The 72089-nt window shown below is 43.5% G+C and overlaps 2 protein-coding genes across 3 annotated transcripts; one reads left to right on the forward strand and one right to left on the reverse strand.

Moving 5' to 3' along the window:
* Positions 1–9693: 9693 nt before the first annotated feature.
* PGK1 (phosphoglycerate kinase 1) lies at positions 9694–47738 on the reverse strand. 2 transcript variants are annotated; one of them, XM_054721083.1, is made up of 11 exons: positions 47594–47738; positions 25287–25337; positions 21675–21830; positions 21415–21559; positions 17425–17528; positions 16684–16803; positions 13023–13137; positions 12609–12788; positions 10918–11095; positions 10548–10646; positions 9694–10172 (listed from the first exon to the last, which is right to left on the reverse strand). In XM_054721083.1, the coding sequence occupies exons 1-11, from the start codon at positions 47656–47658 to the stop codon at positions 10132–10134; spliced, it is 1254 nt and encodes a 417-aa protein (XP_054577058.1). In that variant the 5' UTR covers positions 47659–47738; the 3' UTR covers positions 9694–10131. The 2 variants fall into 2 exon arrangements, with proteins under 2 accessions (XP_054577058.1, XP_054577064.1); XM_054721089.1 differs by lacking the exon at positions 47594–47738 and adding an exon at positions 42170–42836.
* On the forward strand, positions 36324–36911 carry LOC103302143 (charged multivesicular body protein 1b-like). Its single transcript, XM_008159174.3, has one exon. The coding sequence runs from the start codon at positions 36324–36326 to the stop codon at positions 36909–36911; it is 588 nt and encodes a 195-aa protein (XP_008157396.2).
* Positions 47739–72089: the final 24351 nt, after the last annotated feature.

Consider the following 72089-nt stretch of genomic DNA (forward strand, 5'->3'; position numbering starts at 1 on the left):
TCATTACTTGAATGTTCTCAGGGAGGCAGCATGTCAAAAGGCCTAAGTTTTAGTCCTGGCTCCATCCTTTACCAACAGTGTGACCTTATTTTACCTCTGAGCCTTGTTCTCCTCACTAGTAATAGGAAAATAACACTGACCCTGCCTACCTCACAGGGATGTTGTGAGGGTTAATTGATATGTGAAAGTTCTTTCAAAATTGTAAAATGTTATATAACTCATGAATTGTTAATGTATTTGTTCCAAGATTATTAATAAAAAATTGTTTCATTTATCTTTCTTTTTTGACTTACGAGCATCATCCTGTACACCAAACAATTGCGGGTTTTGATTCCAGGTCAGGGCACATACCCCGGTTGCAGGTTCTATCCCTGGTCGGGGCAAGTCAGGGGACAACCGATTGATGTTTCTCTTTCTCTCTAAAATCGATAAACGCATATCCTTGGGTGAGGGTTTTTAATAAAAGATACAGGGAAGATAAACAAGGCCCAGTAATTCTGAGGACCAAAAAGCAATTAAAATTTAATGGATGAATTAATTCTATATCAAGGAACTGTTTGTTTTTATTTAGAACCAGCATGACTCTAAATAGTGAAGCAAAATAAAAAAGAATAGAGGTTTAAATATGTTAAAAAAAAACATGCTCTGTCTTTGGTGGGAATTCATACATGTAAATGATTGTTCATTCACTTACTAGATCAGCCAGTGGGTGGATTGCTCTTTGAGGCAAAGACCACTTTATCTTGCAGATAACCCTTCCCTAACTACCTCCACCTAAACTAGCTTTAAGAATGACTTAAGGCAGCTCTTGTCCTCCAGCTTCTAGGTGGATTTTTTAAGAAATAGGAAACAAGTGTCTTATCAGAGTATGAATATAGGAATACAGCCAGCATGTGGGAGAATGGAAGATATAATGCACACTGTGATCTAAGAAGTCCAGAGTGCAGGGAAGTTAAGTACTCAAAGGCAAGGAAGAAAACACTAATCATAAGAGCAAGTACAAATTCATGTGTATAATATGCCACCATATATATCTTAATATGTATATGCACACATAGATATGCTTTTTATATGCATTAAGTAACTCCACATTGAAGGAAACAGATCTTAGAGTGGTTGTTTCTAAGGAGGGAAACGGGCAGCTAGGGAACTTGGGTAGAAAGGAGTCTCATTCTGTACCTCTTTCTGATTTTTCTTATGTCCTACAGGGAAGGTTTGGTCATAAAAAAGGAAAAGAAGGGAAGCAGAAAACACTGAGCCAAAGGGATTGAATTAGTTTGTGACATGAAGAGTATAATCTTGTCTATATACAGGCATGCATATATTGTCTATGTGTTGAAAGTGAATATGCTACAGTTGAGCCTAAACATTGGCCATGTTTTATCAGTAATGCCTAATTCTATATTAAATCAGGAAGCACATCCTGGCACTATTCTAGTTTATATGCTCATAAATTGTCCTCAAAGAGCCGAAACCGGTTTGGCTCAGTGGATAGATAGAGCGTCGGCCTGCGGACTCAAGGGTCCCGGGTTCGATTCTGGTCAAGGGCATGTACCTTGGTTGCGGGCACATCCCCAGTAGGGGGTGTGCAAGAGGCAGCTGATCGATGTTTCTCTCATCGATGTTTCTAACTCTCTATCCCTCTCTCTTCCTCTCTGTAAAAAATCAATAAAATATATTAAAAAAAATTGTACTCAAAGAGTTGTAAACTACTTCAGGACAAATGTTATCTTACATTCCCTCCATTATGTCCTAAGCATAAAGCAGGTACTCAAATATTTGTATTTCCCCATTCATTCTCTGGATTAATGACCCAAATAAATGGGAAATCCTGGAAGCAGAGTTTAGTAGAAAGTACTTAAAAGGTACAATCAGATTGATAGATGGATAAATTGGTAGTTATAGAGTCTAAGTGCTAGGTTTATGGGTTTTTACAATTTTTTCAATTCCTATGTACATTTGAAATAAGATATTAGGGGAAAAGTAATGGGGGGGAGGGGTGCGGAGTCATCAGTATGCTAAAATTCTGGCCCAGCTGTGACTTTAATTAGCTGGATCTATGGGTAGCATGTCTGGATCTCATCTTCAAAAAGAAAATTAGGCTAGAATTTCTGCTTTTCAAACCAAGGTACATCATACCATTAAAGTTAAGCAGAAACATGGTGCATTTTAAAATTAATTACAACTGTAGGGACAATATTAATTAAAATACAAATGTATTTTTAAGAAAAAAATTAAGCCATAAAATTTTATTTTGTTAAAAAAAAAACACTAAAATTTTCTTTTGCTGTTTTCTCCAAAAGTTAAACAAAAAAGTGCTAGTCTAGAAGCATCATTTCAGGGAGGCACAATAAGAAGCACCAGCCATTAGAGTCAGACAAATCTGGACCTGACTACCTGCTGTTATTTACTAGCTCTGTGATCCTGCCCAAGAGGTCAAGTATTTCTCTATCCATAAAGGTAAAATAGATATTTAGTATGCAAAATGTCCAGCAGAGAAGTTCTGGTTAAACATGGACTTTTGAAATTTCATGTTTACGTCTGCTCACTCCAGAAACCCCATTACAATGACAGGAAAGGAAAAGGAAGGTAAAATTATATAGACAATAAAGAATTAGAATGTCACTAGAATTGCTTCTTGGTCTTTTGGCTAAGATCAAGTGCAGAATGATTTTCAGCAATGACAATGAAACGAAGTCTTCAAATCTGAAAAACTGATATATAAGCTGAAATTCTGTAGTCAAACAGGCAAGTTTGAATAAAGATATTTTCAGATATATAAGGTCTTAAAAATATTGCCTCCCAGGCACTCTTTCTCAGGAAGCTAGTTGGAGTTTCATGTCTCATAAGAACAGTAAACCAAGAAAGAGGGGAGAACGGGAATACAGGAAAGGGGAGATCCAATGCAGGTGAAAAGAATCCCCAAGAGCGTTACCTAGAGGGCAGCCAGGATAAACTGGAATGGGAGCACAGAGAACTCCTCCAACAAGGCCATCTCTAATAAGGTGTTATGTTATGGTTTGTTTCAGGGGAACATTTATTTTAATTTAAAAAAGTAAATAGAAAACACATCAAAATTTAAGCAACTGGATCTAAGTTACTTTTTTAAATATGTAAACAATCTTAAGAGTTAGTTGATTTTTGTTACAATAAAAATATAAAACTTTGTTCAATAAACACAAATACATAAAAGGTGAGATAAAAAATATGAGAATGACAATATGACATATCAAAACTTCTAAGATGCAGCGAAAGCAATAATAAAGAGGGAAGTTTATATCGTTACAGGACTATCTCAAGAAACAAAGAGAAATTGCAAGTAAACAACCTAGCATTATATCTTAAAGAACTATAAAGTTAGAACACGATCAACCCAAAGTCAGCAAAAGAAAGGAAATAATAAAAATTAGAAAAGAATTGAATGAAATAGAGAACAAAAAGACTATACAAAAAATTAATATAACAAAGAGCTGGTTCTTTGAAAAGATTAATAAAATTGACAAAAATCCTGCCTAGATAAGGATAAAAGAAAAATGACTCATTTAAACAAAATCAGAAATGAAAAAAGTTACCACAGACATCACAGATACACAAAGGATCATACTAGAATACTATGAAAGACTATAGGCCACCAAATTCAATAACCTAGAATAAATAGGTAATTTCCTAGAAAAATATAAGCTCCTTAGACTGAATCACAAAGTGAGGAAAATGAAACCATCAAAAACCTCCCAAAAATAAAAATCCAAGACCAGATAGATGGTTTCATGAGTGAATTCTACCAAACACTCAAAGATTTGAAACCTATTCTTCTCAAACTATTTCCAAGAAGTTGAAGAAGAGCCAATACTTCCTAACACAATTTTTGAGGCCATTGTAACTCTGGTACCAAAACCTGGCAAGGATAACACAAAAACAGAAAACTACAGACCAATAATATCTCTGATGAATATAGATGCAAAAATCCTAAACAAAATACAAGCAAATCAAATACAATAATACATTTTAAAAATAATACATCATAATCAAGTGGGTTCATTCCAAGGGCACAAGAATGTTTCAACATACATAAACTGAACAATGTAATACACCACATTAACAAAACAAAGGATAAAAATCATATGATCTTAATAATGCAAAAAAAGCATTTGATAAGATATAACATCCATGTATGATTAAAACACTCAATAAAATAGGAATAGAAGGACATAACAAAGGCCATGTATAACAAACCATCAGTCAATATCATACTCAATGGTGAAAAACTGAAAGGTTTCCCTCTAAAATCAGGAAAAAGACAAAAATACCACTCTTACCATTCCTATACAACATAGTTCCAGAAGTCCTAGCCAGAGCAATCAGGCAAGAGAAAGAAATAAAAGGCATCCAGATTGGGAATGAAAAAGTAAAAGTGTCACTTTTGTAGATGACATGATTGTGTATATAGAAAACCCTAAATCAATGTGCAAAATCCCCTGCTTTCCTATATATTAAAAATGAAACTTCAGAAAAAGAAATTGAAAAAAATCCTGCAATTGCAACAAAAAGAATAAAATACTTAGGGATAAACTTAATAAAAGATATGAAGTACCTATATAATGAAAACTACAAAGCATTATTAAAAGAGATTAAAAACACAACAAAATGGAAAATATCCTGTATTCATGGACTGAAAAAAATCAACATAGTTAAAATGGCCATATTACTCAAAACAATATACAAATTTAATGCAATCATCAGATTTGTATTGAAACATAAAAGATGCCAAACAGCCAAAGCAATCCTGAGAAAAAAGAATGAAGCCAAGGTATCACACTACCTGACTTCAAATTATATTACAGAGCTGAGATCATCAAAACAGCATGGTATTGGGAGAAACCAAGATGGCGGCATAGGTAAACACCTAAACTGCTGCCTCGCACAACAATTTCAAAACTACAACTAAAAGACAAAACATCTATCACCCAGAACCACGGGAAAGCTGGCTGAGTGGAAGTTCTACAACCAGAAGGAAAGAGAAAAGAGCATTGAGACGTGCACAAGCACTGAAAAGCTGAGGTACAGAGGCGCACAAATCAGGCTGGCGGCAGGCAACTGGGTGCATTGCTTTTTTCAACCCGAAGGGAGACAAGCTCCCGATTACTCTGAACTCCAGTTTCAGGGGTGACGCTGGGAACCAAAACTCCTACGGGGAGAAGCTGGACTGTCTGCCATCGGGTCGGAAAGTGAGGGTGACTTTCTTGCAGAGGTGTGCCCAGCAATCATTGTTTACTGCGCTGGGGCACAGGATACGGGGACTTGGAAACGCAGAGACAGCTGACTGACAGCCATCGCTGTTTGCCACGCCCTAGCCTAGTGACTCCCTGAGACCCCGCCCCGCACAATCTACAAACCCACCCAAGCTCCACACAGCGGCTTTTGCATATAAATGGCCTGCCCTATCACAGCTTAACCTAACAAACTGCAGCTCTGGTCAGACAGCTCCAAAACCTCCAAACCCCAAGCAAAGAGGAGAAAACTGTAGTTCTCACTGTAGCTCCTGCTGCGTGGCCTCAGACAGTAGCTGACCTGCACCCCACTGGAGATCCAGAAGCTAGTGTATCTAGTGGTCAGTGTGAGACGACACCAGATTTCAACTACTCAAATCCATAAGTGACACATTATGAGGCAGACTCAGTGAGTACCAAAGCCCCACTGAAACAAGTCCTGCCCCATAAATATGTCTCCAGCACATCAGTTCTTCCATTATAGACACAGCGGGTCCTCACAGCCAATTTGCCGAGAGGTCAATTCCTCCCAGTGACACCAACAATCAAGAATTAACTCCAAGGCTGTACACACAGTCCACAAAGGGGTGCACCAAGAGTGTCCACCTCAGGTAACTGGGAGGCCGACCCACTGGGCCATATAGGATACCTAGCACACAAAGCCACCCTACCAACTCAGGGAAGCAGCGAAAATGTGGAGACAAAGAAAGAGATCACAAACAAAAGAAATGGAGGAAAACAAATGACTGGATATAGAGTTCAAAACCACGGTTATAAGGTTTTTCAAGAATTTCCTAGAAAAGACCGATAAATTTAACGAGACCCTCAAGGATATGAAAAAGGACCAACTAGAAATTAAACATACACTGACCGAAATAAAAAATATTATACAGATACCCACCAGCAGACTAGAGGAACGCAAGAATCAAGTCAAAGATTTGAAATACAAAGAAGCAAAAAAACACTAAATCGGGAAAGCAAAAAGAAAAAAGAATCCAAAAATTTGAAGATAGTGTAAGAAGCCTCTGGGACAACTTCAAGTGTACCAACATCAGAATTATGGGGGTGCCAGAAGACGAGAGAGAGAGCAAGATACTGAAAACCTATTTGAAGAAAAAATGACTGAAAACTTCCCCCACCTGGTGAAAAAAGAAAAAGACTTACAAGTCCAGGAAGTGCACAGAACCCCAAACAAAAGGAATACAAACAAAAAGAGGACCACACCAAGACACATCATAATTAAAATGTCAAGAGCAAAAGACAAAGAGAGAATATTAAAAGCAGCAAGAGAAAAACAGTTAGTTACCTACAAGGGAGCACCCATACGATTGTCAGCTGGTTTCTCAACAGAAACTATGCAGGCCAGATGGGAGTGGCAAGAAATATTCAAAGTGATGAATAGCAAGAACCTACAACCAAGAGTACTCTACCCAGCAAAGCTATCATTCAGAATGGAAGGTCAGATAAAGAGCTTCACAGTTAAGAAAAAGCTAGAGGAGTTCATCACCACCAAACCAGTATTATATGAAATGCTGAAAGGTATTCTTTAAAAAGAGGAAGAAGAAAAAGGTAAAGATAAAAATTATGAACAACAAATACATATCTATCAACAAGTGAATCTAAAAATCAAGTGAATTAAAAATCTGAGAAATAGAATAAACTGGTGAATATAATAGAACCAAGGGCATAGAATGGGAGTGGATTGATAATTCTCAGGGGGAAAGGGGTGTAGTGGGTATGGGAAGAGACTGGAAAAAATCGTATACCTATGGATGAGGACAGTGGGGGGGAGTTAAGGGCAGAGGGTGGGGTGGGAACTGGGTGAAGGGGAACTATGGGGGGAAAAAGAAGAAACAATTGTAATAATCTGAACAATAAAGATTTATTAAATTAAAAAAAACAGCATGGTATTGGCAGAAAAATGGACACACAGACCAATAGAACAGAACTGAGAGCCCAGAAATAAAACCACATGTATATGGACAAATAATTCTTGACAAAGGAGACAAAAACACACTATGCAGAAAAGAAAGCCTCTTCAGTAAATGGTGCTGGGGAAATGGGAAAGCCACATGCAAAAGAAAGAACTAGATTACAGTTTGTCCCCACATATACAAATTAATTCAAAATGGATCAAAGAGACTTCCAGTCAAGATGGAGGCATAGATAGAATTCCTTCTTTTTTACCACGGCCTAGTATTCCATTGTGTAGATGCACCACAGTTTTTTAATCCACTCATCTGCTGATGGGCACTTAAGGCTGTTTCCACTCAGCACAGAAGCTGCCATGACACACACTGGCCATTTACAGAGAAATGGCACCGCAGACCTGGTGCCGACAAACCAAGACTCGGCTTCCCCCAAGTGGGACACGGGCCGTGCCACCACCCTAGAGCGACACCCCAACAAATTGCAGCCAATGCTACCAAGACCCCATGGTGCAAAATGTAGCCCAACACCCAGCCCAGCCCTGAACTGGTGGTGGCTGTGGGCACCGGGTAATGACATCACATAGCAACGCCCAGCTTTCTCTCCCTAGCGACTGGCCTCCTTGGAGTTTCTTCAGCCCAGGAAGCCACCTTGCTTTATAGCCAGGTGCAAACATTTTAGTTTAACCAAATGTTTGTGAAGCGTTTTCCCGTGCCTCATCTCATTTGATCTTCACATTAGTCCTAGAGTAGGTAGATAGGAGACTTGGTAGAATCCTATTTTCTTTTCATTAGCAAGATGAAAATAGCGATATTAAAGTATTTCTTCTAATTAATTTCCTTTCAATGTGCACGAATCCATGCACCAGGACACTAGTAAAATAAATAAAGGCTATTATAAAAAAAAGAAGCCACATTAAGACTGGTATGGTGCTTCCTGAAAAAAATTAGTTACCTCTTCTGGGTATCTACATGAAAATTTTGAAACCATTTATTTGCAAAGATATATGTACCACTATGTTTACTGCAACATTATTCATGGTGGCCAACACATGGAAACAGCCAAAGTGTTCAATACAGGATTGGATAAAGAGGATGTGGTACCTATATATAATGGAATACTACTCAGCCATAAGAAAAGATAAAATAGTGCCATTTGCAACATGGATGGACCTTGAGGATATTATGGAAGTGAAATAAGTCAGTCAGAAGAAACTAAACCAAGAACTATATGATTTTATTCATGTGGGATATAAAACTGAAACTCATAGACACAGACAACATATGGTGGTTACTAGAGGGTAGGGGTTGTTAAAGGGTAAAGGGGGGCATATATATATTGTGACAGAAGATGATTTGATTTTGGTTGGTGGGTATGCAATATATCCTGTATATTGCAATATATCATGTATCAGAGAAATGTACACTTGAAACCTATATAATCTTATTAGCCAATCTCACCCCAATAAATAATAAAAAAAAACAGAACTCCTGAATAAAGATATTTCCTGTAAAAAAAATAATAAGTCACATAAGTAAATGTAATCATAGCATATGACATAGCTCAGATGTGAATAATACTTACAATTGTATAATTTAATCTAGAATTATGATAAAACTATATTGGGAAAATGAAGAATAGAAGTACTGTGGAAGAGTCTATAAGTGAGCTAAATTGTCCCATGTATAAAATTAATAGACACCTTTCTTAAAAAAATATCAAGAAGTTAACAGAATAAGCATAATACTTAAAATATGGAGGCAAATACCATAAAAAAAAAAAAAGCTGAGTTGAAAGTGAAAGTGATCACCTCTGGGGAGTGGGAATCACAAGTGGGAGGAATGAGATGAGGCCTATTTTTCTGTTATAAGCCTTGACTTTAAATTATATTCATGTGGCTCTGGTCAGTGTGGCTCAGTTGGTTGAGCATTGTCTTGTGCACCGCAGGGCATATAACCAGGTTACGGGTTCAAACCCTGGTCAGGGTGCGTGTGGGAGGCAACCAATAGATGTTTCTCTCTCACACTGATGTCTCTTTCTCTCTTTCCCTTCCTCTCTTTAAAATCAATAAAAACATATATTCAAAAAAATTAGCCCTAGCTGGTTTGGTTCAGTGGATAGCGTGTCAGCCTGTGGACTGAAGGGTCCCGGGTTCAATTCCAGTCAAGGGCACATGCCTGGGTTGTGGGCTCAATTGTGGTGGGGGGTGTACAGAAGGCAGCCGGTCAATGATTCTCTCTCATCATTGATGTTTCTATCTCTCTCTTCCTTCCTCTCTGAAATAACAAAATCTATATATTAAAAAAATTACATTCATGTGTAACAGATAAAAATAAAATGTAAAATAAAGTATCACAATGTGTGGCATAAAAGAGTAGACATTTATCTAATCCCACCTCCCCACCATGGATGCCCCATTTCTTCCATTCAGAAATGTGGATAATTTGATCCTTTGAAAAGTCTGTTCTCACTCTAACAAAGTATGACAGGAAAAGAATCCCAGTTTCAATGAATACTTTTATTTAACAGATGACCAACTTTGTCTCCCTCTCTCCCTACAACTGGAATTTCACCTGGTTTTCATGCGAGTAGCAAAACAATGACAAAGCTAATCAGAATAAGCTACTCCAAGAAGAGAATTAAGCTAACAGCTTACTTTTTTAACAGACAAAATATAAATATATGCACTGTAGAATGCATAATGGTTTAGTCACTAAGAAATTCAAAGGGGATCCTGAAGAATGGAAGCAAGTCCAGGGTGCAGTAAAGTTGAGCTGAGATGTTGTGCAACCGTTTAAGTGTTCCTGGGCTGCATCTCTTGGCCATTAGCTGAATCTTGACATGGGGGAAGATTTTAGCTAATATCAAGTAGAGATGTGGAAAGCACTAAGTTCACTAAGGGGATGTGCACAGGAACCAAAAGGCAGGAAAAATATTAAACATTGCTGAGAGCATCCACCCCAGGAAGGACTTTACCTGTTTTTGAGAGAACACACACAAAGAGACAGTATTACTATAGTATTCACTAAGCCAGATCTGTCACTTTCTACCTTCCCAATAATATGTCAGCTCTTCTTTATGATATATGGCCAGGAGTTGGCTATCTTTTACAATTTGGGTCCCAGGTCTACTAGACCATAACCTCTTTGAGAATAAGTTTTCCTATAGGCCCCTCCCCACCTCAAATGGATGGCAGGAGATTAATTTCAAGCTCCTCCATTTGTACTGCCCAGCTAAAAATGACTGCTAATGACAATACTACTTACTATCACCACTCCATTCTACCCACCTCTCACTGCATAACCCTCATCCTTCCCCCAAATAAGCCAAAAAATCAAGGAAGAACCTCACCTTCCAGGAGCTCTAAACTGGCACCACCCCCAGTGCTCACATGGCTGACTTTATCCTCTGTGTTCCATTTGGCACAGCAAGTGGCAGTGTCTCCACCACCTGTTGAATGGAAGCCAAGTAAAAATGGGAAAGGAGGAAAAAAAGAATTGGCATCAAAACTTCAGTCATGTACTTGCAAGCCCAAACCAAAAGCTGATGAAACCCCAACTCCATCTCATTAAGAGGTTCCTCCATAAATAATATAACTGTTTAGCTCTCAAGAGTCACTGTGCCAAAAAACCCAGGAAAACTTACCTATTTCCCTTCTACTTTCCTCTGATCAGAATTCTGCCAGCTCACATTGGTAGGAGCTCCATAGATGACCCCTTACCTATGATGGTGATGCAGCCCCTGGAAGTGGCTTTCACCACCTCATCCATGAGGGCTTTGGTCCCTTGGGCAAAAGCTTCCCATTCAAATACGCCCACAGGTCCATTCCACACAATCTGCTTAGCCCTAGTGACAGCCTCAGCGTACTTCTTGCTGCTCTCAGGACCACAGTCCAAGCCCTATGGGACAGAGTTAATAGAGAGGATGAGCTACCAAGAAAATCTACTTAGAGAAACAAATATCACCTTTACCAAAACCAGAACTTAAGGCTGAACACCAGAGTTTCTTCTAGAACCAATATACTCTTCAGTCTTTTAAAATTATAAACATGTTCATGCCCTTTATGGAAGATCAAGTCTAAGGGAAAACCTCAAAGGTTATTTGATAAAATAACTTTCTTAGCCACACTATTATCATTGTGTATTATTGTGAAGAACTAGATTGGTGGTTTTCGATCAGGGTCAGTTCTGCCCCTTCCCAGGGGATACATGGCAATGTCTGGAGACATTTCTGGTTGTCACAACTGGGGAGTGGGGGATGCTACTAGCACCTAGTAGTCAAAGATGTCTTAAACACCCTCTAATGCCATAACAGTCCTCCATAACAAAACAAAAACTACCTGAGATGTCAATAGTGCCAAGTTGAAAAACACTGAACAAATCAGTGGTTCTCAAACTTTGGCATACATAAGAATCACCAGGAGGGCTTGTTTGAGTATAATTGCTGGGCTCTACCCCACCCCCGCCAGAATTTCTGATTCAGTAGGTCTGGGGTGGGCCCAGGAACTTGTTTTTGTTGTTGTTGTTTTTAACAAATTCCAAAATGATAGTAATGGTTCTTGGGACCACACTTTGAGAAACACTGAACTAAATAAAATCTACATGACTAACAAAAGAAAATGACTACATGTATGGGTGTGGGGTGGGGGGTTAATGGTAAGATATGTACACATATAATACCTCAATAAAAAAAAAGTGAAAAAAAAAAGAAAATGACTAAGCAAACTAGTATGTCAACATGATACAATTTTATACAGCTATTAAAATTGAGAACACTACAATCAACTAAATTAGTCTTGAATATACACATACATTTTTCCTTGCTTGTAATCAGTATATTTTTACTATCTTTATATTTTCATAGATTTCTTATACCAGTTTCTACATAGCAAAACAAAAATTCAAAATAGCCCCATCCCTAGCACATAGTTAAATACTTAAGAAATCAACAGATGAACAAAAATGGTTTGGTCCCCACATTACCTATGAAGACAACAGCAATCTGATACCATTGCTTTTCCCCCATGGATTCTCCTCTAAGGAGGATCTCAATGCAACATTTGGAGCCTTCTCTAACAGACCTCCTTGGAGATTCTTTTAAAATGCTTGTTGGTTGGCCCAGCCGGCGTGGCTCAGTGGTTGAACATTGACCTATGAACTAGGAGGTCACGGTTTGATTCCTGGTCCGGGCACATGCCCAGGTTGTGGGCTCAATCCCCAGTGTCGGGCGTGCAGGAGGCAGCCAATCAATGATTTTCTCTCATCATTGATGCTGCTATCTCTCTCTCCTTCTCCCTTCCTCTCTGAAATCAATAAAGATATATTTTTTTTAAAAAATGCTTGTCGGTTGGTTGAATGAATGATACCAAAATATTTTTGTTCACTCACACTATCAACCACCTAAGTGACTCACCATCCAGCCAACAGGTATGCCAGAAGCCACAGTGGCTTGGCCAGTCTTGGCATTCTCATCAAACTTGTCAGCAGTGATAAAGTCAACCGGCAAGGTAATCTTCACACCATTCTTCTCAGCTTTGGACATCAGGTCTTTGACAATCTTGGCTCCCTCTTCATCAAACAGAGAAGTGCCAATCTACACAAGAGACCAAAATTATGAGGATCAGCCTCTATACTAAGAACACTATTACCTCACAAAGTAGACAGGAAGAAGATACAATACAATATAAAAGAACAATTCCAAGATAAAAGAAAAACAACTTGCCAAAATAAATAAAAATGGGAGTTTTTAGGGCTCATGTCAAAAGCTGGTTTTCTTTCTATTTCTCATCAAGAGCTATTTCACATCCACTTGTCATTGGTTTCCTACCTCCATGTTGTTGAGCACCTTAAGGAAGGTAAAAGCCATTCCACCACCGATAATCATCTCATTGACTTTGTCCAGCATATTATTAATCAGCTGGATCTTGTCTGCAACTTTAGCTCTAGAAGGGAAAGCAAGAATCATCACCAAAAGAACAAATAATTGACAAAGTGATAATACATAGAACCTGAGTTTTTATATCAAGGCACAGAAACAGAGAAATGTCCCACAAAGTGACGAAAGTATTGGCTAACTTTGCCTATGTTTCTTTAACCCAAAAGGCCAATTCATTTCTAAGAAATTCTTTTATGGTATGGCTCTAGCCCAAAAATGGCTAAGAAGACCTACTATCATCTAAGGCAGTGATGGGCAACCTTTTGAGCTTGGTGTGTCAAACTTCGCCAAAAAACTGAGCATAACTCGGGTAGTGTGTCACTTTGAGGAAAAAACATTATTTCGCAAATGTTTCATCCTCAGGAGCAGCAAATGTTTCATCCTCGGCATGCGGCCGCCTCAGCGGCCGTGTGTCATCAGAAATGGCTACGCGTGTCAGTGCTGACACGCGTGTCATAGGTTCGCCATCACTGGTCTAAAGGAACCATGAGTTCCAAATAGGTCTATTTTGTTTCTTTCCCCCAAAAAAATCAGAGGGTCAAGATTACTAATTATGCCTGAGCAAGATTGCTAATTGTGTTTCCCCGAGCCTACTCAAAACTGTCTTAACTCTAGAGCAAGGATCAGATTATTTACCAAACTAATACATACTGAGCAAAAATAGAAAGATACGCACTGAGACATTTGCTTTATGGCATTCATTATTCTTTTGGATCACCTGATCCAACATATTTACAGAGTACCTATTATGTGCCAAGCACTATTCTAGGTCTCAAGAAAAATCACTTGACAAAAACAAAGACCCTTACTCCTTTGGTAGAGGGAAATAAGACAATAAATACAGATGTCCTTCCATCTCCCTGTGAAAGAAAAAAGCTCTAACGAAAAACGAGTTCACTTAAAGCACAACCTTTAATGTCCCTCACTAAGTAATAGCTTGCCTTCCATTTACATTCCTATATATCTAAATCCCACTTAAATGAACAAATCACCTGGGCTTGTTTCCTCTTCATTCAATAAAAAAAGATGATGGCTACCCTGTGAGAGGCACTATGCTAGGATTTGTGAAACGGGGTTTCAGAACAATAGTGATGTGGGGAAATGGATGACAAGAGACTGTTTATCTCACTTCTCAAGACTGGTCATCATGAAGGGTCAGAATGGAGTAATGTTATACAGAGAGAGAAGGAGGGAGGAAGGGAGGTGGGGAGAAAATAAGAGGAAAGTAAAGAGACTCAAACTCTTCTAAAGAATGTGGGATATAACTCAAATCCCCTACTACTTCAATAAATCAATGGAATGAAAATACTAAAGAGGGGACTGCCCTAGCCAGTTTGGCTTAGTGGATAGAGCATCTGCCTGTGGACTGAAGGGTCCCAGTTTTGATTCCAGTCAAGGGCACATGCCTGGGTTGCGGGTTCAATCCCCAGTAGGGGGCTTGCAGGAGGTAGCCAATCAATGATTCTCTCATCATTGATGTTTCTATATCTCTCTCCCTCTCTGATAATCAATAAAAGTATATTTTTAAAAAAAGAAGAAGAGGGGACTATCACAGAATAAAAGATACCTAACTACCAAATGTAATACATGGACTTCATTTGGATCCTTATTCAAACAAACTGTAAAAAGATATTTATGAGATGATAGATAACTTCTGAATACAGATGAGATACTATAGATGAAAGTGTTAAATTTTGTTAGGCAGTTATTTAAAAGAAGTATCCTTATCAGTTATGAGATGCATGCAGAAGTATTATAAGTGAAATTATATGATATCTAAGGCTTACTTTATTTTTTTTATCCTCACCCAAGGATATGTTTATTGATTTTAGAGAGAGAAAGTAATAGAGAGAGAGAGAAAAAGAGAGAGAGAGAGAGAAAGGGAAAAAGAGATAGAAACAATGTGAGAGAAGCATCAATTGGTTGCCTCCCATATGCACCCTGACTGAAAATCAAACCCACAACCTAGGTTTGTGCCCCAACCCGGAACTGAACCCACAATTTTTGGTGTGCTGAGCGACGAGCCACCTGGCCAGGGCTAAGGCTTGCTGTAAAATACTCTTGATTAAAAAAAAAGCGTTAGACAGTAGATGAAACAAGATTGGCAAAAATGTCAAAAATTGTTGAAGCAGGGTGACAGACATCTGGGGGTTTATTATACTATTCTCTTAACTTCTGTGAGTGTTTGAGTGCTTCCACAATAATGTCTTTTAATAAAAAGTAAAATTTTTCCCAAAATCATTAATGGTCTAAGGAGACTACACTGCAAGAAAGGTGGCAAAAAAACAACAACAAACAAACAAACAAACAAAAACCCTCCACATCAGCTTCCCCAAAACAAATATTTCAAGCTGAGTTTAAAACCTAATCATAACCACTAGGTGGCACTCACTCCCAAATTCCATGTCTACAGAAGGTTAGAAAATCAAATCAGCTCAATTGCTAATCTCCAGGGAAGCAACAATCAGTCTGAACTTTATAAGGTCACAAGACACAGATGACCCGTACCCACCTGAATTATTTTTAGGACCCTGAAACTGGGCTCACAAAACCTGGAGAGCAATTATGCTATGTGAAATTGACACTCAACTCCAGAGTCAGCTTTCATAGGGGAATGCTGAGCGTGTTCATTCCCATGAGAACTAAAGCTCTACTCATAGAAGGGTCAGAGGCTCACAGTCATAAAGAGGCTGGTACCTAGTTAGCCATGCCAAGTGATAGGAAGTTATCTTTTCCAAGCAGTGCCAGGTCCCTGTCCCTACTCTATTGCCTAAAATTTAACCAGCTAGCCTCTTGACCCACAATTCTAAAATTTCTATTTTAACTAAGCCATCACAATATAATTATTCACATAGTATATTTACCCATAGGAGAAAATATAAAATGGTATGTGATCTGGAGAAATGAGTTCTAAATGATATATTAAACACAAATGAGGAGGTTCTCCTAGTTATTCCTGGCCAGATTATATGGCTCTGAAAGGCTCAAAGGCATCAAAAATTAAAATTGTTCGATGAGCACCTGTGGTGGACCTTTCCCATTCTTTTCTCCAGAACCATTTTTTATTCCTTCTCAGCCCTATTCTCTATCCCAAGAGGCTGACCTGCATGGACTTCCTCAAGGGACTCCCTTGCCCTCTGGCTTCTAGTTGGGTTGCAGCCAACTGGGGGCGAGAAGAGTGCATCAGCAGAAGATTGAAGGGACATCAGAATATTATTTCCCTGGCTCCCTCCATGACATATATCTATCCCTATGTCCCCTGTCCTATCAGAGAGCCCTCTCCATACATCTACCCTCTCTGGATTTTGGAAACCATTCCCTCTCTTTGTCCCTTCAGGCCTAGGGATGGTAATAGCTGTTGCTTGGCCCAGATTACTGCACTATCCCCGTTAAGTTTCTCTGAAAGCTACCCATACCTTTGTAGATAGTCTCTTTATTAAATTCTCCTCTATTACCCAGTTTGATTGTGCTATCTGACAATAAACACCCAAGTTATGGCCTCCTACCAGGCAAACACATTACTGAAAGCATAATCTTGAAGAGTTCTTCATACCCGCCCAGGATGGCCAGGAAGGGTCGCTCTGGGCTTTCCAATGCCTTGGCAAAGTAGTTCAGCTCCTTCTTCATCAAAAAACCTCCAGCTTTCTGTGGCAGATTGACACCAACCATAGAGCTAGAAAAGACCAGAGACATTCAAATTGTAGTCAGTCCCTACCAATTCTCCCCAATTCTAGAGACCATCTCCTTATCACTGAAATACTTTGGAGATTCCAGGAGACCATGATTTTCATCCCTAAACTGCAACAAAAACACTTAGGTGTAAATTTTTTACTAATAGTGCAGTGTCAAGGGGCAAATGAAAAGCAACTGCCTTAAGCAGAATTTAATATACCCAATTATTAGTAGTCTTCAGGCCAAGGGTTTAATTCCAATAAATAATCAGCCAGTTGATGACAAGAGAAGATTCCTAAATTTTCTTCCTACTGACAGCATAAGATTCTGATGCCAAAATGTTCACAGAGGGTGAACTTTACATGAAACATCCACAATGAGAACAAGCAACTGCTTACTGAAGATCAAAAAAAGCTCCAATTCTCACCTTTTACTTTTATTTCCACTTTGGATCAGAGACACTCAACAAGAACCACAATCTAAGTGGTAGCTACAATTAGAGATAGAATCTATAGGATCACAGTATACTACAGATGTCTCTAAAAGCAACCCAGAGATTGGGCTGCTTGAGTAAACAGAAGAATACTGTTCCCAGCTTAATATCAAATAAGACTCGTAGTACCTGTGAGCTCGGTGAGCAGTGCCAAAAGCATCATTGACATAGACATCCCCTAGCTTGGAAAGTGAAGCTCGGAAGGCTTCTACTTTAGCTGGATCTGCTTTAACCTGCAGAGAAAAAAGAAAGGAAAAACCAAGAACAGTAAATGTTGATGGCTGCAAAGACAACTATAAAAGCATTTCATACAAAGAGTCTTCTTGAACATTCTCTAAAGACCCTGAGTTAGTGAGACATCAATATTTACAACTAGCAACAGGGTCTGCTCTTTCCTCCAAGTATTCCAGGTCTTTTGGTCAACTTTACATGTTTTTTCTCTCCTTTGCCTTCCCTCAAATTGCAAACCTAAGATTCCTGACCCGTGGTTTAACTGCTTAATCACATAAGGCTAATAACGACATCTCATTTTTCACTGGCCTCTCCCCTACTTCTAGAACAAGATTCTGATTAGTCTTCTCTCTCCTTGACTCATTTCCTCATTTTTAACATATTCTCCTTATAAGAGAGGAAAGAATGCTGGCTACCCAAGCCTTTCTGCAAAGGGAGAGGTCCTCACACATATTCCTCATGAAAGCAACAACAGCAGGCTGGGACAGAACAGGCAGACAGAAACATGACAAGAGAAAAGGACCTCAGAAACATTTTATGCTCACTAAAAGGAGGTATTTTATATGGCCTTTCCTGAAGTTAGGCATTTGAGAAAATAAGAAATACACTTCTACAAAAAAAGAAGAATAAGTAAAATAGAGGGCTCTGAAATATCAGCTCACTATCCAGGGATACCACCTCCCAAAGGGGACAAAAAGCAGGATGGCAGGATGAACAAAGTCTCTGGGAGGAGACTAAGCAAAGATGCACAGGAAGCCAGATGAAGGGAGAGATGACACAGCACAAAGCAGATGTTCATTTTAGTCATTGCCCACTCCCATCCTCCTACGTATCAAGATGAAAGCAGCTGCCACAAAGAACATGAGAGCTTTCTTCTAATGACCCAAAGAATACAGGCACACTAATGCTAAAACTAAAGACTGCAAAGCCCCCATAATCTCTCTAGAATGGAATATCATCAGCTACTGGTGACTGGAAGATGATTCATATAGTAATGAAAACAATGCCTCGATGACAGGAGACCTGAGTTCTAAGCCCAGTTCTGACACAAATTCACAGCATTAACTTTTGGCAAGTTGCTCTCTATCCCTAAAATCTTCCCATATTAAAAAGGCATAATAACCCCTCTATTCAAGAATCATTTGAGGCAAAATGGCAAATTGAAAGCTCTTCATGCAAGTGCTTTAGAAATTAATAATAATAATCAGAATCCACTTCTCATTTTTCTTCTGCCAATAACTAGAAGGAAGAGAATGCCCCTAAAAGACCAATGCAGAGACACTGGATAAAGGAAACATTTTATGTCCTCGCTTTGTTTTTACCCATTTTAAACTCATGACCTGCTCCTGAAACTTCAAGCATCGAAAGCTAGTGGACACTAAATGTAACGTCAACTAAAGAAAAGTCATAGACTAGCGTAGTTAGTTCCTCACTAAAAGTCATAGACTAGCGTAGTTAGTTCCTCACTTCCTTAATAAAAGGTTTTGCCTCAATTTTTCAGTTGCCTCCTGCCTCAAGTCCTAGAGTCTGTGCAGCTCGAGTTTCGGTCTAAAAGGGCACCAAATTTAGGTCAGCATTTTACTTCTACTAGTAAGATCATGCCAAAGGCACAATAAGGCAAGACGACCAAAGCCTGTGGTGCTAAGAAAAGAAACTGCTTGAAAGAAGGCACTCCAGTGACCTTAAGAAATGTCAGGCCCTAGCTGGTTTGGCACAGTGGATAGAGCATTGACCTGTGGATTGAAAGGTCCCAGGTTCAATTCTAGTCAAGGGCACATGCCCGGGTTGGGGGCTCAATCCCCAGTAGGGGGCGTGCAGGAGGCAGCCAATCAATGATTCTCTCTTGTTGATGTTTCTATCTCTCCCTCTCCCTCTCTGAAATCAATAAAAGTTAAAAAAAAAGAAAGAAATGTCAGAAGAGTGAGACACTAGCCTCAGAGTATCTTGTTCCCCAAGACACAAAAGACCTTAAGAATGCAAAGCACTCAAGGGATGCCTTTAGCTTCCTTTCTACCAATAAGGCAAATCCCAAATCATCCTCCAAGAGCCAGCTATATCGTTTAATATTTGAATTCCAGTTGTCAGGTCATAGTAACTTGGTTTTGTGGGTTACCTATCTATGGTTGCTTTCGGAACTTTTTTGGGGGGGTTCCTTTTTTTATTGTGTGTGTGTTGTTTTTTTCCTATGGTTGTTTTGGCATGACAATAGCAGAGTTGAGTAGTTCCAACAGAGACCATATACGGTTGTGATTGACTGTATGGCCCACAAAGTCTAAAATATTTACTGTTTGGCCTTCTACAGAAAAGGTTTGCATATCTAATGGACTGAGCTATATATAAAGCTCAGCAACAGAAGAACCACTGACTCTAACTTTAGTCAAATGACTGCCTTTCTAAGACTCAGTTTCTTTTTTTGTTGTTGTCTAGAGAATGAGGGAGGGAGGGAGGGAGGGAGGGAGGGAGGGTGGGCTCAAGAGAGAGATTTTTTGTTCCACTTATTTATGTATTCATTGGCTGATTCTTATATGTGTCCTGACTGGAGATCAAACCGCAACCTTGGCATATTGGGAGGACTCTCTAACCAACTAAGCTATCTGGCCAGGGCTGAAATTTAGTTTCTTTATGAAATGATGATACTTATACTTCGTGATCTTAAAGAGAAATCCAAAGAAAAAATGCTTTACAATTCTTAAGAAAAATGCCTTAAATCCAAAGCATTATCATTATGACCATCATTTACCCAACTACAATCATTGTCCCTTTCCACTTGACTTAGGAAAGTACTTTTTCTGCTCACAAATTCTTTTATAAGGAAACCCAAATTAGCCCAGCCAGTATGGCTAGTGGTTGAGCACTGACCTATGAACCAGGAGGTCGTGATTTGATTCCCAGTCAGGGTTCAATCCCCAGTGTGGGACGTGCAGGAGGCAGCCAATCAATGATTCTCTCTCATCACTGATGTTTCTATCTCTCTCTTCCTCTCTCCCTTCCTCTCTGAAATCAATAAAAATATTTTTTTAAAAAGAAAATCCGAATTATATCAAATTTAACCTACTGTTTTAAAAATACCAAGCTCAAGTTTTAAGTTAATTCCCCCCCTTCTAAATAAGAACAGATTGTCCTTCAATAACATGCTAGGTCCTATTGCTTAGGAAAACTGTTTCATCCTTGAAAAACAAAAGAAAATATTAAATTGACTCTGCTGGAAGAACACCTGGGGGTGCATGGACACTCATCCCCAAAACCATCTATGAACATCTGCACTCAGCACTTGGGAATCACAGCCTACCCTTTGATAGGATTATGACATCGTGTAAGAAAGAAAATTATTGTATACCATAGGCCAGATGTATGACAAATGGACAGTTGGAAACAGCATGTTAACTGAATACTCTGAAACCCAAATGTTATTCACATATTTTTCAAAGGTTTTCAAAACCCCTTGAACCTCTATTCCTTAACCTAGGTGGTGGTTATACAGGTGTTAGTTTACTTTTTGATAATTCATCAAGCTGTGCATTTGTGCATTTTGATATGTATGTTATACTTCAAAAAGGTGTCTATGGAAAAATAAACATGAACTTCCTCTATTCTTCAATCAATCTCTTACAGACTCAGCCCTCCTCACAGCACTGTCAAAAATCACAGGTCCACCCTAGCAGGCTTGGCTCAGTAGGTAGAGCATCAACCAGCCTGTGGACTGAAGGGTCCTGGGTTTGATTCCGGTCAAGGGCACAAGTCCAGGTTGTGGGCTCAATCCCCAGTAGGGGGCATGCAGGAGGCAGTCCATCAATGATTCTCATCATTAATGTTTCTATCTCTCCCTCTCCCTTCCTCTCTGAAATACATAAAAATATACAAATAAATTCTTAAAATCACAGGTCCTACCTTGTTCCCAGAAGCATCTTTTCCCTTCCCTTCTTCTTCCACATGAAACCGAAGGTTCTCCAACAGGATGACAGACCCAGCAGCTGGGGCAGCACAAGCTTTCTCCACTTCAGGCCCCACGCAATCCTTCAAGAATAAAACATCCCTGGGGAGAGCATGAGATGGAGAGACTTAAGCAGTCTGAAAGTTAAGAACCAGTAACAATATGCTTGACAACATCTCCTATCCCAACGTCCACCAGCGCCAGAGCTGACACTTACTTGCCCAGCAGAGATTTGAGTTCTACAGCAACTGGCTCCAAAGAGTACTTGTCAGGCATGGGGACACCATCAGGCCGACCCAGGTGGCTCATAAGAACAACTGACTTGGCTCCATTGTCCAAGCAGAATTTTATACTTGGGATGGCAGCCTTGATTCTGCAACCAGAAAGAGACAGCAGGTAGAACAAGGTTACTCCTAGAAATTAGTGGGAAATATGTCATCCATGGCCTCATAAAACATAAAGCCCATTTTCTTTTCCAAATTCCTTCAAATGTACTTTCAGCAATTCACTGATGATCCTCAGATACATGTTCAGGGGAAGAAGTTAATTACAATGCCCACCCTCCAACTAGGATTATACATTCTCATCATGGTTTGCCCCTTATGCAGGAGGCCTCTCCCACCCCATTTCCCATGGCCCCTCCCCCCGGCCAGCCACCCCTGATCGGCCTCTCCCACCCCATCGAGGGCAGGGTGGCCAGCCAACACCCACCCTCCACGGCTGCTCCCCCAGCCAGCCCCGCCCCCGGTTGGCCCCCAATCCCCCATCAGCCGACAGCCCCTCCCCCAGGCTGGCCAGGCCCTGATCGTGGCGGGCCGGCCGTCTCCTCCTCCCAACAGGCCCGGCCCTGATCTTCCGATTGGGGCCAGGCCAGCTGGACCCCACCTGTGCACCAATTCATGCACTGGGCCTCTAGTCTATATAATAAAAGCCTAAGTGACTGTTACAGTGGAACAACCAGAACGACCAGTCGCTATGATGCGCACTGACCATCAGGAGGCAAACGCTCAAAGCAGGAGCTGCCCCCAGGAGGCAGTACAGGTAGAACAAGGTTACTCCTAGAAATTAGTGGGAAATATGTCATTCATGGCCTCATAAAACATAAAGCCCTTTTTCTTTCTCACAGGGGGAGCGTGGCTCAGCCAGAAGCCAGGCTCATGGCTGGCAAGCACAGCGGCGATGGCGGGAGCCACTCCCGCCTCTTGCAGCAGCACTAAGGAGCAGCGAGCAGGTGGGTGGTAAGGAGCGAAGGGTCTCGGACTGTGAGAGGGATGTCCACCTGCCGGCTTAGGCCTGTTCTCCCAGGGGAACAGGCCTAAGCCAGCAGGCGGACATCCCATAGGGGTCCCGGAATGTGAGAGGGCATAGGCCGGGTTGAGGGCCCCTCCCCGGCCCCGTGCACAAATTTCATGCACCAGGCCTCTAGTAAAACAATTAACAACATATATCAATCTCAGATGGTGATAACTATGGAGAAAATAAAGCAAAGTAAGGGGAAAAGATTGAATGGGGAACAGAGGTGGAGGGGATTTTAGGAAGGGTGGCCAGGGACAGTCTCTGATAAGGTGACATTTCAGCACATCAGAGTATGGAGTAACAAAAAACAAGTTATGTTTCTAAAAAACCTATGCTATTTAGCATATATAAAAAATAATTTAGCTGAAACTGGTTTGGCTCAGTGGATAGAGCGTTGGTCTGCAGACTGAAGGGTCCCAGGTTCGATTCCAGTCAAGGGCATGTACATTGGTTGCAGGCACATCCCTGGTGGGGGGTGTGCAGGAGGCAGCTGGTCGATGTTTCTCTCTCATCAATGTTTCTAGCTCTCTATCCCTCTCCCTTCCTCTCTGTAAAAAGTCAATAAAATATATTTAATAAATAAATAAATAAATAAATAAAAAATAAAAATAAAAAATCATTTATACCAAATAAAGAGTAAATCTTTATCAGGTATAAAGTTTGCCCAATGAAAACAAATTAATATTCAGGGCTCTCCTTTGTCAGCAAGTTCTATTATTTCTAAACCCCATGGATTTCTAAACATGAAAAGATCTACTCTGACATGTTTTTCTACTTTTTATTCATAAAATACCTTCACAGGCAGCCATACTTCCAATCTTTTCTGTGTACTGCAGAAAATAATGTAACTCAAGAAGGGTCAGTGCTGCCTTGTACAAAGACCTTCCACTATGGTACAGCAGAAATGTTCTTGGCAGACAGTCAGGCTCTATTCTGGGGCCAATATCTGAGATAGTTCTGGATCTAGACATGAACAGTCCAATATGATAGCCGTCAGACACATATGTCTCTTAGATGCTAGAAATGTGACTAGCCCACATTGAGATGTACTATAGTGTAAAACACACGCCAGATCTCAAAGACTTAATACCAAAAAAGGTAAATGTCCCTTTGATTATTTTGCAGATTACATATTGAAATGATTATTTTAGACTTACTGAATTAAATAAAATATATTATTAAAACCAAGTTCACCCATTTCTTTTTACTTTTCTAATGTGACAACTAGAAAATTTTCAATTATGTGTGGCTCATATTATATTCACATTAGACAACACTGGTCTAATAATTGAAAAGCACCTTTCAAGCTCAAAACTTTCATTTAAAATTTAAAATACTGGAGGAGGGGGCTGGAAGGTGGAGGAGAGATTGAAAAAAAAGAAAGAAAGAATTCATGGACATGGACAACAGTGTGGTAATTACCAGGGGAGTGGGTGGGAAGAGGTAGAAGAAGGTAAAGGAGAGATAAATGGTGATGGAAAGAGATTTTACTTGGGATGGTGAACATACAATACAGTTTACAGATGATGTGTTGTAGAATTGTGCCCCTGAAAACTATATAATTCCGTTAACCAGTGTAACTGAAATAAATTCAATAAAAAGAAAAAAATAAACATCTTTACAGTGGTAAAAAGAAACAAATAAAACTTAAAATAAAAACCTTGGCCCTAGCTAGTTTAGCTCAGTGGACAGTGTCAGCCTGTGGACCGAAGGGTCTCGGGTTTGATTCCAGTCAAGGGAACATGCCAGGGTTGCAGGCTCAATCCCCAGTACAGGGGGGGAGGGGGGGAGGGGTGTTCAGGAGGCAGCCAATCAATGATTCTCTCTCATCATTGATGTTTCTAACACTCTCTCCCTCTCTTCCTCTCTGAAATCAATAAAAATAAAAATATTTTTTAAAAAACTTGTATCACAATCTAGTCAAAAGCAAGAGCAGTACTACCACTTAAATTTCTGCTTCTCAATCTACACAGATTGAAAATATTACTTCTAAAGTCTTTTCCCTTACGTCAAAATTCTCAAAAACTGATTTTATCTGGACCAAAACTGGAATAGGCGTTTATAATACTACATATAACCTTAATAATTATTAGTAATTTAAAAATCCTTCTCTTGCACAGTTCATTTTGCAAGGGAAGACAAGAAACCTTAAACTCTGACATTCATTAAAAATGCATAACCCCAAATTCTTCAAATTTTCAAAAATCGGGGGCAGAAAAAAAAATCACTTTCTTAAGATAATTTTTTCAATTTCTACATTCTCATTAAGAAAGCTGACCAGGGAGCTATTGAAATCTTGCTCGCTGGCATATGTCATCAATTTGGCACAAATAAATTCTCATAAAAATTCTCCAAAGAAAACAGACCAAGGGTAGTTTGGTGAAAATCCATGTTCATTCATATCACTTAAATTATCCTAGTTGTATGATAAGAAAGGAAAACCACTTCATCCTATTTTTTTTTAACCATTTCATCCTTCATAGCTACACCAACACACATCATAACCTAGCACAATGCTTAGCAGGAACCTTACCTCTGATTGTTTGTTATCTGGTTGTTCTTCATAGGAACATTGAAGTCCACTCTAAAAAGGAAACAAAATTCAGGTTCAGAATCATGATCAATGCATTATTCCCTCAAAGATTAGAAAAGTACTTTTAGTGAACCAGTTAAACAAGTTAGAAGTTCAAAAATCACCTTAAAATTAAAAAGCGGTATAAGGAGTCAAAATAATGGTTAGCCATAAAGAGGAGGAGGATGGTAGTGACTGAGATAGGACACCAGAGGGGTCTTCTGGGGTCCTGGTAATGTTCTATTTCTTGACTGGGATGATTGTACAAATATGCTCATTTTGTGATTCCTCAAGCTTATGATTTGTGTCCTTTACGGTATGTATCTCATACTTTAAAAGAGAAATTTATAAAAATTAAAAATAAAACTTAACTGAAATAACAGGAACTAGCCCTGAAGGCCTGGGTAGCTAAAAGCTATTCTATCTAGCAGTCACAAACAGTGGCTGGCATTGTCCTGCACTAGAGATTGGAAGTCGTAGCAGACCTACCTAATACACAGACACAAACCCAAACAGACAGCCAAAATGGTGAGACAAAAAAAAAAAAAAAAAGCCAGAAATGAAAGAACAAGTGAATTTTCCAGAAGAGGAGTTAAATGAAAGGGAGAAAAGAAATTTATCAGATATAGAGTTCAGAATAATGATGGCAAAGATTCTCAACATGAGAAAAGATATACTATGAAAAATGATATTGCACTAATAAAGAACACAGTGGAAGGACTACCAAGCAGATTAGGACAATACAATGATTAGATCAGTGAATTAGAAGACAGGGTAGAAAAAAATTACTCAATCAGAAAACCAAACAGAAAACATTTTTAAAAAACAGGAGGACAACTTAAGGGAAAGGGACACCATGAAATGTAACAACATTCATATAATAGGTATGCCAGAAGGCGAAGAAAGTGAGCAAGGGATAGAAAATGTGCTTGAAGAAATAATGGCAGAAAACTTACCTAACCTGGTGAAGGAAAAAGTCACACAAGTTCAGGAGGCACAGAGAATCCCAAGCAAGAAGAACCGAAACAGGCCTATGCCCAGACACATCATAATTAAAATGCCAAAAATTAAAGACAAAGAGAGAATCTGATAGGTAGCAAGAGAAAAGCAATTTGTTACCTACAAAGAAGCTCTAATAAGGCTGACACCCGATTTCTCATCAGAAACTCTACAGGCCAGAAGGGATTGGCATGAAGTATTCAAGGTAATGAAAAGCAAGAACCGGACACCAAGATTACTATGTCGAGCAAGATTACCATTCAAAATAAATGGTGAAATAAAGAGCTTCCCAGACCAGAGAAAGGTAAAGGAGTTTATCACCACCAAACCAGCACTACAAGAAACGCTAAAGGGACTGTTGTAATGAGAAGAAATAGAGAAAGAGAGAAACACAGGCATATATAATTAAAATGGCAATAAATAAGTACCCATCAATAACCTTAAATATAAATGGATTAAATGCTCCAAACAAAATACATAGGATATATGAACAGATTTTTTAAAAAACATGACCCAATTATATGCTGCTTACAAGAGACCCACCTCAGAACAAAAGACTCACACAGGATAATTGAAGAAATGGAAAAAAATTATTCCATGTAAATAGAAACAAACAAAAAAGCTGCGGTAGCAAAACTCGTATCTGACAAAATATACTTCAAAATGAAGGCTATCACAAGAAAAAATAAAGGTCACTACATAATACTAAAGGGATCAATCCAGCAAGAGGATATAATCCTGGTAAACACGTATGCACCCAATACAGGAGCACCTAAATATATTTACAAAACCTGCTAGAGGTCTTTAAGGGAGAAAATGACAGCAAGACTGTCATATTAGGGGGCTTTTAACACCTCACTGACTTCACTGGTTAGATCTTCCAGACAAAAAATTGACAAGGAAACAGAGACTCTAAAAGACACACTGGATCAGATGGATTTAATTGACATTTATGGAATAATTCACCCCAAAGCTGCAGAATATACATTCTCCTCAAGTGCACATGAGTCATTCTAAAAGACAGAAAACATGTTAGGACACAAAATAAGTCTCTACAAGTTCAAAAATCTGTAAGAGCTAATATGCAAATGGTCATCACATAATCACGTCATAACAGCTCACACACTCAACACTGGGGAGAGAAGAATGGGGATCAGCCAGGCACAAATGAGCTCACGAAAGAGGAATGGAGACCAGCCAGGCTGAAGCCCAGGAGAAGGACAAGCCGCACGGCCTGTGGTCCCAGGTGCCAGTGGCTGGGGCTACAGCCCGGGGGAGAGACAAGCCACCCGCCCTGTGGTCCCAGGCACCTGTGGCTGTGCTTGCACCTGCAGCCCAGGAGAGGGACAAGCCACCCGCCCCACGGTCCTAGGTGCCAGCACCAGCGGCTGCAGCCCAGGAGAGGGACAAGCCACCTGCCCCATGGGCCCAGGTGCCTGCGGCCGCAGCCCAAGCAAAGCCGCCCACCCACGGTCCCCTGCGGCTGTGCATGGCCTGGGCAAAGCCAGCCCAGGTCCTGGGTGCCTGCGGCTGGCCAGAAGGAGGGAGGCCCAGGTCCCGGGTGCCTACAACGGTGGGAGGAGGGAATCCTGGGTCCCGAGTGCGAGGCAAGGCAGAGGCAGTTAGGGGCGATCAGGCCAGCAGGGGAGCAGTTAGGGGCAATCAGGCAGGTTGGGGAGCAGTTAGAGGCTATCAGGCAGGCAGGCGGGCGGTTGGGAGCCAGTGGTCCTGGATTGCGAGAGGCAGTCGGACATTCCCCGAGGGGTCCTGAATTGGAGAGGGTGCAGGCCGGGCTGAAGTACCCCCACCCCCATGCACAAATTTAGTGCACTGGACCTCTAGTCTATATATATAAAGCCCTAATATGGAAATAGACCAAACGTCAGAACAACCAAACAACTGGTCGCTATGATGTGTGCTGACCACCAGTGAGCACACACGGTACATGGCGGGTGTCAGCAGCAGGCAGCAGAGGGCAGAACATGGCGGGTGTTGGCCATGGTGGGATGGTGGAGCAGGTGAGCGGCGGCGCCAGACCAAGGCGGGACACCAGTCGCTGTCATCGGGGCAAGCCTCTGGTGGTTACTAAAAATTCTTTGCTCCTGTGTGCCACAGTCCTGCCCAGCACTCACACCTGCTGCCGATGCAGGCCCCGATAACACCCGCTGCTGACATCGGAGCTGCCGCTTGCACCCACTGCCAGCGCCCGGTGCCGGTCCCAATTGCTCAGTGCTATCAGCTGGTGCATGTGGCGGCTGCCAGCCTCAATCACACCTGAGGGCTTCTCCACCTCTCCCTACTCCAGAGGGGCGATCAGGGCAGCAGCCGCTGTGCGCACCCACTGACAGCACAGGACCCACTCACACCCGCTGCTAGCACCAGCCCCAATTGCTCCATGCCAAATTAGCGGGTGTGAGCGGGACTGGCACCGTCACTGTGTGGGAGCAGCAGTGGCGGGAGCGGGATTGGCGGCAGAGAAGAGATTGGGGACTGTGGCAGAAGGGGCTGGGTGTGGGTGCAGAGGATGGGCCGATACCCGCCCCTGTGCCCACCGCAGCCTCACAGCCTACAGTTCCTTTCAAGGTGCACAAATTTGTGCACTGAGCCCCTAGTATTTAAAAAATTTCAAGTATCTTCTCAGACCACACTGGAATGAAATAAGAAATCAACACTCAAAAACATTCAAACACATAGAGGTTAGATATCATGTTATTAAAGAACTAGAGGCCTTGTGCACAAATTAATGCATGGGTGGGGTCTGGCCAGCCCGCCCTGATTGGTACCGAGGGGGGAGGGGCCACAAGTGGATGGCCGGCTGGCCCGCTCCCAATCGGGGTGGCAGGGGCTGATTGGGGATGGGACCGGCTGCGGGGAGGGGCTGCAGGCAGTTGGCTGGCTATCCCCACCCCCTGGTCAAACTCCAAGTTGAGGGGACAATTTGCATATTAGCTTTTAATTATATAGGATGAATGGGTTACCAATGAGATCAAGAAAGAAATAAAAAAACTTCCTAGAAACAAGTGAAAATGAACACACAACTAACCAAATTCTAGGACATAGCAAAAGCAATCCTGAGGACATAGCAAAAGCAATGGAAAGGAAAGTTCATAGTACTACAGGCCTACTTCAAAAAACAAGAAACATAAATAGTAAACTATTTAACCCTACAACTTAAAGAATTAGAAATAGAACAATAAGAAAAGCCCAGAGTAAGTAGAAGGAAGGAAATAATAAAGATTAGAGCAGAAATAAATGACATAGAGGTTAAAAAATAATACCAAAAAAATCAATGAAACCAAGAGCTGGTTCTTTGAAAAGATAAACCAGATTGATGAACCATTAGCCAGACTCATCCAGACACAAAGAGAGGACCCAAATAAATAAAATCAGAAATGAAATTAGCAAAGTAACAACTGACACCACAGAAATACAAAGGAGTGTAAGAAAATACTATTAATAACTTTATGCCAACAAGCTGGACAATGTGGATAAGATGGGCTAATTCCTAGAAAAACGCATTCTCATAAAACTAAATCAGGAAGAATCAGAAAACCTGAACAGGCCAATAACTGATGAAATAGAAGTAATAATCAAAAAACTCCCAGCAAACAAAAGCCCTGGTCTGGATGGCTTCACAGAGGAGTTTTATCAAACCTTTAAATAACAACTAACACCTATTTCCTCAAACTATTCCAAAAAATCCAAGGAAGGAATACTTCCAATTATCCTAAGTCCAAAACCAGATAAAGCACTACAAAAGAAAGAGAACTACAGGCCTGATGAACATAAATGCTAAAATCTTTAACAAAATTTTAGAAAATCAGATCCAGCAATACATTAAAAAAATCATATACCATGTCCAACTGGGATTTATTCCAGGGATGCAAGGCTGGTACAATATCCGCAAATCAATAAACATGATACATCACATAAACAAATTGAGAGTCAAAAATCACATAATCATATCAGTAGATGCAAAAAAGCATTCAACAAAATCCAACACCCATTTTTGATAGAAACTCTCAGCAGCCCTAGCTGGTCTGGCTCACTGTACAGAGCATTGGCCTATGGACCAAAGGGTCCCGGGTTCAATTCCAGTCAAGGACACATACAGTGGTTGCAGACTGCTCCCCAGCCCAGGCACTGGTCGGGGCTCGTGCAGGAGGCAACCAATCGATGTGTTTCTCTCACATCAATGTTTCTCTTTGTCTTTCCCTCTCCCACTCTCCCTAAAAATCAATGGAAAAATATCCACAGGTGAGGATTAACACACACACACGCACACACACACACGCGCGCGCGCGCGCGCGCGCAAACTCGCAAAGTGGGAATAGAGAGGTCATATCTCAACACAATAAAGGCCATATATGACAAATCTACAGACATCATACTTAATGGGCAAAAACTAAAATCATTTCACCTAAGAACAGGAATAAGACAAGGATGTCCGCTTTTACCACTCTTATTCAACATAGTACTGGAAGTCCTAGCCATAGCAATCAGACTAGAAGAAATAAAAGACATTCAAAATGAAAAGGAAGTAAAACTCTCATTATTTGCAGATGACATGATATTGTACATAGAAAACCCTATGCCCTAACTGGTTTGGCTCAGTGGATAGAGCGTCAGCCTGCGGACTGAAGGGTCCCAGGTTCGATTCCGGTCAAGGGCATGTTCCTTGGTTGCGGGCACAACCCCAGTAGGGGGTGTGCAGGAGGCAGCTGATCGATGTTTCTCTCTCATCGATGTTTCTAGCTCTCTATCCCTCTCCCTTCCTCTCTGTAAAAAAAAAAAAATCAATAAAATATATTAAAAAAAAAAGAAAGAAAAGAAAGAACACCCTAAAGACTCCACCAAAAACTACTAGATTTAATAAAGGAATTTGGCAATGTATCAGGATACAAAATTAACACTCAAAAATCTATGGCATTTTTATTCACCAACTAGAGGCCCAGTGCACGAAATTCATGCATGGGTAGGGTCCCTAGGCTTGGCTGGTGATAAGGGCCGATCGGGGTCTTCCATCTGCCGGCCAGAGCCTTTCTTCCCTGGCTGCCGGCTGCCTGCCGGGGCCTTCCATTGTTCCGCGCCTACTCCTGGTGGTCAGCACATGTAATAGCAAGCAATCGAACTCCCCTGGGGACAATTTGCATATTAACCTTATATATATATATATATATATATATATGATAATGAATTCTCAGAAAGAGAAACTAAATAAAAAATCCCATTTACCATTGCAACAAAAAAAATTAAGCTACTTAGGAATAAACTTAACCAAGGAAGTACCAGTAAAAGACTTGTACTCAGAAAACTACAGGACATTGAAAAAGAGAAAGAGAAGATATAAACAAGTGGAAGAATATACTGTGTTCATGTATTGGTAGAATCATCATCATTGAAAATGTTTATACTACCCAAAGCAATCTATAGGTTCAATGCAATCCCTACTAAAATATCAACAGCATATTTCACAAATCTAGAAAAAATACTCCAAAAATTTATATGGAACCAAAAAGACCCCGAATAGCTGCAGTAATCTTGAGAAAGAACAAAGTTGGAGGGATCACAATACCAGATTTCAAGTTATACTACAAAGCCACCATAATCAAAACAGCCTGGTACTGCCATAAGAACAGGAATATAGATCAATGGAACAGAACAAAGAACCCAAAAATCGACTTAAGCCATTATGCTCAATTAATATTTGACAAAGGAGACAAGAACATACAGTGGAGTCAAGATAGTCATTTCAATAAGTGGTGCTGGGGAAATTGGACACATGAAAAAAAAATGAAACTAGATCACCAACTTACAGCATACACAAAAATAAATTCAAAATGGAAAAAAAGCTTAAGAATAAGTCATGAAACCATAAAAAATCTTAGAAGAAACCATAGGCAGCAAAATTTCAGACATCTCTCATAGCAAAATGTTTACAGATACATCTCCTGAGCAAAGGAAACTAAGGAGAAAATAAGCAAATGGGACTAGATCAAAATAAAAAGCTTCTGCACAGCAAAAGAAACCATGAACAATATAACAAGAGAGCCCACTACATGGAAGAACATATTTGCCAATGATACATCTAATAAAGGGTTAATATCCAAAATATATAAGGAACTCATACTTAACAAAAGGAAGACAAACAATCCAATTAAAAAATGAGCCCAGCCATCATGGCTCAGTAGTTGACCATAGACCTATGAACCAGGAGGTCACGGCTCAATTCCGGTCAGGGCACATGCCCAGTTTCCAGGCTCAATCCCCAGTGTGGGGTATGCAGGAGGCAGCCAACCAATGATTCTCTCTCATCATCGATGTGTCTATCTCTCTCTCTCTCTCCCTCTCACTTCCTATCTAAAAACAATAAAAAAATATTTCTTTAAATGGGCAAAGGACTTAAACAGACACTTCTCCAGACATACAGATGGAGAAGAAACATATGAAAAAGTGTTCTAAATCACTGATCATCAGAAAAATGCAAATCAAAACGACAATGATGTGTCACCTCACACCTGTCAGATTGGCTACCATCAACAAATCAACAAGTGTGGCAAGGATGTGGAGAAAAGGGAGCCCTAATACACTGATGGTGGGAATGCAGACTGGTGCAGCCATTATGGAAAACAGTATGGAGTTTCCTCAAAAAATGTAATATGGAACTGCAATTTGACCCAGTTATCCCACTTCTAGGAATATATACTGAGAGACCTAAAACACCAATCAGAAAGAATGCATGCACCTCTATGTTCATAGCAGTGCAATTTACAATAGCTAAGATCTGGAAACAACCCAAGTGCCCACCAATAGATGAGTGGATAAAAAAAAAAAACTGTAGTACATTTACACCATGGAATACTATGCAGTAGTAAAAAAGGATCTCTTACCCTTTGAGGCAACATGGAGGGACCTAAAGAGTATTATGCTAAACGAAATAAGCCAGTCAGAGAAAGACAAGTATCAAATGATCTCACTCATATGTGGAATCTAATGAAGAAAATAGATCCAGAGACAGAAGCATAGAACAGACTGTGAAATCACAGAGGGAAGGCGTGGGTGGGTGGGAAGAGATCAACCAATGAACTTATATGCATATATGCATAACCCATGGACATAGACAATAGGTTGGTGAAGGCCTGGGGTAGGGGCTATAGAAGGGGTCAATGGAGGGAAAAAGAGGGCATATGTAATATTTTCAACAATAAAGATTTTTTTAAAAAAACTGTTCTATCTAAAAAGATTTTTATGTGGGCCTAGCATGATAGTATCTAATAATGGTGATAGCTGGAGGTGTGAGGGATAATAAGGAACACAATCTTAATTCTGATTCCTTTGACATTATTTCTGGGTCGTAGTGAAGCTAACATCACTCAAAAGAAAAAAAAATTGCCTGGCTAGTGTGGATCACTGGCTGAGCGTTGACCTTTAAACTGTGAGGCCACAATTGGATTCCTGGTCAGGGCACATGCCTGGGTTGCGGGCTCAATCCCCAGTGGAGGCATACAGGAGGCAGCCGGCCAATGATCCTCTCTCATCATTGATGTTTCTATCTTTCTCTCCCTTTCCCTTCCTCTCTAAAATCAATCAAAATATTTAAGAAGATAAGTTATCTGTAAAAATAAAACGCATCAAGAGAATATCACACTTTTCAGAAAAAGTCTGGGGCTTCGAGACTCAAACAAACCCAGTGTCCAAGATGAAATTGATACAGTATCCTTCAAACAAACCATAGACAATAAAAGTAAGATAGGCTATTTCAAAGTGCCTGAGAGGAATGAGTGGAACACATGACCTAGCCCACCAGACAAATGGGCAATTAGGAAAGAAGTGATCAAGATGGCACAAGCAAAAATTTACTGCAGTGTCTCCTTTCTTACCCAACAGATTAATGCTTTACCATTTTTTTTTTTTTGCTTTACCATTTTTAAGAACTGGTAATTCCTTCCCTCTTCTGAATTCCTGGGAACCTCAACCTATTTCAATCTGACTGAAAACAACGTGTGGTAGCTATTTGTAAGATCTGTGTTTTGCCTGCCAAGATCTTTTCTAGGTGATTTTTTTCTGTATCTGTAGTATGTGGATGATAGTATGTATCTACCTCACAGTTATGGTGAGAATTAAATGAATTATTGATTTGTAAAGTGCTTAGAATACCTGTTATACAGTAAGTACCATAAAAGTGGTAACTATTATTATATATGTTAATGCTTCTCCTATGCCATAATTCTGTGATTTAAGAGGCAGATCAACCATTACTAATGCTAACCTAAAAATAAGAGGCCTTTCAAAGTGAGAGGCAACAAGCAATTACAAAGATCACTAGGAATGCTATTCAAGATTCACTGATTCATGCAAAAGCTCAGTGTTTTCATTTAGAGATCGAGTCAATGGGTATTTTTGAGAAACAGAAGGGGAACAATTACATCAATAGAAGGAATTGATGCAGATAAAATAACATAGTGGTGATATTAATTCTAAACAATGTTTTTAATTTTCATTCCAGTAGTCATCAGACCCAAGTCACAAGAACTGCTTTCTTTTATCTTTGCAGTTTTCTGGGACAAAATGTTGTCCTAAGTCTGGTCCAAAGGTTATTTTCCCTGTTTTATTTAACCTTCTGAAGATTTGAGGCATAAGAAGTACAAGGCAGTTCCCGTGGCATGGCAAGTCCAGCTCCATTTAAAAATGGCTCCGTTTATATTACTCTTTACACTAAAAACAGTTAGCATCACACGTTAAGGAACTACAGGAAAAGTATGACCTAGGTCAGTGATGGGCAACCTTTTGAGCATGGTGTGTCAAAGTTCGCCAAAAAACTGAGCATAACTCGGGTAGTGTGTCACTTTGAGGAAAAAACATTATTTCGCAAATGTTTCATCCTCGGCATGTGGCCGCCTCAGCGGCCACGTGTCATCAGAAATGGCTACGTGTATCAGTGCTGACACGCGTGTCATAGGTTCGCCATCACTGACCGAGGTCCTAGGCAAAAAGACTGCTGCATGTTTGACCATAAAACTCAATTCCTAGTCCTTCCTCTCAAAGACTGAGGCCTGGCAGATGATTACAAGATCCTAGACCTACTAATAATTCCACCCAATATCCTATTCCCTAGTCCTGTACAGGCATACTTCAAAGATAATGCCAGTTTGCCCTGACCAGTGTGGCTCAGTGGATAGAGCATCTGCCTGCGGACTGAAGGGTCCCGGGTTCGATTCTGGTCAAGGGCATGTACCTTGGTTGCGGGCACATCCCCAGTGGGGGGTGTGCAGGAGGCAGCTGATTGATGTCTCTCATCAATGTTTCTCCTTTCCTCTCTGTAAAAAATCAATAAAATATATTTAAAAAAATAAATTAAATAAAATAAAAAGATAATGCCAGTTCAATTCTGGACCAACACAATAAAGTAAATATCACAATAAAACGAGTCACAAATTTTTTGGTTTCCCAATAAATATAAAAGTATGTTTAGCCCTGGCTGATGTGGCTCACATGGTTGAGCATAGGCTATGCACCGAAAGGTCGCTGGTTCAATTCCCGGTCAGGGCACAAGCCCAGGTTGCAGGTTTGGTCCCAGGTCAAGGTGCGTGCAGGAGGCAACCAATTGATGTATATCTTTCACACTGATGTTTCTCTCTGTCTCTCCCTCTCCGTCTACTCTCTCTAAAAATCAATGGAAAATATCCTTAGGTGAGGATTAACAACAACAACAAAAAAAAACACTTTAATGCACCCAGCCAGCATGACTCAATGGTTGAGCATTGACCTATGAACCAGGAAGTCATGGTTTGATTCCCAGACAGGGCATATGCCTGGGTTGCAGGCTAGATATGCAGGAGGCAGCTGATTGGTGAGGTGATCCTTTCTCATCATTGATGATTCTATCTCCCTCTCTCTCCCTCTGAAATCAATAACAATATATATAAAAAATATTTTAGCCTTTCTGCCTCCCTTCAGCGCACCTCTCCCTGGCCGCCCACCCAGAGGAGCCGTCAGACTATGTCTAATATGGAGAAATACCTGTTCAACCTGAAGTTCGAGGCCAAAGAACTGAGCAGAAGTGCCAAAAAATGCAACAAGGAGGAAAAGGCCAAAATTAAAAAGGCCATTCAGAAGGGCAACATGGAAGTTGTGAAGATACATGCCAAAAATGCCATTCGCCAGAAGAATCAGGCAGTGAATTTCTTGAGAATGAGTGCGCAGGTCGATGCGATGGCTGCCAGAGTCCAGACGGTGGTGACAATGGGCAAACTGACCAAGCCAAAGGCCAGGATGGTTAAGTCGATGGATGCGACATTGAAAACCATAAATCTAAAGAAGATCTCTGCCTTGATGGACAAATTCGAGCACCAATTTCAGATGCTGGACTTCCAGACGCAGCAAATGGACACGATGAGCAGTACAACAACGCTGACCACTCCACAGAACCAAGTGGATATGCTGCTCCAGGAAATGGCAGATGAGACCGGCCTGGACCTCAACATGGAGCTGCTGCAGGGGCAGACCAACTCCGTGGGCACGAGCATGGTCTTGGCGGGGGAGGATGAATTATCCCAGAGACCAGCCCGCCTGCAAGATCAAGTGTAACGACAGAATGCACTCTTGAGGTTTCCTGTCTGTGGCCACCTTCTGAAATGCTCTTTGTATATTAGAGAGATATTGCACACTACAACCTTTGAATCTGCCAGAATGCTGAAATACTCTTAAGATGCTTCTACCTTTGGGTTTACAGTGCTCTCGGGTACATTAAGAAATTCCAGGCTGCCCTAGCAGGTTTGGCTCAGTGGATAGAGCATAGGCCTGCAGACTGAAGGGGCCAGGGTTCGATGCAGGTCAAGGGCACGTACCTCGGTTGCAGGCTTCTCCCAGCCCAGGCCCTGGTCGGGGCACATGTAGGAGGCAACCAATCCATGTGTTTCTCTGTCTTTCCCTCTCTCTTCCACTCTCTCTAAAAATTAATGGAAAAATATCCTTGAGTGAGGATTAAAAAATAATAATAAATTCTTTTAAAAAAAAAAGAAAAAAGAAAAGAAATTCCAGGCTTCTCCTGCCTCCCCGGGGAGACCTCCTATGCCTACCTGTGCTCCAGGGGCTTCTCAGGGCTTCATTGCAAGAAGGGGCTGATAGAGAAGTCAACAGGGGACCTGGACGCACTGGCCTTTGATGGACGGACCTACATCGAGTGCCTCAATGCTGTGACGGAGAGCGAGAAGGCACTGCAGAATGACCACTTCGAGCTGAGCCTGCGACTGAGGCCACGCAGGGGCTGGTGCTGTGGAGCGGCAAGGCCATGGAGCGGGCCAACTACCTCGCACTGGCCATTGTGGACGGCTGCCTGCAGCTGACCCATGACCTGGGCTCCCAGCCCGTGGTGCTGCGCTCCACCACACCTATCAACACCAACTGCTGGCTGCAGGTCAGGGCGCACAGGGAACAGAGGGAAGGCTCTCTGCAGGTGGGCAACAAGGCCCCTGTGACGGTTCCTCCCCACTGGGCGCCACGCAGCTGGACATGGACAGAGCCCAGTGGCTGGGAGGCCTGGAGAGACCGCCACTGGGCCCAGCCCTGCCCAAGGTCTATGGCACAGGCTTCGTGGACTGCCTGCAGGGACGCGGTGGTCCACAGCGGCTGCTGCACCTGCTGGAAGACATAGTCACCAAGCCCAAGCTCTGGTCCTGTCCCGCCCCATGAGCCACACCGCAGCCCCCTGCCCACCTTGCTGTAATCTATAATAAAAGTGTAATATGCTAATTAGACTGGACATCCTTCTGGATGTCCTTCCGGACGACCTTCCAGATGAAGCCGAGGCAGGAGGCAGCCACCGCGATGATGGGGGCCAAGGCAACCGCAGCTGCAGCAGGGGCCAAGCCCCTTGCATGAATTTCGTACATCGGGCCTCTACTTATTTTATATTTTTGTAAACTTGTTGCTTTCTTGGGAAAAAAAACACACAAAAGAAATTCTAGGCTTTCTCCACCCTTAACTGGATTTTAAAGTTCTTGTAATAAGGTGTATTTTTATGGCTGCCTTTTAACAGGACTAGTTAATTTTTGTGTATATGAATCTTCATCAAAAATTTTATCAAATCTCTAGCTCCTGTGTATTGTTTTCTGCCTGAATTATCAAAATTGAAGCTTTTTTTTTAATTTAGTGTAATTGATAATATATAAAATTGACATGTGGTACATAAAGAGAGGAGAATGATTATTTTGATTACAGGGTTATCAACACCTCATTCAACTTATTTAAGGGACAAAAACATTTCTGTGTATCCTTTGTGCTTTGTTATTAAAATGAGACTACAGTTGACTATTAATCTGTTTTCATAACTTACATTAAAATTACCTTAAGACATTCTTGCATAAAAAAATACTTTACCGCTAAAAAAATACTAATCATATCTGAGCCTTCAGCAGTCATAATCTTTTTGCTGGTGGAGGGCCTTGCCTCGATGCTGATGGCTGCTGGCTGATCAGGATGTTGGTTGCTGAAGGCTGGATGGTTGTGGCAATTTCTTAAAATAAAACAGTGAAGTTTGCCACACTGATTGACTCTTCCTTTCATGAACAATTTCTCCACAGCATGTGATGTTGTTTTAACAGCATTTTACCCACAGTGTAACTTCTTTCAAAGTTGGAGTCAATCCTCTCAAACCCTGCCCTGCTTTATCAATTAAGTTTATGTACTATTCTAAATCATTTGCTGTCATTTCAATAATCTTCCCACATCTTCACCAGGGGGAGATTCCATCTCAAGAAACAACTTTCTTTGTTCACTGGAATGGCAGTTAGAATTTTTTTTAAAGAACTATTCCTGCCCTAGCTGGTTTGGCTCAGTGGATAGAGCATCAGCTTGCGGACTGAAGGATCTAAGGTTCGATTCTGGTCAAGGGCATATGCCTGGGTTGCAAGCTTGATCCCCACTGGGGGGCGTGCAGGAGGCAGCCAATCAATAATTCTCTCTCATCGATGATGTTTCTAACTCTCTCTCCTTCTCCCTTCCTCTCTTAAGTCGATAAAAATATATTTTAAAAATAAAAGTATTTTAAAAACAAACTATTCCTTTGTGCCCTAGCTGGTTTGGCTCAGTGGATACAGCATCAGCCTGTGGACTGAAGGGCCCTGGGTTCGATTCCAGTCTAGAGCACATGCCTGGATTGTGGGCTCAACTCCCAGTAAGGGGGCATGCAGGGGCAGCCAATCATTGTTTCCCTCTAATTATTGATGTTTCTATCTCTCTCTCCCTCTCTGAAATCAATTTTATGAATATATATATGTATATATATATATATAGAGAGAGAGAGAGAGAGAGAGAGACTAGAAGCCCGATGCACAAAATTCATGCACTGGAGGGGGGGTGTCCCTCAGCCCAGCCTGCACCCTCTCCAATCTGGGACCCTCAGGGGATGTTCAACTGCCAGTTAGGCCCGATCCCTATGGATCGGCAGTTGGACATCCCTCTCACAATCCGGGACTTCTGGGTCCCAATCACTCACCTGCCTGCCTGCCTGATTGCCCCTAACCGCTTCTGCCTGCCAGCCTGATCACCCCCTAACCACTCCCCTGTCAGCCTGATCAATGCCTAACTGCTCCCCTGCCAGCCCAATTGCCCCTAACTGCCCTCCCCTGCCAGCCCGGTCACCCCTAACTGCCCTTCCCTGCTGGCCATCTTGTGGCAACCATCTTTGTCCACATGGGGACGGCCATCTTGTGTGAGGGCGTGAGGGTCAATTTGCATATTACCTTTGTTATATAGGATAGAGATATCTATCTATATATCTATATCTATATATCTATATATAGATATAGATACACACTAGTGGCCCAGTGCACAAAATTGGTGCACGGGTAGGGTCCCTAGGCCTGGCCAGCGATCAGGGCCAATCGGGGCCTTCTGGCTGCCAGCTGGGGCCTCCCTTCCCTGGCTGCCAACCAGGGCCTTCTTTCATTCTGTGCCGCCCCCTGGTGGTCAGCGCACATCATAGTGAGCGATCAGTCTCCCAGTCAAACTCCCATGGGGACAATTTGCATATTAGGCTTTATATATACTAGAGGCCCGGTGCACAAAATTCGTGCATGGGGGCGGGGGGGATTCCCTCAGCCCAGCCTGCTCCCTCTCCAATCCGGGACCCCTCAGGTGATATATGACTGCCTTTCCCAATCCAAGACCTCTGGCTCCTAACTGCTCGCCTGCCTGATCGCCCATAACCCCTCTGTCTGCCTGCCTGATCACCCCTAACCACCTCTGCCTGCCTGCCTGCCTGATCGCCCCTAACTGCTCCCCAACCGGCCTGATCGCCCCTAACCGCCTCTTCCTCACTACGTACTCAGGACCCAGGATTCCCTCCTCCAGCAGGTCACAGGCACTGGGGACCCGGGCTTCCCTCCCTCTGACCGGCCGCAGGCACCCAGGATCCAGGCCGGCTGCAGCCACAGGGGACCATGGGCGGGTGGCTTCGCCTGGGCCACACCCACAGGCACGGGCACCCGGGACCGCAGGGCAGGTGACTTGTCCCTCTCCCAGGCCACAGGCACAGACGCAGCTGCTGGCACCCGGAACTATGGAGCCGGCAGCTTCTCCCTCTCCTGGGCCGCAGGCGCAGCCACTGGCGCCTGGGACTGCGGGGACCATGGAGCATGCGGATTGTCCTTCTCCTGGGCCGCAGCCTGGCTGGTCCCCATTCCTCTCTCACGAGCTCATTAGTGCCTGGCTGGTCCCCGTTCCTCTCTCCCCAGTGTTGAGTGTCTAAGCCATTTCAGCGTGAGGGCATGACAACCATTTGCATATTAGCTCTTTATTATATAGGATTCTTTATTATATAGGATTTTTTTTTTTAAGAACTATTCCTTTCCACTTACAACTTGGCTAACTGTTAGCCCAAGAAACCTCACTTCTGGCCTATCTCAGCTTTTGACATGCCTTCCTCACTAAGCTTAATTATCTCTAGCTTTTCATTTAAAGTGAAATGTGCTGCTCTCCCTTTCACTTGAATACTTAGAGGTCACTGTACTAGTATAGTTATTAACTGGCCTAATTTTAATTTTGTTACGTCTCAAGGAATAGGGAAGCCCAAGGAGAGGGAGAGAGCAGTCAGAACAAACACAATACTTATTAATTTTGCTGCCTTAATATGGGGAATTCATGGCACCCCAAAACAATTACAGTAGAAACATCAAAGACCATTAATCACAAATCACCATAACAAATATAATAAAAATATTTGAAATATTACAAGAATTACCAAAATGTGAGACACACAAAGTGAGCAAATATTGTTCGAACACGGCACCTGTAGACTTTCTCAATGCAGAATTGCACAAACCTTCAATTTGTAACAAAAACAGAATATCTGTTAAGTGCAATAAGACAAAATGCAATAAAACAAGGCATGTCTGTACTCTAATCTACCTCACTGAAGAGCAGCCTTTCCAAAGGTGGGTGGAGATAATAATTCTATTATTCAAACATTTTAATTAAAGAAAGTCCCAAAAATAAAGGTAGTACATATGCCTTTGAAGAAATAAATACACTCTCCTTAGTTTCAGGCTACTTGATTCTGATTCAAAAGCATCTTCTTTAAATATCCTGAACAAGGTTATAAAGTGCATTCCAAAAAGGATAGAGTATTCCATTACCACGGGTCATTTTCTCCCTCTGCGGCCTCCCAGAAGGCCCGTGGTCAAAAGGGCTAGGGCAAAAGGCAGAGCACAAGCCACCCCTTATAGTGTTACTCCCCACCCTTAAGCCCTTACAAGGAGGAAATTCTTTGCACAGAAACACTCAAGAATCTGTCTTATCTATCCAAGTTTACATAGCTTACTGATGAGAATTGGACTTGTACTTACTTCTCATTGCCTGTGGATTACCTCTGCTATCATCTCCTCAACTCTCAACAATAGCTCTCCTTTATTTTTATTTTCTTTTTTTTTTTTCAACTTCCAGCATCATTTATTTTTCCTAGAATTTGGATACAATTAACTGCAATTTAATTCAATACTATTTAAGCCTCACTTTAGGTTCTTAAACTACCTCAACATTTGTAAATGTGAATTGACATTCCAATAAAACCGGGAAAGTAAAATTTGATATACCAACAAATTTACTCAATATTGATGTAACTACAAAATTTTTCCTTTATTTTTCTTTATTGATTTTTAGAGAGAGAGGAAGGGAGAGGGATAGAGAAATAGAAACACCGATGAGAGAGAAACATCATCCATCAGCTACCTGCTGCACACCCCCTACTGGGACTCGAGCCCATAATCTGGGAATGTGCCCCAACTGAGAATCGAACCCGGTGACCTCTTGGTTCCTGGGTCAACACTCAACCTCTAAGCCACACTGGCCGGCCAGGCAACAGCTCTCCTTTTAGCTCCTTCTCTCGGTGGACTCCACCAAAGAAACTGCTCTTGCCTACACATTCCACTTCTTCAATTCCATGTAAAATCTGCACTCCTTTCATTTCCACTTCCCTGAAACACTCAGGCATGAAATCAGATTTCACTACACACCTATCAGAATTGCTGAAATAAAAAATAATGACACCAAATTCTGATCAAGGATGCAGAGACTGATCACATACACTGTTGGTGGGAATGTAAAATGGTGTGGTTGCTTTGGAAAACAGTATGGGAATTCCTCAAAGGTTAAGCATATGACCTAGCAATTCCATTTCCAGGTATTTACCCAACAGAAATGACAACATGTGTCCATACAAAGACTTGTGTACGAATGAATGTTCAATGTTCACAACAGCTTTATTTGAAGTAGCCCAAAACTGGAAATAACCCAGATATCCTTTAATGGGCTAAACAAATGGTAGAACATCCATACCATAGAATACTCTTCAGTAATACAAGGACTGATCTATTTTTTTTAAATATATTTTATTGATTTTTTACAGAGAGGAAGGAAGAGGGATAGTTAGAAACATCGATGAGAGAGAAACATTGATCAGATCCCTCCTGCACACCTCCCACTGGAGATGTGCCAGCAACCAAGGTACATGCCCTTGACCGGAATCAAACCTGGGACCCTTCAGTCCACAGGCTGACGCTCTATCCACTGAGCCAAACTGGTTAGGGCAAGGACTGAACTATTGATAGATGCAACAACTTGGAGAAATCTCGAGGGCATTATTGTAAATAAAAAAAGCCAGCCCATCAGCAGATGAGTGGATTATAAAACTGTGGTACATCTACACAATGGAATACTACGCTGCAGTAAAAAGGAAGGAACTCCTACCATTTGCAGCAGCATGGATGGACCTGGAGAGCATTATGCTAAGTGAAATAAGTATATCAATAAGTATATCAGAGTAAGATAAATATCACATGATCTCACTCATTTATGGAATATAATTAAAAACAAACTGATGAACAAAAACAGATCCAGAGACAGAGAAGCTTCGATCAGATCGTCAAACCTCAGAGGGAAGGTAGGGGAGGGTGGGGGTAAGGGGAAAAGATCAACCAAAGGACTTGCATGCATGCTTATTAATCTTAACCAAAGGATACAGACACCAGGGGGTGAGGGCATGAGTGGGGTGTGGCGGGGGGGGGGAGGGGTGGATAAGGACACATATGTAATACCTTAATCAATACAGAACATTTTTTCAAAAAGCCAATGCCAGCCCTAGCTGGTTATGCTCAGTGCACAGAGTGTCGGCCTGCAGACTAAAGGGTCCCGGGTTCGATTCCGGTCAAGGGCACATGCCCGTGTTGCGTGTTTGATCCCCAGTGGGGGGCGTGCAGGAGGCAGCCGATCAATGATTCTCATCATTGATGTTTCTATCTTTCTCTCCCATCCTCTCTGAAATCAATAAAAATATATTTTTTAAAAAGCCAATGCCAAAAGGTAACATACTATGTGATTCTACTTATGTAACATTTTTGAACTGACAAAATTTTAGAAAGAGAGGACAGATTAGTGGTTACCAGAGGTTAGAAATGAGGGAGAGGGGCCATGACTCTAAGGGGGTATAGCATGAGGGAGATCTTAGTGGTAATCAAACAAAACTAGCTTTGTATCTTAACTGTGGTGGGAGTTACACAAATCTACACACGTGATAAAATAGCATAGAACTATATGTTTTATTCTAAAGTCAACTTTCTACTTTTGATATTGTACTATAATTATGTTAAGATGTATCCAATAGGGAAAATTGGGTGAACACAGGACCTCTCTACTATCTTTGCAACCTCCTGAGAATCTGTAATTATTTCAAAATAAAATGTTAAAAATATTGAGTTAGTAGGAATATCAAGTCTCTATCAATCATCTGAAATCTCAGGAGTCCAAGCCCAGTTCCAATAAAACCTCTCAAAGGAACCATGTCCACCCTTGATTCACTGCCCCTGACTGAAAAATTGGGATATCATGGCTGTCTTAGAGGTTTTTTATCTGCTCTCAGTTTTTCCTCCCTGCTTCTTTTTCCACTACATCAAGGCTTGCTTAACAAGTTACAACAGGTTAAAGAGAATCAGTGAAGTTTAAAAAAAGGCGGGGGGCGGGGGGGCGGCAGACAAGCAAAAGGGAAGTGTTTCAGTCAGCAACGGAGTATGACTGGCATCCTATGAGAGGAAGAAAATGACATTGCAAAAATATGCAGGAAGCTTATACAAAGGTAAAGTCAATTGGTGTCCTAAAAAACTGAAGTGGAATCTGGTAATTATTCAGTTTTCTGGCTATCTAAAGTTCCCTCGACAAAAAAATTTCCCTTGGTGATCAAAGCAGGGGCCAGAAGTCTCAACAAATATCAGAGTTCTTTTCTGTGGGACAAAGAGAGGAGGTTAAGTGAAGCAGCCATTACTCAGGAGGCCCATTTCCAAAACACTGCCAGCAAAGACCACATAAGGACATTGAAACAAAAAGAAATTTGACAAAGCATGGCTGCCTAGGCAATTCCAAAGAGTAGGGCTACAGTGTGACTCTCTGTTCAAAAAAGATGTGTTAATAATCAGGGAACAAAGTAATTTACTTCCTCTCCTCAGGCCACATAAGTAGAATTTATCCAGATTACAGTAGGGGGGAATTATAGATTGCAACTGTCAGCAAACAAAAAGTCTACTTTAATCTGTCTTTGTTCATTATGTCCCAGTATTCAGAGGATCTGCTCAGTAGCTAAAAAGACTCAATTCTAGTTCTGGCTCTGCCACCAACTTGCTAGTTCGGTGACCCAGGACGGGTCATTTTCCATCAGCAAAACAAGACTAGCCAATCGTTTCAAGACTCAGGGTCAATCTGAATGAAACTTTGAGCCCTTGGGCACAAAGGTATTTCATGTTAGATCCAGAGTGAGAAAAGATAAGCACCTTCTCTAGTCCCACTCCCAGCCATCCCAGTTAATTCCTCAAGCCAATTTCCCAGGGGAGAGAGGAGATAAAGCCCAAAATGGAAATTGCAGAAAAGGGACCTGTAAGATGCCCCATTTCTTGTCTTTCAGCTGGTACATGCATCTGGAAAGGTCAGGCTCGAGCATAGACGAGATCGGAGGAAATAATTAAACCTCAGATCTAGTTGCCAATGTCCACCTGTCCTGTTTTTCAGAGGATCTATCCCCTTTCCTTAACATCATCTAAGGGGTAGAAAGAGCCCTTGTCTAATACCAAGGTGACTGTAAGTAATTCCTACTTTGTCCAGATTGAAAAGGCCAAGGTTATTTGGGAAAATGTGGATACCGGGTGTTTTTCATGGCCATAAGCTATTGAGTTCTTCTATTTCCATAGCAAGGCACAAAGGCCACTTGCAAACTAACAGTAAGCCATAGTGAAATTAGAGGGAAGGGAGAGCTACATGAATTTTGGGGTACCCATAAAGTTCTCTAATTCATAGTGCCTTCATATGTTTAAGCTTAGGGTAAAGGAAGAGTCCCCTACTATCCTACGTGTCTGCTAATATCCAAAAGATGCCCTCACTTGAACCAACTCAAATTGGGAAAGGGCCTGAAGCACACCATTCACATGCCTGCCATCAATCATTTCCCAAAAAGGACAAGCCTGCAAAACGCCATCAAAGCAAGTCCTTATGGCCCCCCCAAAAGCACCACCCTTGCATCCTTTCAAGATATGTAACAGATGCCTGGCGGGTGTGGGTCAGTGGTTGAGCATTGACCTATGAACTAGGAGGTCACGGTTGGATTCCCATTCAGGGCACATGCCCTTGTTGCAAGCTCGATCCCCAGTAGGGGGCGTGCAGGAGGCAGCCGATCAATGATTCTCTCTCAACAATGATGTTTCTCTCTCCCTCCCTCTCCTTTCCTCTCTGAAATCAATAAAAAATATAATTTAAAAAAAGATATGTAACAGTCAAATGTATCAGTTATATACCTAACTGTCCTGATGCACTTTGCCCCTGGCACGCACAAATGTACCACACGTTACAAAAAGAATGTACAAGCTCCATACACCATTCTAGTAACTGGGGCAAATAAGTGAGAAGCCATATTGGTAAGTGACCAGGGATCCACATGTGCAGAGTAAGAGACCCCCAAGTATATGGGGAGCCCTCCCCATTTCTAATATCCTGCTTCTCTAGCCACCTGTGAGGGTGAGGTTGGAGAACAGCAAGAAAGAGTAGCCACACCCTGCTCTACCATTACCCAGCATGTGTCACAATCCTGATGCAAACCCCAATGCCCCGAGTCCAAAGACCAGGTTGGGCGGCAGAGGCCTGTTACATAAGCTCTGCAGGGCTGCCATCGGTGAGCCCCACCCGACTTCACCCTCCTACCCCCGATGCTTTAGGGGGTTCTACTCCTGACCATCTATATCAACAACCTCTGGGAAAGATTTCTTTTTTTTGCAAGGACCTTTGAAATGTAGGCCCTTTCTCTTCGCCTGGGATGGTCTAGGGCGGGGAAGGGAAAGTAACCAAATGACCTTTCAAGGTCCCTGCCTTGGGGCCTAGAGATTTGCAGGATATGCCTTAAGCCCCACCTCGCCAACTGGGAACTGGAGAAGACGGAACTGCATGGCAGGCATGGGAATGAGGGCAAAATGGTTCTCGGCAATCTGAGCTGTTCCTCGGTAGATCCACCCCAAAAGGGCACCTACAGCTCGTTTACTGGGCTGGGAGAAACGAAGTTAGAAACCGTCACACTCGGAAAAGCCTCAGCCACAATGGTCGGCAGCATCGCCTAGTATGGCTAGAGCCCATAGGGCAGAGCCCAGGACCAAAAGCGACTTTGGGCCGGCGGGAAAGCAAGTCGGCGCGGGCCAGAGAGGCTGCGGCAGAGCCCCGAGGAAGCGCGGGCAGATGTGCAGAATTACCTCATGACGACCCGCTTGCCCTTCACGTCCAGCTTGTCCAGAGTCAGCTTGTTAGAAAGAGACATCTTGGCAATACAGCAGCACAGAGAGCCCGCAGACCAGCCAGCGACGGAGACTGCAGCAAATGTCCAACTCAGACCGCGTGCAGACCTCTAAGTAGCGCGCGGGCCCCGCCCCCGCCCCCCCCGCCCCGCTCCCAGCCCCGCCCCTGCCCGGCCGCCGGCCCGCCCCGCGTCGCTAACAGCAGCCACTATTGGACGCAGCCAAAGGCACCGGCGCGCTTCAGTTGCTCCGAATCGCTGTCAGTCTGTGAGGGCGCTGATGGGACGTGCGGCTCACACTTGTCACGTACGACACGCAGCGACCCGCTGGGAACTTTCCTAAGGGCGGGAGCGGGAGCGGGAGGCGGCGCCCGCTGGTGGAGGGGAAGGAGGCGTGTGGCCTCGCAAAGCAATGTGAACAGAGGCCCAAGGTCGCCGCTAGACTCTCCGCCGCCTCACCCAGAGCAGCTGCAACGCCACCCAAACCCATGACATTCTGGGGGAAAGCACCACCCCCAGCCCCCACCCCTTAGAGTTCCCGGAAGCTCTACCAAGTTCATGCAAATGAAATTCCACATAAGGCTGCTGACTGGTTTTAATAATCGAGACTTCTTAGAAGTCCAGGTCCCTCCTCCTCCCTACCATTTTTTATAAGAAAAAGTGCAGCCCAGATGTTGTGCCTCAGGGGTTGCCGTGATTTGATTCCGGGTCAGGCCACTTGCCTGGGTTTTGGGCTCGATCCCCAGTAGGGGGCGTGCAGGAGGCAGCCGATCAATGATTCTCTCTCAACATTGATATTTCTCTATCTCTCCCTCTCCCTTCCTCTCTGAAATCAATAAGAATATATTTTTTAAAAGAAAAAGTGCAATGTAACTGTTCTGGTTACAACACAAGGCTAATGGCAAGCACATAGCATATGTCATGCATTAATGCGCACAAAACTCTGAAGTAGGTACGGCCATCCTCATTTTACAAATCAAGTAACTGATGCACAAAGAAGTTTACTGGCTTGCTTAGGGTCTCAGATCTTGTAAGTGGTGGATTCAAACCTAGACAGTCAACATGTAGAGTCCATACACCTACCTATACTATAATACAGTCACCATTGCTAGGAACTAGGTAGGTGAGTGTCCAACATACTTACACAGTTAGCTGGAATGAAGTCAAAAATACAAAAATTTCCCACATATAGTGCTCAAAGTCCAGGTAAGATGTAGGCAATATTACTTCATAGAGCACTGGTATTGAGACAAGTGTGTCTGTCTGATAATGAGACTCAAGTTTAAAGTTACTAGTATATGATAAACATTTGTTTCTTTCGATCCTGTCATTGGGAAACCTCCACAGAGTTACTTCCAAATGAATTTACATTTGAGGCCTCCCCATGATCAGTTCTGCATACATATGGCACTTATTTCATTCCACCTAGGATATTGTGGTGGTGGGAAACAATTCCTTTTGGGTAAGATAGACTAGCAACTAAAGGCGTCAGCAGGGAAAGCAAAACAAGCATACAATCTGACAATCTGAACTTAACAATACTTCCCAATTATTGAACACTTACTGTGTGCCACACTCTGCTAAGGGCAGAATATACATGACTCACTCCTCACAATGAGAACATTGAAGCCCATAAAGATCTGGAATATTATCCCCTTTAGATTTGAAACCACATCACAGATGCAAAGATCTTGATGGATGGGAAAGAGTTTGAAACAACACAAAAAGTCCAATGTTGCTGGGAAATAGAGTGGGAGGAAGAGAGGTCTAAAATTATACTGAAAAGCAACATAAGCAGGGACCAGATCCTTTGAACATAATAAGCATGATGAAGAGGTGATTTTTTATCCTAAGAGCAATGAGAAGCCATTTGTTGTAGTCCCTGTTGCCTACCCGACAACCATTCTCCACTCACCACCTTCCTTACTAACAGAAATTTGATTTGATCATTGGGTCAGTGACAAATACTCAGAGGAGATAGGCTTATTTCACAACCACAAGGGAAGAATCATAATTTACCTAAATTAAGCATCGTTATCCTATTTCCCTTTGTCATGAATTGGTCTGGGAATGGGTATTGACTCATTTTGACCAATGATATATAAAGAGAAGTCCACTGACCCTTTCTGGGAAGGAATTTACTCTCTCATAAAAGATAAAGCAACTAGAAGACCAAGGTCTTTTTATTTTTTTTATTTTTGCCCCTACTCCAGATCTTCCTAGGGATACTGTCCTATGAGAACATTATGTTTGTGATTTATGGTAGTTTTAAAATATGTCCACAAATTGTTTGGTACTCATGCTTTTAAAAGGTGGAGGCTAATTCCCTCCCCCTTGAGTGTGGGCTGTACTTACTGACTCACTTTTGATGAATAAAATGTAGTAAAAATGACTGTGTATGACTTACAAGACTAGATCATAAAAGACATTGTGGATTCTTCCTTGCTCTTTCTCCTGGATCATTCACTGTGTGGAAGTCAGCTGCTATGTCATGAGGACACTCAAACAGCCTGATGCAGAGGCCCAGGTGGTGAAGAACGGAGGCCTTCTGTCAACAGCCAGCAAAGGAAGAATCGAGGCCTCTTGCCAGTAGCCATGTAAATGAGCCATCTTGGAAATGGATCTTCCAGGCCCACTCAAACCTTCAGATGCTTGCAGCCCTGGCTAACATCTTGATTGCAATTTCATCAGAGCCCTTGAACCAGAACTACCCAACTTAGCTATTCCCAAATTCCTGACCCACAGAAATTGTGATATAATAAATGTTTGTTGTTTTAAGGGGCTAAACTTTGAGGGTTTTTGTTATTCAGCAATAGATAACTAATACAGAGTTCCATCAATGATTTTGCTACCATAAAGGTAAAGGTAAATAATCACCAACATGTTGAGGATGGCGAAGCAGACCTATAGAACAAGCCTACTGAATTAACCAACCATGGCACTACCCTACTACCCAATTTCTTGTCATTAAGATTAACAAGCCCTGTAATTTAAACATTGCATTGAGTACAGCAGTGCCCCTTTTTTCACAGGAGATATGTCCCAAGACCCCCAGGGATAGAAGATTTGTTATTACCATAGATCTTACAACCTCAGCATACGATCTTTTTTTTTTTTTAACTTATTAAGCCCAGAATTTTTACCTTTGCACTTAAAGGAAGTACTTTACAGCTTCTCTTAGGTTTATGCGAATTGCCAGCATCTCTACTCTTGCACTTTGGGGCCATTATTAAATAAAATAAGGGTTACTTGAACACAAGCACTGTGATACATACCATGACAATCAATCCAATAACTGAGACAGCTAACTAATCAGTGGAGAGTAACTAATTGGTGAGGAGCTTATGCAGTGTGTATGTGCTGGGCAAAGGGATTATTCATGCCTTGGGTGGGACAGAGCAGGACAGCATGAGATTTCATCATGATACTCAGAATGGTGCGCAATTTAAAACTTAGGAATTGTTTCTTTTGAATTTTCCATTTAATATTTTTGGGCCTCGGTTGGCTGTGGGTAACTGAAACTGCAGAAAGTGAAACCACAGGTAAGGGGTGGGGGACTCCTGTATACTGTCGCTTGCAGCTGAAAACATCTTCCTACACTATTGAAGGGATTTAAGCAAGAGTAGCATGATCAAGTTTATAATTTTAAAAGTTCATTCTTGGGAGAGTTTCACCTCTACCAATGGGGTAATCTTGAACTATGTAATTGAAACTAATCATCCCATTGAGAAATAGTAGAAAAGCTAGACAAAATTTTAAAAGCATCTGTTTGAGTTTTTGGAGAACTATCAAAGGCAATGAAATATTATGAAGCCAAGATTCAAGAGGAAAAAGAAACCTATATTTGGGAATATCTGCCCCCTCTCCCCCAAAGACATCTGCCTATTCCAGAAGATGCAGCAGAGAGATTGTGCATAGCTTTAGTTAGACTCATGGAGATAAGAGGGGGGAAATTGGACTTCAGGGCCCACGAGGAAGAAAAAGCTATGATAAACCCCACAGGCTTTGACTTGCAACCCTTAAGGACAACACCTTAGGAATAGGGGTGAATAGGAAATAGACTAGACCTCACAAGGGCTTCTTATCATCTCAATTGAGTAAAGTGATCTGGAATTTCTAATACCTCTAGCCTAATAGTCCACTGGCAAGAAACAAATGTGAAACCTTTCTGGAGGAAGACAACATTAACAAGAGCCTCAAATTATTTTTCTTTTTTTTTTAAATATATTTTATTGATTTTTTACAGAGAGAAAGAGAGAGGGATAGAGAGTTAGAAACATCGATGAGAGAGAAACATCGATCAGCTGCCTCCTGCACAACCCCCACTGGGGATGTGCCCGCAACCAAGGTACATGCCCTTGACCGGAATTGAACCTGGGACCCTTCAGTCCGCAGGCCGATGCTCTATCCACTGAGCCAAACCGGTTTCGGCCTCAAATTATTTTTCATACACAATGTCTAATATTCAATAAAAAATAGCAAAGTATATTATCTATTGCTATTTACCCCAAAACTCAGAACTTTAAAACAAAACAAATATACTGTATATGTACAGTATATCAGTTTCTGTGGGTCATGAATTCAAGAACATGAGGCCTGGGTGGTTGTGGCTCAGGGTCACTCAGGACATTGCATTTATCTGAAGGCTTGACTGGGACTGGGAGATCCCCTTCCAAGACGGTGCACTCACACGGTTGTTGTCAGGAGGCCTCAATTTCTCAACACATGGGCCTCTCCATAAGGCTGTTTGAATATCCTCATGACATGGCAGCTAGCTTCCCCCAGAATAAATGATTCAAGAGAGAGGACAAGGAAGAAGCCACTATGCCTTTTATGACCTAGTCTCAGAAGTCACACACCATCATTTAAGCCATATTCTATTTGTTAGAAGTAACCACTAATTCTAGCCCACACTTAGGGGAAGGGAAATCGAATTTCACCTCTTTTTTTTTAAATATATTTTTATTGATTTTTTACAGAGAGGAAGGGAGAGGGACAGAGAGTTAGAAACATCGATGAGAGAGAAACATCGACCAGCCGCCTCCTGCACACCCCTCACCGGGTACATGCCCTTGACCAGAATCGAACCTGGGACCCTTGAGTCCGCAGGCCGACGCTCTATCCACTGAGCCAAACCGGTTAGGGCCGAGTTTCATCTCTTGAAGAGAGAAATATAGAAGAGAAAAACATATTAAAACCACTATACACACTTTGCCTGGGTCCTAATTTTGCCGATGCCTATATCTGATAATATCCTACAACACACATTCCTTGGCCCAAGAAGAGATGAACATAACTACTATGAGGAATATTAAAGACAGTATATTTCAACCATTGTGGCCACTGCCTAGATTTCTACGCATGTCTCACCTGTGCTGATATTTTCATGTAATAAACATTTTGCAGTTGGTAGCAACTCTGAAGGTCCCACAGGTCCAAAATTCTACCTTCTATTCTATAAAAATGCCTTTTAAGGCATCTAGCTTCTATTTTAATATTCAACAAGGGATCACTCACTACATTAAAGGACACAGGTACATTATGGGATAGGTATAATTATTATAACATCTTTATATTGAACTACAATCTAGGATACAATCAGCAAAATAATTTGCAAGAAAATAAAGAGGGTGCCCGGCCAGTGTAGCTCAGTTGGTTGAGCATTGTCCCATGCACCAGGAGGTTGCTGGTTCAATCCCCTAGTCACAGCACATTCCTAGATTATGAGCTCAATCCCAGTAGGGGGCATGCAGAAGGCAGTTGATTGATGTTGTTTCTCTCTCATCTATGTTTCTATCTCCCTTCCCCTCTTCCTTCCTCTCTCTCTAAAAAAAATCAATAAAAACATATTTTTTAAAAAAGAAAATAAAGAATGTGGGAAAATCTACAGGTTAAAAGAAGCATGAGGCATATAAAACAAATGCAATGTGTGGTCCCTGTTAAGTTCCTAATTCAAACAATCCAACTGTAAATACACACAAACACACACTTATAGGACAACCTAGAAAATTAGAACACTGACTGGATATTTGATGGTCTTAAGGTATTTGATAAAAAATGTTAAGAATGATAATGGTATCATTGTTGTAATTTTTTAATTTACTTGTATTTAAGTATAGCTGGTATACAATTTTATATTGGTTACATTAGTTTCAGGTGAACAATATAATGATTCAATACTTTTTAAAAATATATTTTATTTATTTTTTTACAGAGAGGAAGGGATAGGGATAGAGAGTTAGAAACATCAATGAGAGAGAAACATCAATCAGCTGCCTCCTGCACACCCCCTACTGGGGATGTGCCCTTGACCGAAATCGAACCTGGGACCCTTGAGTCCATAGGCTGACGCTCTATCCACTAAGCCAAACCGGTTAGGGCTGATTCAACATTTTTATACCTTACACTGTGATCACCCACTAAAGCTAGGGATCATCTGTCACCTTGTAAACTTATCACAATATTGTTGACTATATTCCCCTTTCCCTAAAGAGAACTTATCACAAATACTGAAATGTTTTCAACAAATTTAAAGAAAAGTTACAAAAAGAACTCCCATATACCTTTGTCCAGATTTTGATAAATTAATTTTATATTCTAGTTCCCTCTCTCTTACTCCCTCTCTCTCTCCACACACATACACAATATTTTAAAACCATACTCCTTTACCCATAAATACTTTAGTGAATATTTCTGAAGAACCAAGATATTCACTTACACAACCACAGTACAATTATGAAAATTAGAAAATTTAAACTCAATAAAATGCTATAGTGTAATATATAACCTCTTTGAAATATTTCACATTTTTCTTAATAATGTCCTTTATAGCAAATATTTTGGTCTCAGATCCAACCTAAGCTCATATAGTTTTTTTAATCCTCTTTAACCTGAAACAGTTCCTTAGCCTTCTTTGTCATTGACTTTTTTTTAACAATACAGACCATTTATTTGTTGACTCACCCTCAATTTGAATTTGTCTGATACTTTCTCATTATTTGATTGACTCAGGCATATGTGTTTTGGGTGGGAATACTATGTAAGTAACATTGTGTCCTCAGTGCAATAATATTAGGAGACAAATGACAGGCTTCACTACTGTAAGGTTATACCTTTCCTTTAGTGTACTCAATAGGTATTTTGTGAGAAGATAGGTTGAGTCTATGTATTATACATCTTGTTGCTTACTAGTTTTAGCATCCATTGATGATTCTTGCCTGAATTTAATGTTGCTATGATAACTAGAAAATGAATTTTGATTCTATCAATCCTTCTACATTTATGAGTTGGCATACTACAGTGAGAAAGAGTTCCTTACTTCCTTTATTTCCTTATTTATTTATTATTAATGTATACTTATGGATCTTTATTTTATTCCATTATTTACAAACTATTACTTTGATGCTCAAAGTACTCTAAATTTGACCCTCACAGGGCCTTTTGACATGTTTCCATCATTTTTTTTAAGTACTTCTGGCACATCTTGTACTTTATCTTCCCTAGTCCTGAATCACCCATTCCCCCCCAAAAAAAGTCCTAATTTCTTTAAGTGTGGAATGGTATTTTAAAATCAAGATATGGCCTGGCCGGCATAGTTCAATGGTTGAGTGTTGATCTATGAACCAGGAGGTCATGGTTCAAATCCCAGTCAGGGCACATGCCTGGGTTGCAGGCTCGATTCCCAGTAGGGGGCTTGCAGGAGGCAAGTCTAGTTGAATAAGGCTGTCTCCCGACGTAGACACAGCTGATCCTCACAGCCAATTGGACTGGAGGTCAAATCCTCCCAGTGTACCAACAGCAATCAAGGCTTAACAACACCAAGACTTTGCACTCAGCCCACAAAGGGGGATACCAAGAGCGATCACCTAGGGAGATTGGGGAAGCTGAGCTACCGGCCTCTATAGGTCACTGACCACACAAAGCCACTCCATCAACATAGGGAGGCAGCCAAAAGCTGGAGACACTGAAACAGGTCACGAATAAAAGGGATGAAGGAAAGTAAACTAATGGACGACACAGTGTTCAGAACCACATTTATAAGGTTACTTAAGAATCTTCTGGAGGACCGAGATGGCAGCATAGGGCAGATGCCTGATTGTTGCCTACCACAACAATTTTGAGACTGCAACTGGAGGGCAGAGCAGACACCATCCGGAACAATGGCCGGAGGAGTTGCTGGGAGGGGGTTGATCGATGGGAGTTGGGATCGGGAAGACGGGCCCCGCTGGGTTCCGGATCCGGATGCGCTCTCCCGGCGACTGGTCGCCGCTGCAGGCCCAAGTGCCACCACAGCAACCTTGGACCGGCCCGCCACCGTGCACCGGGCGCACCAGAGCTTCACCGAGCCCGCTGCCCGGCAAGTTCCGCAGCGGCCGCCCCGGAGCTTTGAGAGGATGGCCGAAGGAATTGCTGAGAGGGAATTGACCGACAGGAATTGGGATCGAGAAGATGAGGCCCCGCTGGGTCCCGGGTCCGGGTGAGGCCGCGCGTCCCTGGGTCCGGGGGAGGCCACGTGCCCCTGGGCCCGGGTGAGGCTGGGTCCTGGGTCCGGGTGAGGCCGTGCCCCTGGGTCCGGGTGAGGCTGGATCCGGGTCTGGGTGAGGCCACGCGCCCCTGGGTCCGGGTGAGGCTGGGTCCCAGGTCCAGGTGAGGCCGCACCCCTGGGTCCAGGAGAGGCCACGCACCCCTGGGTCCGGGTGAGGCTGGATCCCGGGACTGGGTGAGGCCGCACCCCTGGGTCCAGGAGAGGCCACGCGCCCCTGGGTCCAGGTGAGGCCACGTGCCCCGGGGCCTGGGTAATGCTGGGTCCCAGGTCCGGGTGAAGCCGCGCCCCTGGATCCGGGCGAGACCAAACCAGAGGGAGTCGGACCTGCATTACCACAATTGGTCCACCACTGGTCCACCACCCAGAGCTGAAAAGTCAGTGCCGACATGTACACATACGGAACTGGTGGACATTGAAATTGGGTCTCAAAAGAACTGTTGGTCCAGAAAGAAACTTACTACAGACTGATTTATTTGCCTGTCAGCATAACTATTATTGCTTGTCTCACATTCGGTTCTTATAAGTATATTTCTAGTAACACATGATCTCACTCATCTAGGGGAAATGATGAACAACATAGACTGATGAACAAGAACAGACCCAGAAACAAGGAGGCATCAACCGGACTGTCGGGCCTCAGAGGGAGGGTAGGGGAGGGTGGGGGTAGTGGGGAGAGATCAACCAAAGAACTTGTGTGCATGCATACAAGCCTAACCAATGGTTAAGGACAACAGGGGGGTGGGGTGGGGGATGGGAATGGGGGGATGAGGACAAATATGTGACACCTTAATCAATAAAGAAATTAAAATATATATATATGTATTCAAAATATATATATGTGTATATATATATTTTTTAATGAAGATATGGGTGGAAATCAATATATATTTCAGAGAGAGGAAGAGAGAGAGAGAAATATCAGTGACAAGAATCTTTGATTGGCTGCCTCCTGCCACAATATATATATATATATATATATATATTTTTATTATTTTTTTAAATGAAGATATGGGTCGTTAGTGTGCTCATTACCACTCAACACATTACCACCTCTAGGCCTTTCCAGAAAACAGATACTAAAATATTTAGAGAGAAATTATATGATGTCTGGGATTTTAGAATATTGTAATAGGGATAAGAGGGAGTTGGTGGAGGTATACATGGAACAATATTGGTCATGCAGCTATCATTGTTGAAGCGTGGTGATAGGTATAGGGGGTTTATTATTCTATTTTATCTACTTTTGTATATGTGTGGAAAAGCCTTAAAGTGTGTTAAGGTCTATGCCGAGGCTGACCAGCAGCACCTGAATGACAGATGAACAGATTACTCAGACACAGTTTGTGAAAGAGAGGGCTAAGGGGCTTGCCCAGCTGAAGAAGCCAGGCTGCCTGGATTGCCTGCCTCATTAGGCTTTATTGGAATTTTAACTTTAGATACAATCAGTAGGGTGAGTAATCTTGGGAGGACACATGTGTTTACATTGTCCTCTAGGCAAGGGCATCCAGGGATTAAGCATAAGGATTCCAGTAAACACCCGGGGGTCTGCACGTGCACAGACTTGTTTGGAAAGGTCAAGGAATAATTAGGGGTGCCACCTTCAACACTCCCCTAAGTCTCCCTTAAGTCAGAGTTCTGATAAACAGGGCAGGCGGCCTTCCACACACTTCCCTTTTCTCAGAATGTCCTCCTTACAACTTTCCAGCCAAGTCTCTTGTGCTCCCCAACATGTCTACTAAGATCTGCCTCTTTTAAACTACTACTCCTGGCATTGATTTTATTTTTCATTGAATTTATTGGAGTGACATTGGTTAATAAAATTATACCTGTCATTAATTTTTTTCATTTTTAAAATATATTATTATTGATTTTACAGAGGGAGAGAGAGATAGAAACATTAATGACGAGCGAGAATCACTGATTGGCTGCCTCCTGCACACCCCTACCAGGGATCAAGCCCACAACCTAGGCATGTGGCTTTACCCAGAATCGAACCATGACCTCCTGGTTCATAGTTCGATGCTCAACCACTGAACCACACCAGCCAGGCCTGCCATTGATTTTAGTTCTGCTCTCTGGGGTCACACAGAACACATGCACTCTTTCCGTGTCTCTGGTAGAAACAGAAATGTTTCTCCCAGATCCCCCTGTAAGGAATGACTTGCTACCTAGCTGTGGGGGATGGATTAGCCTCCAGCTGTCAGCTCCTTCAGGATGGACCTAAACTGCAAGAATCTGCCCTACCGGAAGCCACACATTCCCTAGGTCAGCCTGCATATGGTGACTGAACAAGGATGGGATATAAAAGCCTGGCCATTTTGGCATAATGCAGGACACTCAAAGGCAGTACTGGCTCCAGAGTCCTTCACCAGGTTTAGTGAAGCTTTGCTGTACCTGCATAACATTCTGACTTTTTCCTCTAATTCCTCATTTTTACCTTTCTCCTACAGGCATCAATTCCTGATAAAGAGCTAACTGAAAATGGATCATAGATCTACACATAGATCTCCATCTATGTAAAACTATAAAACTTTTAGAAGAAAACATAGGACAAAATTCTTGTGACCTGAGGTTAGGGAAGAATTCTTAGATATGACACCAAAACCATGATGCATAAAAGAAAAAAAGATAAATTAGACTTGATCAAAATTTAAAACTTTTTCTCTATGAAAATAACTGTTGATAGAATGAAAAGACAGGCTACACATTGGGAGGAAATAGCTGCACACCATATATCTAACAAAGGACTTATATCCAGAATATATAAAGACCTCTCATAACTCAATGGCAAGAAAACAAACTCAATTTTTTTAAATGGTCAAAGGACTAAGACACTTCTATAAAGAGGATAAACAGGTGACAAATAAGCACATGATAAAATGTTCAACATAATTTGCCATTAGGAACATGCAAATTAAAACCACAATGAGATACCTATTAAAATGGCTAAAATAAATATAAAAATAATAATACCAAGTGCTGGCAAGGATGCAGGGTCACTAGCACTCTTTTGCATTGCTGGTGGAAATGCATAATGGTACAGCCAATCTGGAAAACAGCTTTGCAGTTTCTTATAAAATTAAACCTACATTGACAATATGACTCACCAATCCCAATCCTAAGTATTTACCCTAGAGAAATGAAGACTTATGTTCATACAAAAACATGTACACAGTCCTAGCCAGTTTGGCTCAGTGGATAGAACATCGGCCTGCGAACTGAAGGGTCCAGGGTTCTATTCCTGTCAAGGGCACAAGCCCAGGTTGCAAGCTTGATTCCCAGGCAGCCAATCAATGACTTTCTCTCATCATTGATGTTTCCATCTCTCTCTCCTTCTCCCTTCCTTTCTGAAATCAATAAAAATATATTAAAAAAAAACATGTACACACATGTTTATGGCAGCTCTATTCATAATTGGTGAAAACTGAAAACAATCCAGATGTCCTTGAATGCGTAGGCAAACTGAGGTACATCCTTAAGATGAAATACTGTTCAGAAATACAAAATAATGAATCATTGCTACAAACAAAAATTTGCAAAGGAATCATTTTTTTAATCTTTATTGTCGAAAGTATTACGTACGTCCCCCTTTTCCCCCCATTGTCCTCTTCCAGACTGCCACTGCCCCCTACCCCAAGCCTTCACCACCCTATTATCTATGTCCATGGATTATACATACATGCATACAAGTTCATTGGTTGATCTCTTCCCAACCACCTACCCTCCCATGCCTTCCTCTGAGGTTCAACAGTCTATCCAATCTTTATATGTCTCTGGCTCTATTTTTGTTCATCAGTTTATTTTGTTCATTAGATTCCACATATGAGTGAGATCATGTGATACTTATCTTTCTCTGACTGGCTTATTTCTCTTAGCATAATGCTCTCCAGATCCATCCATGCTGTTGCAAATAGTAAGAGTTCTTTCTTTTTTACAGCTGCGTAGTCTTCATTGTGTAAACGTACCACAGATTTTTTTTACCCACTCATCTATTGATGGGCACTTAAGCTCTTTCCAAATCTTAGCTATTGTAAATTGTGCTGCTATGAACATAGGGATGCATACATTCTTTCTGATTGGTGTTTCAGGATTCTTAGGATATATTTCTAGAAGTGGGATCACTGGGTCAAATGGCAGTTCCATGTTTAATTTTTTTTCCTTTTTTTTCTTTATTACATATTAGAGGCCCAGTGCACGAAATTTGTGCACGCGGGGGCGGGGGGTGTCCCTCAGCCCAGCCTGCACCCTCTCCAATCTGGGATCCCTTGAGGGATGTCCAACTGCCCGTTTAGGTCTGCTCTCATAATCCAGGACTGCTGGCTCCCAACTGCTCGCCTGCCTGCCTGCCTGATTGCCCCTAACTGCTTCTGCCTGCCAGCCTGATCACCCCCTAACCACTCCTCTGTCAGCCTGATCGATGCCTAACTGCTCCCCTGCCGGCCTGATTACCCCCAACTGCCCTCCCCTGCTGCCCCGATCGCCCCCAACTGCCCTTCCCTGCAGGCCTGGTCACCCCCAACTGCCCTTCCCTGCTGGCCCGATTGCCCCCAACTGCCCTCCCCTGCAGGCCTGGTCACCCCCAACTGGCCTGGTCGCCCCTAATTGCCTTCCCCTGCAAGCCTGGTCACCCCAACTGCCCTCTTCTGAAGGCCTGGTTGCCCCAAACTGCCCTCCCCTGCCGTCCTGGTTGCCCCTAACTGCCCTCCCCTGCTGGCCTGGTTGCCCCTAACTTCCCTACCCTGCTGGCCAGATCGCCCACAGCTACCCTCCCCTGCCAGCCATCTTGTGGTGGCCATCTTTGTCCACATGGAGGCAGCCATCTTGTGCGAGGGCATGAGAGTCAATTTGCATATTACCTCTTTATTATATATGATGGGTGCTGAATTTTATCAAATACTTTTTCTGCATCTATTGATATGATCATGTGATTTTTAACTTTCATTTTTATGTGGTATATCATGTTTATTGGTTTGTAAATATTGTACCAACCTTGCATCCCTGAAATAAATCCCACTTGGTCATGGTGTATGATCCTTTTAATATACTGCTGAATCCGGTTTGCTAATATTTTGTTGAGGATGTTAGTATCTATATTCATCAGGGATATTGGCCTATAATTCTCTTTCTTTGTAGTGTCTTTATCTGGTTTTGGAATTAAGATAATGCTCGCCTCATAAAATGAGCTTGAGAGTCTTTCTTCCTCTTGAATTCTTTGGAATAGTGTAGAGAGAATTGATAAGGATCTTCAAATGACTTTAAGAGGGCTAAGTGGCCTCTTATGTTCAGACTTCCTGCTAGAGTCACCAAAGGAGGACTGCATGAGGATGAAAGTGAAAAGAATTATAAATTGCCCAGTCAGTGTGGCTCAGTGGTTGAGTGTCAACCTATAAACCAGGAGATCGTGGTTCGATTCCCTGTCAGGACACATGCCCAGGTTGTGGTCTTGATCCCCAGTGTGAGGCATTCAGGAGGCATCCAATCAATGATTCTCTCTCATCATCGATGTTTCTCTCTCTTTCTCTCTCTCTCTCTCTCTCTCTCTCTCCCTTCCTCTCTCTGAAATCAATTAAAAATATATTTTTAAATAATAATAATAATAATAAAGATGCCGAGGACGGTTTGGCTCAGTGGATAGAGCGTCGGCCTGCGGACTCAAGGGTCCCGGGTTCGATTCCGGTCAAGGGCATGTACCTTGGTTGCGGGCACATCCCCAGTGGGGGTTGTGCAAGAGGCAGCTGATCGATGTTTCTCTCTCATCGATGTTTCTAACTCTCTATCCCTCTCTCTTCCTCTCTGTAAAAAATCAATAAAATATATTTTTAAAATAATAATAATAATAATAATAAAGAATTATAAATTTATTAGGTCATCTGCCAGACAGATAGGCTGAATTCCAAATGGTGCCAGCTCTAAGGGACCGGGGAGTCAGAGTTTTTAAAGGACGCTAAGTGGGCTTTTTCAGTGGTGAATTTTCTGGGCGGGTCTGGATCTTGGGCAAGTTACTGGTCTTAGCAAAGGAAATGTGGTCTAAGCAAAAGGGAGTGTTGGTTGCTAAATATGGTGATCTAAAAGTCAGTTTCTCAGGGGAGGGGATATTGATCCAATTATTTGCTCAGACCTAATGAGGAGATAAAAGAGGAGGGCTAGATATCAGGGACAGGACCATGGTGGGGAGAAAGTAGAACCATAGAACCAGGGAAACCGAACCAACAGGTGGTAGTTGTTAAGGCAACCCTGCTGGGCAGAAAGAAGGGTGTGTGTAGGAGAGGTGAGTTTTAAATGTATGGATGTTACTAAGACAGGCAGCTTGCAGATAACCAATCACAGGCAGTGAGGTGTATAACCAATCCCAAGGATGTTGCTAAGGCAGAATTCTTTGAAAAAACCAATCAGGAGCTAGCAAGGCATGTATCTACCCTTATACAAAGAAACACACTCCCTCCTCTTCTCTGGTGCACTGGGCTCCTGAGAGGAGAAATGCTCCCCTGTGCCCACGTGGCTTATGGCCATGTGGGACTACACACATGGACTAATGGACTTTGATTAGCTTGGATGCTGACCCTCACCCTGCTGCAACAAGGAATGGCAGCTCTGGACTCGGGCCTGCTTTTGGAACCGCAGCTGCACCTTTTCCAGGACTGGCTTCTCTCAATAAACTTTGCTTCTGCTAACTGTTTTTGTCCACAAATTCATTCCTTGATTTGCGAGACAACAAACTCAGACCTGACCACCACATTTTGGTTTCACTAACACCTCCATCATGCATTGAACCTACCAAGTATGTAAACACTATCATTTAAGGCAATGCTTTAGTAAAAGTTTGGAAAGCCTTGACTAGATAGGGAGTTGGAGAATTAGCTTATTAATTACCACCCAATAACACCTTATTATAAAGTAACCTGTCATCTAGGGTCCTGAAAAATAGAAACAAGAAATTATTAGATTTTCATTCTGAAATGGAAGCTAAAGAATAGTGCAATTGCTGAGCCTGTTTGGCTCAGTAGAGACTGAAGATTCCCAGATTCAATTCCAGTCAAGGGTAATCTACACTAATAAAAGAGTAAGATGCAAATTGACTGTACCTTCACGACGCCCACCAGCCAATCAGGAGTGAGTATGCAAATTACCCCAACAAAGATGGCGGGTTAATTTGCATACGCAGGCGCCGAGCTGCCCAGGGCAGGACTCTTGAGTCGTCACCATGGTGATGATGCAGGCGTTCCACACCACCCCAGCTGCTCTGGGCCTCTGCGCAGTGTGGGAAGGCGGAAAGGCAGCTCAGGCTGGAGAGAAGGCGGTGCCAGCAGCCAGCGGAAGGAAGGCCCATTCTTGCACAAATCTTCATGCATTGGGCCTCTAGTCTATATATATAAAAGCCTAAGTGACCACTCGACTGGTAGCTATGACCTACAATGACCACCAGGGGGCAGATGCTCAATGCACAGGCATGGAAACATGGAACAGACTGATGAATCTCAGAGGGAAGGGGGAATGGGGAAAGGTGGGAAGAGATTAACCAAAGATCTTATATGTATACTAGAGGCCTGGTGCATGGATCCATCCACCAGTGGGGTACCTTGGCCTGGCCTATGTCCTCTCGCAATCCAGGACCCATCAGGGGATGTCAGAGAGCTGGTTTCAGCCCGATCCCCTCAGGTCAGGCCGAGGGACCCCACGATGCACATGTGCACCAGGCCTCTAGTGTTAACATAGAAATATTCAAACCTGTAAAGAATATTTGTGAGTTTATTTGAGCCAAACTGTCAACATTTGCCAGGAAGCAGAACCTCAATGAATTGAGATAATGCTCTGGAGAATGGCGGGTTACATTTATATTTATACATTGCAATTAAAGGAAGGGACGCTGGTGGGTTACATGAAATCCATTGGTGATAGACTAGAGAAGCAGGAGAAAGCAAAGTGGGGAATCCCTGGGATTGGATAAAAAGTAAAATAATAGACACATACTTAGGTGGCTGCAGTAAAAATTAACATGATAATAATGAAGGAATTTGTGGTATCTGTCCTGGCACCCAGGCACATTAGGTTGTGCCCCAAGGGGTTCAGAAAAAGGAAAGTTACAAGTTACCCAGACATTTCAAGGATATGTTATTACAGATGCAAAAAGACAGATAGGCTCAGTTAAGGTAAAGGTTGACCTTGTCAGTGAAGATACCGGCCTAGGATGTAACTACCCACCATAACTGCTTTTATTTTAAGTTTAATTTCAGACCATCCTTTGTGGTTACTTTAGGTCTCTGAGTTTGCAAGACTGCCATGCAGGCTTCCCCTGAGCTTGTCAGGTTAGCATGTGGCCCCTTTCATCCACAGCATGTACCTCAGTTGCAGGCTCGATCACGGTCCTGGTCTGTTTCTAAGTATCTACCCCTCCCTTCCACTCTCTAAAAATCAATGGAAAAATATCCTCAGGTGAGGATTAACAAATAAAAATTTTTTTTTTTTAATTTCTTTATTGATTAAGGTGTCACATATTTGTCCTCATCCCCCCATTCCCATCCCACTCCTCTCCCCACGCATGCCCCAATCCCCTGTTGAACTTAACCGTTGGATAGGCTTATATGTATGCATACAGGTCCTTTGGTTGAACTCTCCCCCTCCCCCCACCCTCCCCCTACCCTCCCTTATCCTCCCTCTGAGGCCCGATAGTCCGATCGATGCCTCCTTGATTCTGGTTCTGTTCTTGTTCCTCAGTCTATGTTGTTCATCATTTCCTCTAGATGAATGAGATCAAATGTCACTAGATATATACTAATAAGAACTGAATGTGAGACGAGCAATAATATTTATGCTGACAGGCAAATGAATCAATCTGTAGCGAGCTTCCCCCTGGACCAACAGTTCTTTTGAGACCCAATTTCGATGTCCAGTAGTTCCTTATGTGTATATGTCAGCACTGACCCCTCAGCTCTGGATGGTGGACAAATGGTGGTAATGGAGGTCCGACTCCCTCTGGTTTGGTCTCGGTCGAACCCAGGGGCACGGCGTCACCTAGACTAAGGGGCACGTGGCCTCACCCATACCCAAGGGGCGCGTGGTCTCACCCGGGCCTGGGACCCAGCCTCACCCGGATGGATCCAGGGGCGCACGGCCTCACCCGGACCCAGGATCTGGCTTCACCCGTACCCAGGGACGCTTGGCCTCTCCCAGACCCAGGGGCACGTGGCCTCACCCGGGCTTAGTTGCACAAGGCCTCACCTGGATCCAGGGACACATGGTCTCACCCAGACCCAGGAACGTTTGGCCACTCCCAGACCCAGGGCCACTTGGGCTCACCCGGACCTAGGTGCACGAGGCCTCATCCGGATCCAGGGACGCATGGTCTCGCCCGGACCCAGGGACGCTTGGCCTCTCCCAGACCCAGGGGCACGTGGCCTCACCCGGATCCAGGGACACATGGTCTCACCCGGACCCAGGGATGCTTGGCCTCTCCCAGACCCAGGGCCACTTGGGCTCACCCGGGCCTAGGTGCACGAGGCCTCACCCGGATCCTGGGACACATGGTCTCACCCAGACCCAGGGATGCTTGGCCTCTCCCAGACCCAGGGCCACTTGGGCTCACCCGGGCCTAGGTGCACGAGGCCTCATCCGGATCCAGGGACGCATGGTCTTACCCGGACCCAGGGACGCTTGGCCTCTCCCAGACCCCGGGCCACTTGGGCTCACCCGGACCTAGATGCACGAGGCCTCATCCGGATCCAGGGACACATGGTATCACCCGGACCCAGGGACGCTTGGCCTCTCCCAGACCCAGGGCCACTTGGGCTCACCCGGGCCTAGGTGCACAAGGCCTCACCCGGATCCAGGGACACATGGTCTCACCCGGACCCAGGGACGCTTGGCCTCTCCCAGACCCAGGGCCACTTGGGCTCACCCGGGCCTAGGTGCACGAGGCCTCATCCGGATTCAGGGACGCATGGTCTCGCCCGGACCCAGGGACGCTTGGCCTCTCCCAGACCCAGGGGCACGTGGCCTCACCCGGATCCAGGGACACATGGTCTCACCCGGACCCAGGGATGCTTGGCCTCTCCCAGACCCAGGGCCACTTGGGCTCACCCGGGCCTAGGTGCACGAGGCCTCACCCGGATCCTGGGACACATGGTCTCACCCAGACCCAGGGATGCTTGGCCTCTCCCAGACCCAGGGCCACTTGGGCTCACCCGGGCCTAGGTGCACGAGGCCTCACCCGGATCCAGGGACACATGGTCTCACCCGGACCCAGGGACGCTTGGCCTCTCCCAGACCCAGGGCCACTTGGGCTCACCCGGGCCTAGGTGCACGAGGCCTCACCCAGATCCTGGGACACATGGTCTCACCCGGACCCAGGGATGCTTGGCCTCTCCCAGACCCAGGGCCACTTGGGCTCACCCGGGCCTAGGTGCACGAGGCCTCATCCGGATCCAGGGACGCATGGTCTCACCCGGACCCAGGGACGCTTGGCCTCTCCCAGACCCAGGGCCACTTGGGCTCACCCGGACCTAGATGCACGAGGCCTCATCCGGATCCAGGGACGCATGGTCTCACCCGGACCCAGGGACGCTTGGCCTCTCCCAGACCCAGGGCCACTTGGGCTCACCCGGACCTAGATGCACGAGGCCTCATCCGGATCCAGGGACACATGGTATCACCCGGACCCAGGGACGCTTGGCCTCTCCCAGACCCAGGGCCACTTGGGCTCACCCGGGCCTAGGTGCACAAGGCCTCACCCGGATCCAGGGACACATGGTCTCACCCGGACCCAGGGACGCTTGGCCTCTCCCAGACCCAGGGCCACTTGGGCTCACCCGGGCCTAGGTGCACGAGGCCTCATCTGGCTTCAGGGACGCATGGTCTCACCCGGACCCAGGGACGCTTGGCCTCTCCCAGACCCAGGGGCACGTGGCCTCACCCGGATCCAGGGACACATGGTCTTACCCGGACCCAGGGACGCTTGGCCTCTCCCAGACCCAGGGCCACTTGGGCTCACCCGGGCCTAGGTGCACGCGGCCTCACCCGGATCCAGGGACACATGGTCTCGCCTGGACCCAGGGGTGTGTGGGCTCTCCCAGACCCAGGGGCGCTTGGCCTCGCCCGGGCACGGGATCCAGCGTCATCCGGGTCCAGGGGCACTTGGCCTCACCCGGACCCGGAGTCCGGCCTCACCTGGACCCAGGGACATGTGGCCTCACCTAGACCCAGGGACGTGAGGCCTCACTTATACCCAGAGGCGTGTGACCACACCCGAGCCCAGAGGCGCGCAACCCCGCCCGCACCCGAGTCTCAGCGGGGCCCCGTCTTCCCGATCCCAATTCCTGCCGGTCAATCCCCCCTCAGCAATTCCCCTGGCCATCCTTCCGGAGCTCCAGTATGGCTGCTGCAGAACTCGTCGGGCGGCGGCTCGGCGAAGCTCCGGTGCACCTGGTGCATGGCGGTGGGCCAGTCTGGCGTCGCTGTGTCGGCCCTTGGGTCTGCATCGGTGGCCGGTCGCCGAGCATGCGCACCTGGCCGCTTCCGGGGCGTTGAGATTCTTGACGGACTCAGAGGTCAGCAAGCGCGGAGTCTCCCACCCCATGTCTCATAGGGGCTCGTCTGTCCGTGCTTGGCTGCCAGTGGAGCCGTCCCCTCAGCCGGAGACCGCCGGGGGAACTGCGCCGAGCACGTTCCAGGCCGCTGTTGTATCGCCTGAGCCATAGTTCTTTTGTGTCGCCTGAGCTGTAGTTCTTAAAGTGTGGTCTTTGGGTCACCGGCATCAGCATCATCCCACATCCCCCTCTTTTATTCTAGTTGTAGAGCATCTACTCAGCCAGACCTATGGTGGTCTTGGATGGTGTCTGCTCTGCTCTCTTGTCGTAGTCTCAAAGTTGTTGTGGTAGGCAACAATCAGGCTTCCGCCCTATGCCTCCATCTTGGTCCTCCTTTGTATAGTTAAGTCTTGATTGTTGTTGGTGTCACTGGGGGGGGCTCTCTTTGTCTATAAAGGAAGAGTTGCTGTGCAGGAGACACGTTTATGGGCTGGGTCTTGGTGCAGCAAAGCTTTGGCGCTCACTGAATATTCCCGTTGAATGTGTCCCTTATGCACGTGGTTGAAATCTGGTGTCATCTCCCACAGACCACTAGATGCCCTCGTTTCTGGGTCTCCAATGGGGTGTAGATCAGCTACTGCCTTAGGCACTCAGCAAGGATTACAGCAAAAACTGTAGTTTCTTCCTCCTGTCTGAGTGGCCCTGGAGCAGTCCGACTAGAACAGCAGATCATCTGGTCCACTGCCAGAGGGCAGTCCACCCACATGCATAAGCCGTTGCTTGGGGCGCAGGTGTGCCTGCAAGACTTGCGGGGCAGGTCTTCAAGACGTGCGGGGCGGGTCCCTGGGCGGGGCGGGGTCTCAGGGCGCCAACAGGCCATGGTGCGGCGAGCCTCCATGGCTGTGAGTCTGGTCCTTCTGCCTTCCATGTATCTAAGTCCCCTCGTTCCACACTCCAGCGCAGCAAACACTGATTGCTGGGCGCACCTCTGCAAGAGTCCCGCCTCTCCCCTCAGGCATCTGGGTCTCCCGGGGTTCGCCAGAAGATGGGTTTCAGGGTGATGGAGAGCTAATCTCCCTTAGGTTTGGAACAAAAGCCCCTTTCCCCCGCCACCAGCCAGACCCACGCACCTCCACACCTCATCCCCTCCGATTTCGCTGGGTGCGAGGCAACAGAACAGCCTTTAACCTCCGCCGCCATCTTTTTCAAACTTCTCAATTTGTACTTCTTAATCCCTTCATTTCAGTCAACTTTACTGAAGTCTAGCGCCGCCGGGAGGTGCACGGAAAGGGCGCCCGGGCCTCCGTCCGGTGCGCGGTGCGCGCGTCCCGCGAAACCAGGCGCGCGAGGGCCGCGCGGCTGGGACGGGCGCTGGGCGGCCGCCGAGCTCCAGGCACCGCCATCGTCGTGTTCCGGACGTCGCCGCCGCGGCGTCCCCCCAATTTATACTTCTTAATCCCTTGAATTCAGTCAACTCTACTGAAGTCTAGCGCCGCCGGGAGGTGCACGGAGAGGACGCCCGGGCCTCCGTCCGGTGTGCGGGGCGCGCAGCCCGCGGCACCAGGCGCGCGGGGGCTGCGCGGCGGGGACGGGTGCTGGGAGGCCGCCGGGCTCCGGGCGCCGCTGCTGCGGCGGCGTCCCCAGCGTCCCGGGCCGGGCGGCTTGCGGGGGCGGCAGAGTTGCGAAAGTGAGTGAGTTTCCCAGGGTTTCGCCCGGAATGGGGTTCAGTGCAATCGGAGCCGGCGCTCAGCGCACTCCGGAGCCTTTATCTCCTTCCTGCCAGTGAACTCCGGCCAGGTCATCAGCCGCCCCCTCCTCTCCGGTTCCATCCTCCCCGCAGGCGCGTGTGCTCGTGTCTCCGCCCGTTTCTCCATACCTCAGGCTTTTACGGCTTCCCCGACTGTCCCCGTGGCCTTCTCCTTCCCCCCAGCTGTGGGCATTTCAGTCCGCCAGCTCTCCTGTGGTTCTGGACGATGTCCGTTCTGACCTCTAGTTGTATTTTTGAAATTGTTGTGCCCGGCTGCAGGTTAGGTGTTTAACCTATGCCGCCATCTTGGTTTTTTCAACAAATAAAAATTTTAAAAAAGAATAGTGCAATGAACACTACCAGAAGAAGGCAGGCTTGGGTGAGTGTTAGGGTCGCCGAAGGAGGAATGCAGGGGCCAAAAGGGGTGGAGAATTATGAATTTATTACGTCATCTGGATACCCAGATGGGCTGAGCCCCAAAATGGCGCCAGTACCCAAAGATGGGAGTCAGAGGTTTTTAAAGGACTCTAGGTGGGCTTTTTCTGGGCTGAGAATTATCTGTGCAGGTCCGGATTCTGGGAAACTCCGGAGGGGAGAGATAATGGTCTTAGCAAGTGGAATGTGGTCTAAGCAAGTGGAATGTCCAATGTGAAGTGGCCTAAAGGTCAGTTCCCAGGGGCGGAGGTATTGATTCAATTCTTTGATCAGACCTAACAGTGACTAATAGGGATTGGGGGCAGGAGATGAAACATTGGAGCCTGGGAAATGGCAGAGTAGACAGGGAAAAGGAGGGGTCATGACAAAAACCCAGTCTAGTTCCATGTAGCTTGCCACACTTATGTCTGAGCCCTACCAACATTTACTAAATCATATGGCAGATGAAACTCCATATGATACAAAAATGTAATGCAAATGAAAAAGGAGCTATAAAAGTTATCAAGCACCCATTGTGAATCTAATAATGTGCAATACATTTAGAGAACTGCAGCTTTCTTTTTTTAAAATATGCTTTTATTGTCCAGCTGATGTGGCTCCTATGAACCAGGAGATCGGGGTTTGATTCCTGGTGAGGGCATATGCCCAGGTTTCGGGCTCGATCCCCAGTGTGGGGCATGCAGGAGGTAGCCAATCAATAATTCTCTCTCATCATTGATGTTTCTATTTTTCTCTCTCTTGCTTCCTCTCTGAAATCAATAAAAATAAAGATTTAAAAGTATACATGTGTTTATTGATTTTAGAGGGAGAGAGAAAGAGAAACATCAATGATGAGAGACACTCATCAATTCATCAGCTGCCTCCAGCCCAGCCCCGAGTGGGGATCAAGCCCACAACCCAAGTATGTGCCCTGACTGCGAATCGAACTGATGACTTCTTGGTTCATGGGTCGACGCTCAACCACTGAACTACACCAGCCAGGCGAGAACTGCAGCTTTCTGTTACCTACCCAAGATGGCAGTTGTATTTCTCACAGCAAATAATTAAACTGTTTATTCTTATTTTTTTGACAATTGTATAAGAGGTCAACCCTAGGACATACCTAATGCCCCAAAGACATAGTAGGGCACCCAAATAACTCATGATCAAAGTCTGAAATTAAGGGCAAGAGAAACATTTTAAGAGAAGCTTGAATCAAGGCAAGTTTGAGCAAAGACGTTGGCCTAGTCATAAGATAAAGACACAAACCCACAAATTCCAGCAGATTCTACTATCAAATTACAAACTGAAGGATAACGTTCACATATGTATAGTACTAAAATAATGATTGGTCATAGAATGAACCATCAACCACATTTCTTTATTAGTCATGTTATCATTAAACATAAAGGACAATATATACACAAATAATTTAGTTACTTTTACCCATGAAGGTGAACTGTCATAAATAATTCAAGCTATCAAATAATTCAACAGTAATACTAGTTTGGGTGTGGAATAAAATATAGGGTGCCCCAAAAGAATGTATACACGCTTTAACAGCTGATAGCTCAATTTTGAAAATGAAATGTATTTTAATAAACACTGCCTTTATAATTATTCAAAGTGTGTGTATACATTTTTGGGGAATACCCTATATTTTAAAATGTGCTCTTATTTAACAAAACCAGATATATATCAAAGTTCAGTTGATAACAAATGATTGCTTGCATTACAAAAGGTTATTTCTATATAGCAAGTATAGTTAGAGTATGATATTGTTTATAGCAATTCAATTTACAAGCAGCATTTTAAATCTGTTAAATTGCCCTAGCCAGTTTGGTTCAGTGGATGGAGCGTTGGCCTGCAGACCAAAAGGTCCTGGGTTCGATTCCAGTCAAGGCCATGTACCTTGATTGCCGGCTCCTCCTCAGTGGTCGGGGCTTATGCAAGAGGCAACCAATCAATGTGTTTCTCTCTCTCACATCAAAGTTTCTCTCTCTCTCTCTCTCTTCCACTCTCCCTAAAAATCAATGGAAAAATATCCTCGGGTGAGGATTCACAAAAAATAAAAATAAATTTAAAACTAACTAACTAAATAAATCTGTTGTTAAATTTGTTTTAATTATGTAGGGGGCAAAGGGTGAGTAGTGACTGAAAAGAACACAAGGGGCCTCCGGGCTCCTAACAATGTTCTGTTTGCTGAATGGCTACTCATTACTTGAGTGTG

This window comes from Eptesicus fuscus, chromosome 1 (genome assembly GCF_027574615.1).
Source record: "Eptesicus fuscus isolate TK198812 chromosome 1, DD_ASM_mEF_20220401, whole genome shotgun sequence".
NCBI classification, from domain to species: domain Eukaryota; kingdom Metazoa; phylum Chordata; class Mammalia; order Chiroptera; family Vespertilionidae; genus Eptesicus; species Eptesicus fuscus.

Excerpts from the sequence above, each read along its gene's own strand:
- LOC103302143 (XM_008159174.3), top strand. The coding sequence starts at position 36,324 with ATGTCTAATATGGAGAAATACCTGTTCAACCTGAAGTTCGAGGCCAAA.
- PGK1 (XM_054721083.1), bottom strand. The coding sequence starts at position 47,658 with ATGTCTCTTTCTAACAAGCTGACTCTGGACAAGCTGGACGTGAAGGGC. Across the intron at positions 17,529-21,414 it reads AAGATGCTTCTGGGAACAAG|GTTAAAGCAGATCCAGCTAA; the intron begins GTAGGACCTGTG and ends TTTTCTCTGCAG. Across the intron at positions 11,096-12,608 it reads GCATACCTGTTGGCTGGATG|GGCTTGGACTGTGGTCCTGA; the intron begins GTGAGTCACTTA and ends TCTGTCCCATAG.